This window comes from Nicotiana tabacum, chromosome 11, assembly GCF_000715075.1.
Source record: "Nicotiana tabacum cultivar K326 chromosome 11, ASM71507v2, whole genome shotgun sequence".
NCBI classification, from domain to species: Eukaryota; Viridiplantae; Streptophyta; class Magnoliopsida; order Solanales; family Solanaceae; genus Nicotiana; species Nicotiana tabacum.
The window spans coordinates 141,564,028-141,636,116 of record NC_134090.1 but is presented as its reverse complement, the minus strand read 5'-3'; the positions used below and the strand labels follow the sequence as shown (position 1 = coordinate 141,636,116).

The window sequence follows — 72,089 nt, the reverse complement described above, 5'->3', positions numbered from 1 at the left end:
GAGACTTATGCCAATCAGACCAGTATTCATAAAGTCTTATTCCCACAAAGCAGGCAGTCACCCCCTTTAATCGAATGCACTCTGATTTCAGTCAAAACTAGATGATAAACTAAAACTCAATAGAGTCTAACCACAAGCTGGAACATATGCATAACAAACAGTGAATAACTTAAATCACAATCCCTATATACAAGATCCAAATGTCTTGAACTATTTACATACAACCAAACCATCAGACCATGTGCTTCATCACAAACGAAAGGCAACATGAGTTTCTAAGGAATAACATGCTACTGTTATATGAAAATGGACAGATTAGACTAAATGCCATTACAATATACCACTAAACTCCAGAAATTGCAAGTAAATAGCTAATATTGATGATTAAAAGGAAAACGGTATTCATTCATGAGGATCTTCATGTAATTATAGCTCTCATACTTGCATTTCATCTCCTATAGAAACAAGGAATACCTAGAATTAAACGAAATAAGAAAAAGGGAGAATCAGCAGTAGACAGAAGGGATCAGCAGCAGGTTCCAGTAACAGAAACAAACCAACAAAGCATGTTCGAAACCCAGAAATAAAGTACTGCAACCCAGAAACCAGTCTCAAACACCCAATTAAATTAGCTGACCTCAGAACCAACCCTAATGACTAAGTTTCAAACCATTTCTAAGCTCAAACAATCAGGAAAATTGATTCAGGAAGAAAAGGATTTCAGATTATAAAGCTCAACCCAATGAAACAGTATTTTCTGCAGAAGTTTAAGCTGTTTTTGTTTTCCAGAATTTTTTTCTCTTTCAAGTCTCTTGGGTTTGTATTTTAGCTCCTGAATCCCTGTCTTGAAAGGCAATATAAAGATGCCTTTATAGGCAAGGCATTAGGGCAAGCCTCAAGAGTTTATTTTTTGCCCTTTGGTCCCTTTTTAATTTTTATTTTTAGCTTAACACCCCTAGTTCAAATCAGATTTTTTACATTAGTCCCCACCCCAGCTTCCAGGAAGCTTCCCTCAGTTAGTTACATCAAGATTCCTTAAGCAGACTGACCAAATTACCCTTTTATCTTCTGAAAATTACTTCAATAAATACAAACGGGTCAACTGACCCTAGGACATAGGCCAAATTAAACGGGCCACACTTGCCAAATGGGTCAGCAACAGGCTAAAGCCCAATTCGTACATTAACAACCCTAAACTCTATGAGTTTCTGAGAGACAGAACCATCCAAGTATTGGAACAATTTTCAAAACTAAGACCTTAAACCAAATTACTACTAACTGACACAAATAGAGGGAAAAAAAAGATCCTGAACTAATCATGCATGAATAACAAAACTTCGGAACAACTAAACAAAAACCCAAAAGAGGAGATGAAGCAGAAACACACAAGAAAAGATAAACAAATAAACAAAACGGACAAAAAAGATACCTAACACCAGCCAGAAACCGATTCGGCAAACTTTGCTGGGCTTTTCAAATTTCTGACCGGAATAGCCCTTAATCGTGTATTTTCATGTGAAAATACGCGACTAAAGTCTGTTACAGTCTGAAACCTTCAGCACACCCGTTGATTTGGACTTTAGGATTTTAGGGTTCTTCTCTTCAGGTCAAGATTCGAGAAGTTCTGGGTAGATTCGAAGGAAATTGGTCCGGGATTTAGAAAGAGGGGAGTGGGGGGTCATGGGGTGTTATTTTGGTGGCGTTTGGAGGTGGCGCCGCCACCGAACGATGGTGGATTTAGGGGCGGCTCAGCTAGGGTTAAACCTGGCTTTCTGATAGACGGGGTGTTTAGGACGATGAAATGAGGAGGGGTAGGGTGTTAGGACATATTTATATCAGGTGAGGGCTGAGTTGCGGACTGTTTGATCAACTGAGATCAACGGTCCAGATCAACAAGAAGAAACGGTGTCGTTTGAATTAATTGGGGGATTTGGACCGGGTGAGATGGGTTTGGGCCGGGTTTCTGCGTGATTGGGGTGGGTAAGCTGATGGTGTAGGTTTGGGCTGGGGATTTGGATTGATTTTTGGCCCAAATTTTCCTTTCATGTTTTCCTTTTTTTTAACAAAAATCTTTTTCTTTTCCAAAATTGAAATTAAAATTTAAATTGAATCCTAAACCAAATTATCCTACCACATTAAATTAATTAACCCTAATAATTGTTACTACCAATAATTAAAAATCAAATTAAAGGAAAAAACTACCAAATTCAACATTAAAATTAAAAGTGCAAAATAAACTATTTTTGTGATTTTTTCCATTTTTTATAAAATAATTAATTTGTCTATTAATCCTAAAATGTAAAATTAAATCCTAAATGCAAATGCAACGTATTTTTTTTGTATTTTCTCATCAATTAAAATGCACAAACAAAATGCAAACAATTAACAGAAAATGCCACAAAATCCGACAAAATTGCAAACACTAACAAAAATTATTTTGTTTTGAATTTGTTGGAGTATACATATAGGGCAAAAATCACGTGCTCACAACAACAACATGGTAGAAACCTCATACAATCCCATAACAATAACCGCACGACAGAAACCTCGTGCATCTCAATGTCAACAACCGCACGACAGAAACCTCGTGCATCCCCACAACAAGCACAACAACAAAAATGACTATAATATAAAGTACGCAAGTAAATCAACTCAAGAACTTTAGATTACAAAGAAACAGTATAACCAATTCACGAGGAATAACCACGGTAAAGAATGCTAGGCGTAAGAGAACAACTCAACAAGGTAAAACTAATATTTAACAATGACCCCACAATATATAATTCAACAGCAAGGAAGCTATCACAAGTCAAATAGTTCCAAATAAAGATAAGTCAATCAACTTCACAAGCCACTTGATGAGCAAAAGAGTATTATTAAGCACATATATTTACAATTGATACAAATTCACTCTAAGATAGATTGGAGATGCTTAATGTTCCAGAACAGTGCTAGACCTAAAGCCATATTTACTATGTGGCTACAGAACCATGGAAGATTGCTAACAAAAGACAGGCTGAAAAAATGGGGTCTCCATATGGATGAGATATATGTGTTGTGCCAGGCTGATAAGGAAACAAGAGAATACTTGTTTGCAGAATGTTCATATGCCAACAGATTATGGAACAGGTTATCTCAATGGGCTCAAGTCCACTCCATTGTTCCTAACACTTGGATACAGTTCTTCCAGCTCATCATTCATCACTTGAAAGGGAAGACATCTTTAGCAATGCTACTTAAAATGATGTATGCTGAATACATACATGTGCTATGGAGAGAAAGGAATACTCGAATATTTAAGGGTGCAAGTAGAGAACATGAAGCACTGGCAAGGGAGGTTGTGAGCATATATTACTTTGGGGCAGAAAAGAAAGTGAAGGGGCTCATACCACATTTATACTTTTGACAAAAAAAAAAATAAGAAGAAAAGTAGTCATAGTGTTTTTGATTTTGATTTGAGTTTATTATATAATACATGGATAGGGTTAGAAGGAACAGATAGTGTTAGATCTTGGGTAATCATTGTTGAGAACAGCTAGTTGAGATTGCTATGCTATGATTTATAATGTTTCCCTTGGTGATTAATAATAATTTTAATTACCAAAAAAAAAAAGACAAGTCAAATAAGGATATGATATCTAAACTTCTTTTAAGGTTGAGTAATTACGAAGGAAATTCAACAATTTAATTAAGGATAAGAGACGGAAAGATAATCATAACCTCAATTAGGACTGAGCAATTATAGAATCAGATAATAATAATTTCAATTAAAGATAAGCAGTTATGAAAATATATCAAGACAATTGGAGAAGTAAAATCTTCGGTCAAGTCAAATAGGCAACAAGAGTGAATCCTAAAGCAATTAATTCTAACCAAACCATGTAGGGGTGAAACTAGTAAATACAAACACAATCATAACAAGGACACCTTCACACTCAGTGAATATGAGGACCTAAGAATTCTAAAAGGCCAAATTTTCACAAATAAGTTCGAGCACGCACTCGTCACCTCGCGTACACGGACTACAATCAACAAAGAAGACTCAAATCCTAATAGGAAAATCTCTCACACAAGGTTAGGCAAGATACTTACCTCAAGGAAGACAAACCGATATTCTAAAATGAAATTCTCGGGTGAAAATACCTCCGGACGGCTCAAATCTAACCAAAATAACTTCAAAGCACAAATAAAACTCATAAGAAACTATTCCGGATCATAAAGTCTCAATCTTTAACAAAGTCCAAAAATCGGTCCAAAAGTCGACCCCAAGCCCGCACCTCAGAACCCGACAAATTTTACAAAAATCGAATACTCATTCCGATACGAGTTCAACCATATAAAAATTATCAAGTTCCAATACCATTTCATCCTTCAAATCATGAATTTTTCATTTTGAAAACTTCCTTCAAAAACCACTATTTTCCTCAATTCAAAACACATATTAAATGATAAAAACAAAGATAAAATCATGGAATATATTAAATTCTAGGTGAAGAATACTTACGCAATCAATTTGCTTGAAAACCCCACAAGGAATCGCTCAAAACCGAGCTCTACAAGTCAAAATATGATAAAAATGGTCTAACCCTCGATTTGAAAATCTTATATTCTGCCCAGATGACTATGCATCGCGAACGCGGAGATAGGGTCGCGTTCGCAAAGAATAAAATAATAAGGTTGTCAAGAAGACCCTTTGCGAACGCGAGAGAAGCGACGTGAACGCGAAGCGCAAGGAACAGAAGCTTTTGCGAACGCAAAAAGAATGACATGAACGCGATGAAGAAATAGCCACCAGCCCTAGCTCCTAATTTTTACTATGAAAACGCGAAGGAGGGGATGCGAACGCGAAGAAGGGGAAAGGCAAACCTTCGCAAATGTGAGAGGATCTTCGAAATCTCGAAGAAGGACATCAGACACTAGAACCAGCAGTTCAAAAATAAAGGAAAATGACATGTAGCCCTCCCGGAACACACTCGAGGTATCCGAGACCCCGTCTCAACAACAAACAAGTTCTATAATCTAACACGGACTCGCTCGAGGTCTCAAATCATACCAAACAACTCCAAAAATACAAATCCTGCCATGAATCGAACTATGAACTTTCAAATCTTCCAACTTCGAAAACTCGTGCCGAAACTAATCAACCTACCCCCGGAATGACGCCAAATTTTGTAGACAAGTACCAAATGACGAGACGGAGCTATTCCAACTATCGGAATCGAATTCTGACCCCGATATCACAAAAGTCAACTATGAGTCAAACTTCTCCATTTTTCAAACTTCAACTTTTCAAACTTTTGCCGAAATGCCTCAAATTATCCTACGGACCTCCAAATCCGAATACGGGCGCATGCCTAAGTCCCAAATCACCATAAGAAGCTGTTGAAATCATCCAAAACTTATTTCGGAGCCGTTTGCTCCGAAAGTCAAATTTCGGTCAAATTCTCACCGCTTTAAGCTTCTAAAACTAGAATCTTTCTTCCAATTCGACTCCGAATCATTCGGTAACTGAATTCAACCATGCATGTAAGTCGATACACATAATATGAAGTTGTTCATGACCTTATGCCACCAAATAGAACTTAAATTCTCAAAATGACTGGCCGGATCGTTACACACATGCAGTGTAAAGCTAAGAGCGAACTAATGTAATGCCTCCTAATATGTGTTGTGAACTCCCAATCATTTGAATTTGGCTTATTATTCTAAGTTACTCGATCAAATAATAAACTCTCATCATCATCTTCCAAAGCATGTGTGCACAAGCTTATGATTTCCTATAACTAGATATTTACACCCGTGAATGTTGCTCCATTTACGAGTTGCCTACTTTTAGCTTATGCAAATCTTGTTGTCATTAGGGATGAGCATTTGGGCAGTTCGAATTGGATATAAAATTTTAGGTTGTATTTTATTTTCGGATTGAAGAAATGATAATCCAAATAATCTCGGATTGTGTCAGAGTTTTTAAGTTCGATTTCGGATTAATCGATCTGGATAATTCAGATTTTTGGTTTTTAAAAAGCTGAGCTAAAAGAAATATCAAAATTGAACGCGCCTCACGTGCGACAAAAACCTCTGAAGTAATGAGCTCTAACTCCTTTCCCTACCAACGACGACATTGTTGAACAGACATATGACAATTGGAGAACAATGAAGGCTGCGTCTGACACCCCTAAACACAATTAGTGAGAGATTTCCATCTCAATTCAACTACACAGCAGCGGTCGAAGGTAAGACTAATATGACTACAAATAGAGTGTTCGACAGGAACACAAACCATATGAACTTATGGATGAAAAAGTAAGAGTAATTTTCTCAAAAGAAGAAGAGGAGATGCTGGCAGAGAAGTGCAGACTACAATAGTGGGTAAGTTCTCGCGAAACTGTCCCCAAATTGACAAAATTAGGGATGACTTCAAGAAAACCTATCCACTTAAGGGGTCGATTAAGATTGGGGCCTATGATTGGAGGCATGTTTTCATCGACTTCATGGAAGAGGAAGATTTCAAGCGATTCTATGGTGGAAGACCAATTCATATTTGTGGAACAACCATGAGGATACAGAGATGGATCGTAACTTTAAGGCTGACATGGAATCTTGTAATGTACTTGAATCGAAATCAAAGAATTAGGGCAAAAATAAGTATTTTATGACTTGTAAGATTCAGCACAACAATATCTACAATGAAAGAGGACTAGTTCGAAGCTAAAACTCTATTAATGAGCTTCAAGCTTATTTGTTGAATTCCAAAAGAATTAGGAAGAAGAAAAAGAAGATGAGAAGATAAAGAGAGGGGAGAAGTGAAGAGAGAAGATATTTTGGGTAGTTAGAATTTTGCCAAATCTTGCATACCCTTTCATCCAGGTCGATGTGTGCATATATTAGAATGCACTGATAGTCACGTGCTTCTTATGTGTCCTAATAAAATTTGGATTCATGACAATCCATCCCGCTTGAAACTGACCTTGTCCTCAAGGTCATAGAGGAGACAATGGTTAGAAGCCATATGTTGTTTACTTGTAGGCAGGTAACACTGAACACCTACAAAAGTGCCAACGCCAATGACTGTAATGCAACTGAGTGAGCTTGTCAACTGAAGTCTTCCCAGGATGCCTATCAAATATATTATCGGCCTTTTGTATATTTAAAATTATAGCAAGAGATTTTGACATCCTTGCATAAGTGACAAGCACATTAATTCCCAAAAGCTCGGTTTTAAGGTCACCTTTTTTATAATGGCAACTGGTTATTACGCACCAAGAACCTATAGTCCTCTCCATTAAATCATTCTCAAATATATTCTTGTACTCACAACCTTCAATAATGAATCTATCAGTTGAACTTCCTCCATCCACAATGTTTGTGGCACTCGTTGGAAGCATTACAGTTGTAGCATTTCGTATGATAAGAAGAATTTCTCCCTTGTGATCTTCACCCAAAGAGAATATCCCTCCACAATCTTCAATAATTGCTCGTTTGTTTGCATCTTTAATTTTTTATGTCGTCTAAGTGTTTTCATGGAACCAAGCATGTAGTGAACATCAGTAGTACCAGTTGTTCCTCCCCTTAGAGTCCCTTTATCAAGAGATCTATAGTAATTCAAAACAATCAAGTCTTCAAAAGTGAATCATTTAGAAACTTGTAGCAGCAAACCAGATCTAGCTAATGCATTCTTAAATATGTCTTCATTTGAACAATCATGGACTAGAAAATTCAAGAATAAGAATTGGAATTGGAATCTCTCGTTGTACTCCACCTTCATTACCCATGATTTCAATAGTGTAACTAGTTGTTAAGCATAACTAGTTGTTCCCAATGCAAGATAAACCTATTGTTGGTTCTAAGAGCACCGGGTCAGCAAGTAACAATCACTCTCTTGTCCACATGAACCAACTCATGGACCCCTTTTTCATTCTCAAAATTTAATACTTCTGTGGTTTTGAGAGATACATATAAAATGATAACCACTGCACCAATAATAATATGTAGACTATTTTTTCTAACATTCTGTGAAATTGTTTTGATGTCTTTTTTCTCGATTATCATAGAAAATGTAATTAATGTGCCTTTGTACTTGACTACGTCTCCTGAAATTATCATTAGACTTCTTTGTACTGCACCATTTGAAAAAAAGATCAACCCAACACAATTACAGATATGCCACCCAATCAAAGAACATATTAAGAAAGTATCTTGTAACTCACTAACATCAAAATTGATGATTTTTCAATAAACATCAAGCAGCCTGGTAAACTGTCTCTGAGTCCACTCAAAAGTTTTAACATAGTCTAGAGAATATGAAATTATAGAAATAAAAAAAAATAAAGTACCAACAACCATTTTTAGCTTCTTTGTGCAACTCATTTAGTTGATGTAACAAACTGAATATCATACCTCCCGGATTAAAGATTATAGTAAAGCAATCATCCGTATGCCTTTCGTTGTTGACAGGAAAAATTAATAACCGAAGTAATAACATTTAGTTCGAGAAATTCGTTGAACAACTTAAAGGGATCATCTAATTCATAACTCATTCCATATAAAACATGACGGATTTTGCACTGGCTTACCTTAGTTTCAACAAGTTCATTCGGCTCATTGAACTTCCCTACAATTTCAAGTGGAAGTATCAGAGACTCGTTGCCTACCTCAATGTTCTTAAGGCTAAGAGATTTTCTAACGGAGGCATCTTCAAGCTCTAAGGGTTTTACAATAGGTTCGTTAGGCACGTCACTTCTTAGTGATTTCTGTTGCAAGATAACATAGTTCTCTTGTCGCACCCAAATATTCCTTTCATTTACTTTCATTATCTTCGAGAGTAATTCCAAGCATATCCAATATTTTATCTATTTTCTAATTGAGTCCATCTGATTCTCCATTCATTCTATCAAAATACGACTTGCTCTAAGCCATTAGAGACTGAAGTAGATTCTTCAATTGCTCTGTATATTCCTCATATGGAACTTCTTCTACCATGGATGTAGAACTTCCACACGTGTCAAGATATTTCTATGATACCATTTGTAATGTACTTGAATCGAAATCAAAGAATTAGGGTAGAAATGAGAATTTTATTACTTATAATATTCAATACAACAATAGCTACAATGAAAGAGAACTAATTCAAAGCTAAAACTCCATTAATGAGCTTCAAGCTCTTCTGTTGAATTCCAAAAGAATTAGGAAGAAGAAGAAGAAAATGAGAAAGATAGAGAGAGAGACAAAGAGTAGAGAGAAGACATAGAGAGAGAGAGAGAGAGGAAAAGTGTAGAGAGAAGATATTTTGGATAGTTAGGATTTTGCCAAATCTTGCGTACCCTTTCAGCCAGGTCGATGTGTGCATATATGAGAATGCACTGGTAGTCACATGCTTCTCATGTTCCCTAATAATATTTGAATTCATGACAAATCTACATTGGCTCTAATTTAGTAACACTCCCTAAACTATCCTGGCACTATTATGAATGGCAGCGATGGAATGGATACTAGATCCTATTGGACCTTTGATTGCTCTGGACAAAGCTATATTGGCAAGAATTGGGCCAACAACGACAAAGGCTCGGGTGGAAATAGACTTATCAAGACCAAAATTAAAGGAAATAGAGGTTGCTCTTGTGGATTGCAATAGAGAAATTGTCATATTCAATCAGCAAAATGAATGTGAAAGTGTGCGGGATGCAACAACTAAAAATGAATGAACAAGAGATATCAGGATCGATGAATTGAGTAAATAATGGAACAAGATGAGGAGGGCTGGACCGAAGCAAGGAATTCCATAAACAACAAAAAGAAGGCTAGTGACAACAATAAAAAAGGGGCACCAGACAAAGTAGCGACAAAAACTAATTTATCGGAGGCAAAATCCAAGGTTGCTACAATGATGAACCAAGTAGTATCTAGCATAATGGAAATAGCTTAAGATCAAAAGGAGATGGAACTAGAAAAGAGGGTAGAGGAGGATCTAATAACCAAAGAAGTGCAACCAAGAGTTGCACTGAAGAGGTTGAAGAAGGCAAAAAAACAAAAGAAAAATAATAAGAAGACTGGCATGACAAAGGTGGCGAAAAAATCAAAAAAGAAAACTGCAATCTCAGTTCCTAGCCATCTTGAGGAGCAGACGCTTAGTGAAAAAGTAGGACTGATAAGCTTAAACGAGAACCAAGCAAAGAAACTATCAACCAAACGGAGGAGATTTCAGTCAAAAATTCGTCCCCAAATTTTGCCGGACCTGGAAATCCCTCCTGGATTTAAAGGATATGGCCAATTCCCCGCATTAAACCTAAGACTTATTGAGGTTAAAGGGAAAAAAGAGGAACTTGGACTAAATACTGCTATGGCGATAGAGGTTTAGGAACTCACACATGAAAAATCTCCAACGTGGAACATAGAGGTGGTCTTACCTCAAGGAAAAGTGAGGCAAGTCACGAATATACTAGATTCTGAGATTGTCTTAGAAACTCAATACACAGACATGGCTAACCTATCCAATAACGAGGGGAAAGTCAGATCTGATTACGAGAATGCAAGAAGACCCCAAAGAGCATTGGACTTTGACAAGGAAGAAGTTTCAGTCACTGGAGTAGGCAAAATAACACAATTCAACAACATCTCTCCCAGAGGTATTCACAGCTCAAGTGATGTGAAGAAAAGAACATCACCAGGGGCTCACAGGCGCAACAAAAAGGACCAAATCCCTAATGTTCCCATGTTTAGTTCACTATCATGGAATATTAGGGGCATGAAGTCCCAAAAAGCCTTTGAAAGGCTAAAACTTCTACAATAACAATACAAATTATCCTTTATCGCACTACAAGAACCTACGGTAAGGTCCACAAAAATCGAAAGATTCAGATTACAACTGAGGCTGCAACATTGCCACTTTAATCGTAACAACAAAATTTGGCATTTCTGGTCATCAAATATACATGTAAATATATTGGAGGACTCCAAACATCAAGTGGCATTTCAGGTAATCATTGCGATGTTATCCACACCCATACATGTGACAATAGTATATGCTAAATGCACTACAAGTGAGAGAAAAATATTATGGGATGAATTGAGAACTTGGAGCAATAACATACATGGATTGTGGGCAGTGGTAGACGACTTGAATGTTATTCCCAGTGCAGAAGAAAAATGTGGATTGCCATATAACCTGAACAAGAGCCTGAACTTCATGAATTGTTTAGATGATTGTGGTCTTCAAGATACAGGGTATTGTGGAGCTAAATTCACTTAGTGTGACAATAGGGGGTCAAACAAAACTATTTGGAAAAGAATCGATAGATTGCTTATTAATTCACAATGGACAAATACACAAAGAGACAACAATCACATACTTGGCGAGAGCTTGCTCAGATCATACACATATGTTGCTCAACATGAGAAGCTCAAACACTACTAGCCCAAAATACTTTAAGTTCTTAGACTTTTGGGTGAAACATAAAGACTTTATTTATGTGGTTCAAAAGGTGTGGGATGAACCTACTAGAGGCAACCTATGTGGATTTTACATCAAAAATTGAATAAGGTCTGCCAAAGACTCAGTACTTGGTTCAAAGAAGCCTTTGGCGATATCTATGAGGAGTCGAAGAAGTTAGAAAAATAAATATCTACTATGGAGGAAGATATGATTTTTCACAACACGAGTGAGAGGAGGGTTGAATTAAATAAGCTAAAAGCAGAATTCATTCAATACTTAAAATTCCAAGATGTAATCCTGAGAAAAAAGGCTAAAGCCAATTGGCTAAAAGACGGAGATAAAAATATAGCATTCTTCCATGAGATAATTAAAGGAAGAAGGAAAAGACTGAACATTCAAAATATAAAGGATGACAATGGTATATGGAGAGAAGGAGAGCAAGACATTGCTACGGCTACTATAGATCGCTTTTAAAAAGATATTCAGTCATGGTGAGGCTTCACTTGACCAATCAGTATTAAACTGCCTAACGCCAAAAATCACTTACGAAGATAATGGAATGCTCATAGCTATTCCCATATTAGAGAAAGTAGAAAATAGTGTATTCTCTATTAGCATAGACAGTGCTTCAGGATCGGATGGCCTAAATGCCCTATTTTATCAAACTTGCTGAAAGGTGATCGTAGAGGATGTATATAATGCAGTGTTGGACTTCTTTAAAGGTCCTACCATCCCGAGATTCTATACTCATACCTACCTAGTAATAATTCCAAGGGTGGAATTCCCACAACAATTGTCAGATTTAAGACCAATCAGCCTGTGCAATGTCTCAAGTAAGATCTTTATGAAGATCTTAAATGCCAGAATCACTTGACTTCTGCCTAAGATTATCTCTAATAACTAGTCAGGGTTTATAAAGGGAAGGCTAATCTCAGAGAACTTTCTCCTTGCACAAGAAATTATAAAGGATATAGCTAAACCAAAAAGGGAGGCAATGTAGTCCTGAAACTTGATATGGCCAAAGCGTACAACATGATAAACTGGTCATACTTGTGCAGACTAATGCAAAAATTAGGGTTCTCAAGGAATGGGTGGATTAATCTTCAACCATATCTCAAGTACTTGATACTCCTTAATAGTAAATAGTCAAAGGTTTGGTTTCTTCAAGTCACAAAATGGACTGAGACAAGGCGATCCTATTTCACCCTCACTGTTTATTTTAAGCGCATAGCTTCTCTTTATAATGCTGAATGACATACAAAATAGACGAAGGTATAGAGGCTTTTATATAGTGAGAAGTGGACCACAAGTGAATCATCTTGCATTTGCAAATGATATAATTTTGTTTATTAGCGGGCACAAAAACACCTTGAGATTGGTCATGGATACATTAACATCATATGAAGAGAATTATGGACAGAAGATTAACAAGAATAAAAGTTATTTCATGCTTCAACCAGGGGCTTCCTCAAGGGCAATCAATAGAGTGATCAATATTATTAGGATGCACTAACAAAGACTTTCCCATGAAGTACTTGGGGTTCTCTCTATTTGTGGGAAGACAAAAAATCTCATATTTTTTGGACCTAATCAATAAAGTGACAAATAGAGTTAAAGGGTGGCAAGCTAAACTTCCATCTACAGGGGAAAGACAATTCTTATAAGACATGTATTGCAAGCAGTTCCTATTCACCTCCTAGCCACTATGAATCCACCAAAAGGAGTATTCACACATATTGAAAAGATACTTGCAAACTTTTTCTAGAGAGGCTCGGATGGAAATAATAGACATCATTGGATCTTCTAGAAAGCTTTATATTTCCCATATCAGGAGGGAATATCCCACTTCAGAAGACTACATGATGTCAAAGAAGCATTCACAGCCAAGATTTGGTGGAACTTAAGGACCAGAGACTCATTATGGAAGGACTCCATGATAGCAAAATACTGCATAAGAGTGCATCATGTGGCGTCATAATAAAGATCTAGACAATCAAATAGTTGGAAGGCTTTATGTGCGATCAAACAAAAAGTGGAGAAAAATATTATCTGGCTCCCTAGAGAAGAAAAATTATCTTTCTGGTACGATGAATGGATAAAGCAAGGTCCCCGTTACAAACACATGCCGAGTGATGTCAAGCCAATGGATGTACTGCTGAAAGATGTATCAGAAGAAAACAGTTGGCAATATGAAAAAATAGAGGATGAGATCCCACATTCTGTTAAGAATATAGTTGACCACCAACACTTGATTTTATCACTAAAAGTTCCAGAAAAGGTAATATGGACAACAAACTCAACTAGAGTATTCTCAGTGGCCTCGACATGGAATTGTCTTGCAGGACCTTGTGGCATTTTAATGGACGGGATGCAACTCATGCAAGTAGTGCACAACTGGTGGAATCACAAAACTACTAACATAATTGTGTCTTTTATGGTGAAATTATTGCTAGCCCTGATAATTTGGAAATTGTGGAGGTCTAGATGTGCATACAAATATGAAAATGAAGCTCCATTAGTTTGCATGTTTAAAAGTTTGATTTTCAACACACTATCTAATTTGACTAGTCAAAAGTTAGGAAAAGTAAAGTTTGAAGACATCTTGGAATCAAATACAAAAGATGCTCGACCAACCAATAGGATTCAAGACATACATACTAGTCAAGTGGGTCAAACCACCAATAAGTTTTGCCAAGCTCAATAGCGATGAGAGTTGTGTGGAAGACAATTGTAGTATGGGGGAGTTATTAGAGACAACCTAGGCAACTTTATCTTAACTTGCTCAGACTTTATAGGGACAAACACTAGTAATTGGGTAGAAAGCAAAGCAATGTTGTATGGTTTGCAACAAAGTGTACAGAGAAGGATGCACAGTATAATAGCAGAAGCAGATTCTAAATTGGTCACTTCTTGCTTGACAGAGAACTCAGCTACTCCATGGAGAATTGCACAAGAGATCGAAGAGATCAAGAAGCTACTACACGAAGAGAATGTCAAAGTGCAACATTATTTCAGAGAGACTAATAGGGTAGCAGATAAATTAGCAATCATAAGCCATATACATCAGCAACACCTGATTTTCACCAGGTATGAAGAGTTCCCTAGGCAAGTAAAGGCGCTAATGAAATTAGATAGATGGGAGCTTGCATCTTTCCGAGTGAGACACCTGAAGGCAACAGAAATTAACTTTGATCCACCATGACATGAGAAGTGGGAAGTGGCACGCCCTACTCATTTCCTTTTTCTTCACACTTATAGATATATAGTCATAGATGAATAGAGACTAGAATGCTAATCTCTTATTGTTTCAATAGAGGATAAATCAGTATGTCCCCCATCCATTCTTTTGCTCAGTTCAATCAATAAAATAGTTGCTAGTTCATATAAAAAAAAAAAAAAAAGCTGAGTTGTTTCTTCTTCTTACAAAAATAAAAATCTAAATGAAGTATTCATATTAAATTGTCTAAAAATTTCTTTATTCTCACTGCAACCATCTAAATAAAGTAATCAAGAAATGAAATCATTATCGAGGAGTGCAAATGAGACATTAATAATGCTGATAAAAATTAGCAATAGTAAAATCACATCCAAATAGAAAGTATTATGACAGTAACTTAGTAATTGTTATTGAATATATGAGATAATGTCTAACGAGTCGGCTATTGGCCTTATTATTATTATTGGCATATGAATAATTGACTAAAGTCTAAGGTATCACTAAATATAAAGTATAAATATTTCAGATTTTCAGATATCCAAAAATCAGAAGTATCAAATCCAATATTCAATTCGAAATCCAGAATTTTTAAAAATTAAATTTGAAATTCAATACGCAATCCAAAAGTCCAAACTGAAACTCCCAGAAATTTGGATTTTAGTTTGAAATTTGGGTTTGCCCAAACTATGCCACCCTTAGTTATACCACGAAAGCTAATACTAATATGATTGTGTTAATAATAATTTTATTTTAAGTAATAATAAGCATGAGTATGTTGTGCATACATTATCTATCTATATCTATATTATATTAAAAGCACGAAGGCTCTTAGCAAAATGTCGTTCGCTTTTTTTACCTTTTTAACATAGAGTTCACACTAGACAAAATACTCACTAATTATCTTTCTAATATTTAGACTTTTCAAATTAATTTAAAGTTTGACTATTAAATCTTCTTATTTGAGTTAGGTAAAAACTCCTAGTACTTAGTAGGAATTATATATAAGATTCTTTCCTTATTTAGATTATTTTTTTTTTAAAAAGAATTATTAGTTGAGTTTTTCGATATCTTCTAAACAATTAAACAATAGTAATTAGATAACTTTAGAAGTCGTTATCCAAGTTTTGAGATTTTTTTTTGAATGGGAAACAAAACATGTGGTCTTGTCAAAGAAATAAACAAATCTATACTATAATAATTATTCTATTTACTTAAACAACATAGTAGGTAGCATTTCAAAAATATTGTGAATTTCTGAAAATAATTACAACTCCGTTATGTTGGTTGTGCCTTTTTAATTAAGCAAGAAAATAACAAAGTTTTAGCCATTTTTTTTATTAATTTGACCCAAAAATAAAAATACATAATTAAAATAGATAGTTATTTGCATCTTAAAAATAACAAATAATACACACTTGTTGCATTATTGTTTTAGCTAAAACTACTTTTATTTAGCTAATGTTTTTATAAATTTGATCCAAAAAGATAAAATTTACAATTGGATCAAATAAACACTATATCTAAAGAAGAAATTAAAAATACAAAATTGGATAAAGTATACGTTTGTATATTAACATGAAATAAGAAAAATACATAATTATATTGTAATAAATAAAGAATTATATTAACGATTGAAAAATATTACATCTTATCAAAGTTAATTTTTTTAATTTTTATCACTTTCACGCGTCTAAAGGATAATGTATGTATCTACGCTCTTTACCACGTTAACGTCCAGGAGTAACAACAATCAAATAGCCAACTTCGTGGGTAATTAAGACTACAATTTGTTTAGGGGTGTAACTGATTTCGTACAAAGTTTAGAGGATTTTTTTAATATAACCTTCATATTTTTGGCTCATAGATTAATATGGTCCTTTTAGAATCCATTAACGGTAATTAATCCATTACAATCTTAGACTCTTACTTCAATAAAAGAAAATATCGAATGCATAGTTATGTGCATGGACAAAGAAAGAAAACTCATTCCAAATTGAAGAAATAGTAGATTAATCAAAATAAAGCAGTTAAATAGTACATTTTGCAATAATAATTTAGTCTTTTCTAATATGTTGAAAATAATTGATATGTTATTTCTTATTGATCATAGAAATAGAACAATTGTATTTTGGTATTGAGAGTTTCTTTCTTCGTTGAAATTAGCTAATTAGGATCAATAATTTTTAGAAACTTAATCTTTTGTTAGTTTTTATTTTATAACTCAAACATAAATTTTAATATAATATTTATGTTATTTTTTAAAATTTTGTATTCGTTGAGATAGGTTACACGCGTAACGTGTGTATCCTAACTAGTATGGATAATTAGATTGAGATAGAATACGATTCAACTATTTATTATTTTGAGAATACAAAGCACAATTCTCCCTTTCCACTCCACATCCCCACCCACCCAAAAAAAGAACAAAGAAAACTAATAGTTTCACTTTAAATTTATTAGACATACCAAGAGTCAATAATATTGAAACATTATAATTCTTTGTCATTACCTATTGAAAAATTTCAATTCAATCGATGTGATTCAATAAATTAATAGTACATCATTTGGTTCTCCTTATATACATCAATAACACTAAAAATCTGATAATTACAGTGTACTTTGAATTTCATAATAAAATATGTGTTTTATATTTTATTATACATCACAAAAGGTTTATTTGCATTAAACAATTAAAGGTTGGTTGGGTCGCTATTTATGGTCAATTATAACTTAATTTAAAAGCTGAAATATTTGTGATTGTTCATTTTTCATTGGTAGTCATTGTTTAGATCAAAATGGATAAAATAAGTTTTTAATCACCTTATTATTTTCAAGAGTGTACTGTTATGTCGAGGTACCACAGTTATTAGAAAGAAAATCTGTATTGCTACCTTAATATGATATAGGAAAGGGAAGTTTATATCTTTCACCAATTAGAAAAGGAAAAAAATATATATATATAAGAAAGAAAAATGGAAAAGGAAGAAAACAGCGAATTTGCCAAACCCTATAAAACAAGCGCACTCGAAAACTGAAAAGCTTTCAAGGAGGAAGACTGAAGAAAAAAACCCTTCCATAGACTGAGCAACTCAAGCCTGAACAGCGGCGAATTTCAAGCGTTCATCATCAATGGACGCCATAAGGAAACAACTGGATGTGTTAATGGGAGCCAACCGAAACGGCGACGTAACGGAGGTCGATCGCAAGTACTACGACCGTGAAGTTTGCCGTCTCTTCCTCTCCGGTCTTTGCCCCCACGAGCTCTTCCAACTCACTGTGCGTAACTGTTAACACCGCTCTCTCTATCTCTGCGTCTACCTGTTTCCTCATTTATGTGTTTGTATTTGAATCCCTAGGTCATTTAATTTTTGTTTTTGATAATTAAACAAATTTGAAGCCATAGATTGAAATATTGTTGCTCTATAGAGATCTTACCTTGTGCAAATTAGGTGTTCTCCGACTACTTCCGGGTAGGGGAGAGTGAATGTATGTACAGCTTTTCCCTTGCATTTCAGCTGTTTAGTTGCCTTGAATTCGTGTGACTTACAGGTCACGAAATGATAACCTTTACCTCTCTGTGCGTGCATTAGTAGACTATGCATTTTTGGTGCATTTTGGCTGCAAAAAGGGAAAAAAAAGAAGAAGAGGTTGGAGTTGGAACAGCTAGTTTGCTACATAATTGCTAAACTGAACTCATAATAAGATGTTTTGGTTGAAAAGCTTTATTCAAAAAATATACATGCGAAGCCCTATGTTAAGGTTATATTGGGTTTGTGTAGCTGGAACACCAAGAACATGTGTTAACATGGTTTCAGGCAGTGTCACACCTTAAGATCAACTTCAGGAAATGCGAGATCACACTAGTTGGAGAGGTGAAGAGTGTTGTAATATTATCACATTTTTTGAACTCTAAGGCTGGGGCTTATCACACTACCTACCTTGGCTTGCCAGTAGGTGCTTCAAATAAGGATCAAACAACATGGAACTCGGTACTACAAAGGATTGAGAAGAAGCTTGTAGGATGACATAAACGATATTTGTCCAAAGGAGATAAAGAAGTACTTATTAGGAGCACATTATCGAGCATTTTCACTTATTTTATGTCCTTGTTTCAAGCTCCGGCTAATGTCACGTGAAAGTTGGAAAGACTTTAGAGAAACTATCTATGGGGTTCGATGATAGTGAAGTTTCCACATGGGTTGATGGGAGATCGTTCTTACCCTTAAGTGTAGGAGTGGTCTTAGAAGATCTAAGGGGTTGTTTGATTACAAGGATAAAAGATAATAATTTCGAGATAAAATGTGGGATTAGTTTATCTGCGATCTGGTTGAACTTTTGATTCAGGTAAAAGCAACCCCGAGGTTGTTTATGCCACACTATATGTGGGATAACCATCCCAGGATAGAATAACAAAATGACACATTTTTGCTTCTCGAAAGCGCTTCTCCCAAAGACTTTTAAGAAATCCAAGACGAAAATTGGATAAAAGTTTATTCAAACTTATTTAGTGTAAAGCTAAATAATGTATTATTTTATTTCCTGTATGTTCATTTTTAGTTCAATGAATCAACCATCTCCAAATAATTGTAATCATAAGTACATCAACTAAATAATCATGTCATTCCCGCCCCTAATTATAATTCTAACTTAACTTGTTCACAAATCAATCGACTCTAATGGTGTTCAACAAGGTCATATTAGGAAACTGGTTATGGAGATTTAGGATTGAAAAATATTCTTTTTTGAGGAAGGTAGTAGTGGAAAAATATGGGACCTTGGAAGGGGTTGGAGGACTAAAAATGTCACTATTCTTTATGTGTGCGAACATTGGAGGAATTTTTAAGGGATGGAAAGAGTCTACTGTCGATGCGTCATTCAAGGTAAGGGATGGGAGGATGAGTTTTTGGGGCAGAAGTGGTGTATGATAACATTTTGAGGATTATTTTTCCAAATATTTAATGAATTTCATGCCCTATCCATGTGGTCCGATGACTACAAGATGGAGAAGTAGTTATAAATTTGAGGTTTAGGAAGAATTTTGAAGAGTAGGAAGTGGTAGAGTTCCAAAGCCTGGTTGGTATGCTCCACAATGAAAGCACGTTACAATAGTGTATGGAGTGGTGGTGGTGGGGAATAGTGGAGTATTTTATATCAAGTCTTATTATGAAACTAGGATTAAAGAAATATTTTGAGCATAAGTTATATATTTTGAGCACAAGTTATATATTTTGTGCTACAAAGATCTTACCGAACCCCCCCCCCCCAAAAAAAATAAAAATAAAATCCGAATAACCCAAAAACCCGAGATTGAAAAACCCGAGATTGAAAAACCCGAATTTTATTGGTTTGATCTTTAGATTTAATAACCCGACACAATTGGTTTGGATTGGTAATTACAAAATCCAAACCAACCCGACCTATGTACACCCCTATTTTGCAGCAAAGATGGGAGGGTAAACTGGTCAAGGCACATAAAAATTGCATGACAACTGTACTTCTACCAATAATAGTGCTGTATTTTTTTAAGTTACCGAATTGCCCTGACAATGCCAGGCAAGCATGTTGACCCAGTGCTTGCTTATTCCCTCTTTTACATAGTACTCCCTCCGCTCCAGTTTATGTGAACCTATATTCTTTTTGGTCCGTTCCAAAAAAGAATGACCCACTTCTAAATTTGGAAACAATTTAGCTTAAACTTACAATTCTATCTATAATGAGAAGCTTTTATAACCACACAAATACTTTGAACCCCTTTTTGACTTGTTTAGGACCACAAATTCCAAAAGTCTTCATTTTTTATTAAAATTTGTGCCCAGTCAAACGGGTTCACATAAATTGGAACGGAGGGAGTAGTAAAACTTCTCATTACAGAGGAGGTTGTCTTTCCATGTAGCTCGGTTTGGTTTTCTAAAGTTTCAAGTAAAGGGTGTTTTTTGACATGGCTAGCAGTAGAATGGGGTGGTCTTGATTAAGGGTGGCAATTTGAGCCCAAATCCATCCAACCCGCCCAACCTGTCCAGAGATTAATGGGTTGAGCTACAAATATTTGAGCTCATGGGTCTATTTGGGCTGAGCCCAAGTTAACCCATTATTTTTTACAGCCAATTCTGACCCATTAAGCAGTCCAAATACAACCCATGAAACTCACCCAAAATAAAGGTATCTCAACCCAGCTTATCTAGAAATTTACTTAGTTGCCCCAATTTTATTTTATTTTTTGTATTTTCAATTTTCAATTTTTTTGTTTTTCTGCACCCCCCTCAAACCCCCTCAATTTTTTTTTTACTTTTTTTTTGTATTTTTTGTTTTTTCGTTTTTCTGCATCACCCACCCCACCCACAAAATATATTTCAATATACACATTTTAAGGTAAAAGGCTTTTTTATGCCAGATGAGCATGATTCTAAAACATGGGCAGGTTGGGCTATGACCCATTGTTTAGCCCATCTCGACCCAACCCATCTTAGACCAAGTACACTTTGGGCTGGGTTGGGCAATGACCCATTTATTGATCTAACCCATCTTGAGTCTTGACCCGCCCAAATTCAGCCCAACCCGCCCATTTGCCACCCCTAGTTTTGATGGCTTAGAATGTAAGGAAAAGGAAGGTTGCTTACAAAGTTGGTGCTTTATGTCCAAGTGGTCTGGTGCTGATGTCCGCCATCTCTTGATGTTTTAGAATTTGACGAAAAGAAAGGTTGGTTATCTCAACTGGTGCTTATGTGCAAGGGGTCGTGAAGATGTCCACCATCTCGTCATACATTGTCATATAGCTCTAAGGTTATGGCGGGGGAACTCTTAGATGGCTTGGCATACTTTGGGTGATGCTAGACAGTATGAAAGAGGTAATGTTAAGCTGAAATAATGGTAGAAAGAGGTGAATATGCGGGGAGTGGAGTATTGCGCCACTAGCACTTATGTGGGTCCCTTCAAGAGAAAGAAATATGAAAGCTCTTAAGGGTGTAGAGAAGAATTTTGTACAATTGAGGAGTAAATTCTCATCCCTTATTTCTTTTTGGTGCGCCCATGAAATTTCCTTATGTATAGAAGATCAGGTGTCGTTCGTAAAAAATCATATCTTTTTTTGTAGGTTTTCTACTATTTTGGTATACTAGTATACATATGTTTTTTGCTCAATCTTTGACAAAATTTATTACTTTATAAAAAATACTGAGTTCGTAGAATTATGTATTATTTATTCTGGTTTTAGCACGGGGTTCTTAATTACCTGGGCTTTGGGAGCTCTTTGCTGTTGAAAGACCTTAGACTTTTGATACTCCGCTGGTCAAAATAATAAATTTAAAAAGACCTTAGTTTTTAGATATTTCAAAACACATTTGGTAGGGAGCCCATCGGCTAGATGTGATGCTTTTTATTTGCATTTAAAAATATTTAGAGACTTCTCCTATTTGCGGTTGGTCAATTTTGTTAAATTTCATTGTAAATGAAAATTCTTCTAGAGTTTTTTCTTTTTAATTTTTTGTTGATAAAGTCATACTCCTTCAGTTTCATTTTATGTATTTTAGTTTGACTCTGCACTTTCTGTTTCTTAGTTTGTTTATGCTTGGAGTTTAAGAATGTAAAAAAGACTTTTGAATCTTGTGGTCTTAAACCTAAGGTGATATACCAAAAATACCTTTTAGGGGTGGTTTGGTAGGATGTATAAGAATAATGCGGAATAAGGTGTATTAGTAATGCATGGATTAGTAATGCATGTGTTAGTAATGCAAGCATTAGTTGTGCATATATTATTTCTTATCTACTCTTTGGTGTGGTGTATTAAAATTATAATGCATTGCATAATTTTTAAGAAAAATAGTTGTTTACAAAAATGCCCTCCATATTCTCTAGCTTTAAAGGACTTTAAGGACAATTTTGTCTTTAAACATACTAATGCATGCATTAATAGCCTTGGTATTACTAATGCCATGGTTTTCTATGCATTACTAATGCATAGTATAATACCAAGTATGACAAGTATTAGTTATACACATGTTGAAAAAATGTACCAAGCAAGGTATTAGTAACGCATAGAGCTAATGCTTGCATTATTTTTTCTAATACCTCCTACCAAACGACCCCTTAATCTTGTGGTTTTAAACATGGCATGTCCCTCCTATAAAAGAGTGTCATTAAGATTTAGGGATAAAATGGTCTACTTTCTCTACATCCTCAATGCCCAGCTGAACATGACATCATCTACATCAGCTGTCCTTACCCGTTGGGTACCATATAGGTTGAGCGTTGTCCACCATAATTGACTCGTTCAACTATGAAGATGTGAACTAATGAAATGACAAGTTTTAATCAGTAATGCTCTATGCTTATAAAGGAAAAATCCAATATTGTTAATATGATACCAAGCTTTATTTAATCTAAATGCAATAATTTTTGTCAAGTGAAATTAGTCAATAATTTTTGTATAAGGTGAAACTAGTCAGTACTAAAGGGTCAGCTGCAGATGGTATCCTTACTATTAAAAAAAAAGAATATACGATAGTAAATCCTCGGTGGGCTGGAGGGTTGAGTTGTTCAGTTTATTCTAGGTCTACACCTTCCTCTGCATTTCCTTGTTGGTTATAAATTTTGTGCACTGACTTTTTATTTTAATTTCTTTCTTGTTGTGTAGAAAATGGATATGGGGCCATGCCCTAAGGTGCACTCTTTGCAGCTGAGAAAAGAGTATCCTTCTTTGACGTGCATGCTATGATTTTGCAAGTGTTCCATATTCATGTTTTCTTGCCCGTAATAACTTCGAGAATTAATATCTTAGCCATGCGTGGGCTATTAAGTAAAACTAGAATTTTTTTTATGTCTCGATACATGCTAGATAGGCTGGTTGTTGTCGCAGGTTGTTTAACTATACAATTTTGTTTCTTCATACATTCTGTCATTCTCCTTTTTCTTTGATTTATTTACAGTTCAATGAATCACTGTTCTATTTTTTTTAGGTCAAATGATTATAGAAACTATTACAATATTGCTGGCCGATTGCCTGCCTAGTTGCTGAACCGAGTCATTAACTAGACGTCTGTGAAATATATTATGGTCGTTGTTAACACGGATTTTCTGTACATCAGTGCAGTCCTTTCCCCCCAGCCCCCAGCCCCCACCCCCCTACCCCAAACCAAAACCATCTGCCCAAACATAAAAAAAGAAGAGAAATGTACAAGATATGTCCTTATTGAGAGAAAAAAAAGTTGCACAATAATGCTGCATTCTTTGATCAATATTGCTTCTTGATCATTACCTTAACCTTTTCTAGATATGTCGAAGCAAAAGAAAAGGGTCAGGATAACTATGACAGGGACTTGGAGGATGCAATTGATAGGCTGATTGTTGAGTGTGACAGGAAAATAACTAGAGCACTTAAACGGCTTGACGAGGAGGATGCCAAAGCTGCTATTGCCATATCAGTATCTGAAGTTACTCTGGTAATAGTCAAGTGTTGGGCTCCAAGCTCATTGTTTTCTTTTGTTGGTCACTGACACTTCCTCTTTGTCCTTCCTCTGTTTACTATCCTTGTTACAAGTGTTGTCAACTTGCCTAAATTGCAGACACCGGAGATTGATGAGTTGTCAAAGCAAATCAAGGAGAAGTTGAAAGAAGCTGATGTATATGGTAAGTTCTTTTAGGCTCTCTCTCTAAGAAAATGGTAAGTTCTTTTAGGCCTAGCTGACTGCCTGCATCGGGAAAGCATGCTTATGTGGTCTTGATTGGCTATTTGCCAATATAAGGTTGCTTATATTTTACTTTTTTCATTATATATGAAAATGACTAGTTGGCTTGCTAATCTATATACTGCTCGAGCATGAGACAGTTTAAAGGAGTAAAATAGGCTTGATGATTGGTGGTGATATGATAACATTCGTTGTCACTTTGTCTGAATTTACATAGTTCAGTTTCATATTCGGATCTAGCCTATTAAATTTGAGCGAATTGAATTGCTGAGGAATAAAATGTAAAGTGCTATTATTTCATGCCATTTTCTATCTGGTGAAGATCTTTTTGAGTTGGCAAAGTTCTTGAACAATCTAACTTCTTTGTAGATCTTGAAGGCAAGACAGATATGAAAATTCGAGCTCTGGAAGAGGTTGAAGAACTCAGAACTAAGAGAGCAGACAAACAGGTACAGAGGGAACTTGGAGACATTGAATTAATTTGCTAATTAGTCAACATAGGCAAAAACTAATGACATTGCGATACTTAATATTCACATGGCTGTAGTGTATATGGTTAGAACTCATAGGTGTTTTCTTTTATCCAATGGCAGTCAATGCTCCTTTTGGATGCATTTAACAAAGATCGAGCATCTTTACCTCAGCCACTTCAGAACGGTCCACAGTTAGCACCCTTGCCTGCAGCTGCTCCAGATCCTCGCATACAAGAAATGATAAATGAGAAGCTGAAGAAAGCAGAAGATCTTGGTAAATCTAAATAGCTCTAAACTGGGTTACTTTACAACCTCCAATTTTTCCACTCAAAGAGTTAGAATTCACTCTTTGATATGCTATTGACTCTCTTTGGATATTGTCTCTAAATATCTAAATAGCTCTAAACTGTGTTGCTTTACAACCTCCAATTTTTCCGCTCAAAGAGTTAGAATTCACTCTTTGATATGCTGTTGACTCTCTCTGGATATGGTACAGTTTCATTATTTTGGTTTATGTCCATGCACGAGTGTATGAGCAGGTTAAATGGAAAGTAACATCAAGAAAAAATAGTGACCAAGTTTGGGTTTTATCTTACCCAACACCCATTACTTATTTAAAAAAGTGACTGTATTTGAAGATGCAACCTTGAGATTATTATTAATAAGTACTTATGGAAATGGCAGGCTGATTATGTGACTAAAGTGAACAATGATGTGCTTTTAACTAGATATTTGAGAAGATGTGTTTAAACATCATTGCTCGAAAATAGTTATGATCCCTTGACATCAGAGGAGCCATATCCTGCTGTGAATCTTGTAAATATACTTATGCTAATTCCAGTTCATTTGGTTCTGCATTGGGGAATCATTTTCAACTCTCAGTGTATGATTCTCATACCCATGATCTCAATTTTGAGATAAAAACACATTTAATGGGAGGTAACAGGTACGCTGTGAAATAGTCGAGAATTATGTTAATAGAAATTGCCTTAGAAGCGATTTAAGCATGATGGGAGCATGTGTCTTATAACCTTCAAAGTGAGTAGTACACTAGAATTACGTTACGATAGCTGCTCTATCTTTGCCAAAAAAAAAATGTCTTGTTTTATAGGTGAGTTAGATTTTGGAAGCTCAATGCTGAATATTATACCTTTTACAGTTTTTTGGTACCTTGGCGCACTTTTTCTTCTTCTTTCAAAGTTACCTTAATTTATAAAAAGGATGTTATGTAGCATGACACGATTTTGCTGAATCTTTTCTTGCTTTATATGGAGCATGACATGATTTTACTGAATCTTTTCTTGCTTTACCTTACATTTTTCCTCATACTTGGTTATCTAGGTGAGCAAGGAATGGTTGATGAAGCTCAGAAAGCATTGGAAGAGGCGGAAGCTCTTAAGAAGGTTGTCGAACAGTAGTTTCTGTACTCAATTGTGCTCAAATATAACTTTTTAGAATTTAATTTGCCCTTCTTATCTTTCTCCGTTAATTTTATTTTGGGGCTTAAAACACTTACCCTTGTAGTTCGACTACTTCTCTCTTTGATAATGCCTGTCTTCCTCATTCAGCTGCCTGTGAGGCAAGACCCTGGTCAGGATTCCTCAAAGTACACTGCAGTTGATGTGCGGATTGTAAGTCTACTTTCTACAACTTTGATAAGCATTATTTGTTGTATTTGTTTCTCCTCAATTACGAGTTTCTGTAAGTACTTTCACTGAATTTAATCTGAATGAATAGCAATTTTATTTTGAAAATCTAGCCAGATGATTCCTTGAAAGAGGGGCCAAAATATTATTCTCTCCGTTATATTTTATTTGTCTTAGTTTGACTAGGCACAAAGTTTTAAAGATTTTGAATCTTGCGGTCTTAAACTAAAGGTGTGTATACAACAACAACAATAAAAAACCCAGTGTATTCCCACTAGTGAAAACTAAAAGTGTGTATAACATACCAAAATTATCAATTGGATCTTGTGGTCTTAAACATGCCATGTCATTCCTATAAGGATGTGTCATTAAGGATAAAATGAGAATGATGGAATTAAAAACATAAAAATATAAAAAGAAGTATTTTCTTTGGGAACATACTAAAAAGGAAAGTACGACACATAAACTGGAAAAGAGGGAGTAATTTTCTGAAAGCATGGTGAGGTAGTGGGTAATGGGTTTGCTCTCTATGGTGCCTAATGCTTGACACCCTCCTCTTTATAGCGGCCAACGCCCTTGTCTAAATTTTTATTTCCTGTCATTCTTTTGCCAATTTCAAGCTACATTGATGATGTACTGGACATATGCTACAATTTTGTTCTTTTCGTTGCTAGTGCAAAAAGTACTTGCGTTGTTCTGCTACCAGTGATTTCTGGAGGAAAGAATTTTAACACTTTTTTGGTGATTATGTAACATAGTGAGATTTTGATGGCAACTTTTTATATTTCCAAATTAGAAAAATCAAGTTGGTTTTCTCACTCTTAGTTTGAGGGGTGTATTGAATATTAAGAGAACATGTGTCTAGTTTCACACATGTATAGATTCATCGGACATGACTAAGAAATAATTTAGTAAAATATTTAGCATCCAAAGGTGTGACCCTGGTGGTCAAGAAGCTGGAATGGACCATGGGCCAGGTTCAGATTCCAGTGAAAGGCAAAAAAAGCATGTGTTTTGTTCTCGTCTGTTTAAGCCTTGATGGATAGAGTTAGTTTATACATGTGCTGTTGGGTAATAATAGGTACTCATGATTTAGTAGAGATGCCCAAACACCACAATTACAACCAAAAAAAGATCTTACAGATTATTAAGAGTGCCTATCAGTGTGATTGACCAAATAAGGATAGGAAGTTCCACTCAGTATGTTTTTTTGGAAACACAATTGTTACCATTATGAAAAAAGCTTGGTCAAACACGGATTTAGTGCTTAAAAGTGCTTTTCAAATTGATTAGCCTCATATACTGCTTGCAGTATTTTTGCGCAAAGCACTTTTAAATAAAGCGCTTTTTAAAATAAGCAAATTTTAGAAGCTTCTTTTTAGATTTCTAATCAATCAAGTCAATAAGAACTAAGAAGTTCTCTTCTCCTTTTCATACTTTCCGATGCTAATGGAAGGCTCTCTAACATTTTCTTGAAATGAACTGACGGTTAAGAATTTCTTGAGTACCTAAGTCAAAGAAAGAACTGAAATGTTTTTTTTAATTGGGTATTGTGTTACTAGAATCACTGCCTCAAGTGGGTACATATATGTATATACATAGAGGTTCTCTTCTCCTTTTCATACTTTCCGATGCTAATGGAAGGCTTAACATTTTCTTGAAATGAACTGACTATTAAGAATTCCTTGAGTACCTAAGTCAAAAAAAGAACTGAAATGTTTTTTAAATTGGGTACTGTGTTGCTAGAATCACTGCCTCAAGTGGGCACATATAACAATGACTGTTCTTTGTTTCTATTCTTGCATATATTCCTGCTGAGAAATCTCAGGATGTGGTCTTGACATGAATTTGCTATCTCTGACATGCTGTTTATAACTTTTGCAGACTGATCAAAAGCTCCGTGTGTGCGACATCTGTGGAGCCTTTTTAAGTGTTTATGACAGGTGAATGTTCCTTTTTCCTTTTCAGCTTTTGGAAGATATGCTAAGTAGCTTTTAGGGAAATAAAGAGCTACTTTGAAGTTTTGAGTGCTTCAGTTTTTGACATGGCGATTGTACCTCCTTGTCACCAGCAGGCTTTTTTGGGCCCAGTTTTTCGAGGATAAACTTTTGCCGCTAAATAATGTGCGTCTTTTCTGTGTTAATTTTATTAGTCATGTTATGCTTAGCTAGAAAGTTATGGGGCAACCTCATTTTTTGTTATCTCTACAATTTTTGTTTCTTAAAACTAATTGGATAGTGTACTAATAATATCCAGCTATCCTTGCTTTTCTCATCTTTTCTTTTCAGTGACCGTCGCTTAGCTGATCATTTTGGAGGAAAGCTTCATTTGGGTTATATGCAAATCCGTGAGAAATTAGCTGAACTTCAGGTAAAGATAAGAATATCTATTTTTCAAGATTTCTTTGTTGCAGCGCAGGCCCATTTATTGGAAGTATAACAGACACTTTTGCAATGTTTATATATATATCGAGACTTGTTCTTGTTTCCTTTTTTTTTTTTGGGTTGGTAAGGTATTCTTGTGCTTGTTTCCTCATTTATCTGGTTGCATAAAATGATCTCTGATTGAGTGGCTTCTGCGGAACAGTCATCTTCTTAGAAATTTAAACAAGTATTTGATTTAGTGGCTCAATTGGTAATTTAAATATTTTGATTGAGGTCCTGCTGTGTCAGTTTCTTCTGTAGAAATTTTCAATATGTATACTCTTTTGGTGTTTTGCTATACTCAGATATTGTTTCTTTTGTAGAGATTTTCTATTGTCTTTTACTGATCTTGTAGGTCCATAGGGAAAATAAGTTCTCATATCACCTCATAATGACGTGAAATGTGTGTTTAGAACTATAAATATTTTTTATGGAACTCATATTAGGGTATAATTTAAGACATGATAGAATAGTTGAATAAGTGACTTCAACTTGATTTTCTTTGAGAGCAGGAAAGAGTTACTCCCTCCGTTCTAATTTATGTGAACCTGTTTGACTGGACACGGAGTGTAAGAAAAAATTAAGACTTTTGGAATTTGTGGTCCTAAACAAGTCAAAAAGGAGCCAGAGTGTTTGTGTGGTTATAAAAGCTTCTCATTAAGAGTAGAATTGTAAGTTTAAGCTAAATTGTTTCCAAATTTAGAAAGGGTTCATTCTTTTTGGAACAGAAAAAAAAGTAAATAGATTCATATAAACTGGAACGGAGAGAGTAATAGTTATGTAAAGGAGATACTCATCATGGAGGTGAGTAGAATCAATTATTAATCCAACAACAACTACTACACCTCAGTCCCAAATTAGTTGGGATCAACAATATGAATCCTCACTAATCATGTTTTCTCCATTTTAATTCATCTCGGGTTAGCATTATACAAAATAAAAAGTACTATAAGTTCTTTTTTCCCCCCAACTGGCATGAAAATCCCAATAGCACTAAAAGACTCCTAAAAAGCATAAGACCTAAAGTAAGCATATTAACTTGACTACAACACATTAACTAATTGGCATTGCATGTATAGATGTTTTTATCCATTGTGTCATATCTTTTGCTAAGTTAGCATGGCTACCAAGAGATTGTAGGTCTTTCGAGAAAAATTCATTTCCATGTGATTTAGATCTACCTCGTCCTTTTTAAACATTTACGCTCATCATAGTTTCACATTTGCGGACCTTGTCGACGCAGGTTCTGACCAAATCATCTCAAAAGACTCTCATTTTATCCTCAATGTGCATTGTGTGACTTTGGGTATGGTAGGCGGATTAGAGTTGATGAAGTTGAGGGGGCTATGCGCAAGATGAGCAGCGGCAAAGCGACCGGGCCGAATGAAATCCTGGTGGAGTTTTGGAAGAGTGCGGGCAAGGCAGGCTTGGAGTGGCTCACTAGGTTATTTAATGTCATTTTTAGAACGAAGAAGATGCCCTAAGAGTGGAGGGACAACGGTGGTTCCTGTATACGAGAACAAGTGAGGACGGTGGATGGGGACTCAGACCATTTCCTGGTTTTGATGAGGTTGCATCAGGGGTCGGCACTCGGCCCTATTTTGTTTGCTCTGACGATGGACGTACTGACGCGCCACATCCAAGGGGAGGTGCTGTGGTGCATGCTATTTGCAGATGATATTATATTGATTGACGAGATGCACGACGATGTCAACACGCAATTAGAGGTATGGAGGCAGACCCTGGAATCTAAAGGTTTCAAGTTGAGCAGGACCAAGACAGAATACTTGGAGTGTCAGTTCAGTGGCGAGACTCAAGGAGGGGAAGGGGAGGTGAGGCTAGACTCGCAGGTCATCCCTAGGAGAGGAAGTTTTAAGTAGCTTGGGTCTATTATTCAGGGGATGGGGAGATTGATCAAGATGTCACACATCGTATTGGGGCGGGATGGATGAAATGGAGACTCACTTCCGGTGTTTTGTGTGACAAGACGGTGCCACCGAAACTTAAAGGTAAGTTCTACAGAGTGGTGGTCAGACCAACAATGTTGTATGGGGCTGAGTGTTGGCCAGTCAAGATCGCTCATGTCCAGAAGATGAAGGTAGCAGAGATGAGGATATTGAGATGGATATGCGGGCACACCAGGTTAGATAGGATCAGAAATGAGGTTATTCGCGACAAGGTGGGTGCGGCCCCTATTGAGGACAAGATGCGGGAAGCGCGGCGTGGGTGGTTTGGTCATGTGAGTAAGAGGAGCACAGACGCCCCGACGAGGAGGTGTGGGAGGTTGACATTGGAGGGCCTACGGAGAGGTAGAGGTAGGCCAAAGAAGAGGTGGGTAGAGGTGATTAGGCAAGACATAGCGTAGCTTCAGCTGATCGAGGACATAACCCTTGATAGGAAGGTATGGAGGTCGAGGATTAAGGTAGTGAAGTAGGTAGTCTAGAGTGTTCATAACAGTAGTATTGGCACGCAGTCTCGCTTCCGTTGGTAGTAGGTTTTTTTGGCTAACCGTTGTTTCCTTCATGGTTGATCACCTTGCTATCTTTTTGTTTTTATTCTGCTTTTGTATGGCTTTTTGGTACCGCCCTTCTTGTCTATATTTTCATTAATGTGGTCTTATGTTTTCCTGAGCCGAGGGTCTATTTAAAACAACCTCTCTATTCTCACAAGGTAGGGGTAAGGTCTGCGTACACACTACCCTCCCCAGACCCCACGGTGTGGGATAATACTGGTATGTTGTTGTTGTTTGATCTATTATGACCGCACATCCATATTAACGTCCGCGTCTTTGCAACACTTAGGTTATGTTGAACTTTAGCCCAACATTCTCTCTTGCATAATATTGTGGGTCTTTCAAGTGTTCCATAGAACTTACGTTTCATTTTGGTACACATCCTTTTATCACAACATGATATCTGAATTTGGTAACACTTCTCCATTCAACCAATTGATTTTAGTACAATGTAACGTCTTCATCTACCATTACATTCTCATGGAAAAACAAGACATCTGAATTGTTTTCATTTAGGTGCAACAATCCCGTATAATTTCACCTCAACTTCACTCTTCTTAAGCTGACTAGAGTTGCGGTGCATATACTCACTCCTACTTCTTATCCTAAAATCCTTACTCTAAAATGCTTTTCCATGATTCAAGTTTTTTTACACCCTTGTTGGTTTCGTCAGTTAATATCGTCAACAAATAGCATACACCAAGGGACGACATCTTATATTGTGTCGGTTAACTCATCCATAACTAGGGTAAACAAGTATTGGCTCAATACCGATAGAGGTGTCGGGCCACAGTTACAAGAAACTCCTTTGTATTTCCTACTATTGTTCTTATGCTAGTGCGGCTGCTTCATACGTATCCTTTATGACGTTTATGTATTTAAAATATGATTTTATTGGTTGAAGTGTGACCATCTCATCTAAATGCTTAAGCTGTTAGAGAGAACACATTTTTATTTACTTAATTATGTCTTTAACACGCTCCCTCATGTGTGGGCCTTAAATTTTTTCACGGGCCAAGCACGTGAAAATTCCTTTTGATCATGGGTGGCAGTGAGACTCGAATTCAGGACTTCAACGTGCTCCAATACCATATTAAAGTGTGTGACCCTTTCATCTAAAAGCTTAAGCTGTTAGAGGGATCACACTTTTATTCATTTAGTTATGTCTTCAACACTTTTCTTCCAGCTTTTCATAGCTGAAGCATAAGTACTGATGTGCATGTTCCCAACTGATCTATATAAGTATTTCTTATTATTGAACTGACTCTCTCTTAGGCGGGGCATCAAAATACATATATCTTTACTGATTGACCAATTACCTTGTCAATAAAAGAAGGGAAAAACATTGTTTATCATTCTTTACATTGCTAGTTTATTCCATGAATATGTGTTCATTCTAATTTTGCCCACGTAACTGTGGGAGTTTGTTATATGCTTCAATTGTGCTATCTCAATGATGTCAAATTGCCAGGAAGAAAGAAACAAGAAGCGGAAGGCCATAGAAGAAGATAGGAGGTAGTGTTGGATCTCCTATTATGAAATGCTTATTCAGCATTTTTTACTTTATCTGTTGTTGCTTTTACTATCTTGTGGTCAAGTGTTGAATTTACTATATGCAGATCTAAAGAAAGAAAAAGCAGGGAACGTGATAGAGAATCAAGCAGGGACAGAGTTGATAGCCGCGAAGCAGGGAGAGATCACGATCGCAGGAGTAAAGATCGCAGCTATGATCGTGAGCGTGACAGAAATAGAGACCGCTCTCGCAACTATGATTCAAGAAGTCATAGGCGATCACGTTCACGGTCAAGAGAACGGTCTAGGGATTATGATCGCCACAGGTTCTAATTTTTTCCACTAAGCTGATTGCGTTATATATAGTTTTATTTTGTGTGGACTTAAAGGTGTGAGGTTGTCATGTACCGAATAATGAGTAGCTTCCAATTCTTTGCGGAGGGCTTCTGATTTTAGTGAGAAGGGAATTTGCTAGGGATGTTGCGTTATTTGCCCCATACCTCCCACTAATGTGGTGAAAATTTTGGGGGAAGGCACTGTCATAGATTTATCCCCAATTATATATCACGTTCCTTTACATTAGTGCTTTTAATCAGTTGCTAAAGGCTCGCACTAGACATGCTTAAGCCGTGACAGCTCAGGCTTAGTGCTGGCGCACATGGGATTCGTCTTATAAAGGGCAGCACTGAACAACAAATATAATTGATGTAGTGATATTTTGATTGTTAAACAAACATTCTGTATGAATATGTTAGTAATTAGGAGCAGGAAATTAAAAATTTACTGCAAGTAGATTAGTTTTTAATTAGAGGTTTAGAATTAGAAAATCTTTTACTAATTTGTCTTAAATATCAAAAAGTTAAAACTATATTTTTTTCATTTGAATAAGAAGTTTAAAATGTTTTGTTTTTATTCAAATACTTTATCAAAATGGTATTTCTTCATATTTCATTTAGTTGCAGTTTTTTCGTTTACTCCATGTGAATTAGAATTTAAAGCTACTACTATATATTTCCACCTAAATGCAAAACTTATAATGATTTTAGCAGATATAGATACTTGATGCAGCCACTAGTACCTTCTCTTTAGTTTATAACAGAAATGCATTTGAGAAGGGTTTTTGACTAGCTTGATGTGAGAGCACCCCCTGCTGGTAATAGGGGTTCGATATACACTAACTGTTTCTTCTCTGTCTCCAGACGATATGATCGTTACTAGGTGAAAGCTGCTGTGGCATGGAGAGCTGGAAAAGTTGTGTCGTGACTTGTTGGATGTTTGGTACTTTGTAGTATCCAGGAGACGATGCCATATGTATTGCTGTCTTTATTTGGTCAGTTTTTGATTCTGCAGTGTTAGGTGAAATTTGAGATTGACCTTCAAAATTACATGTGCGTTTTATGCACCAGCTAAATTTTATGACAATGCAAGGTTTTGTATTTTTGATTGCCGCACTTTCAGATTGCACCTTCACTACGGAGGTAGTAGCTCATTGAAATTTAAATACAAGCATCGATCAAAAACAAACTCTCGGGAGTCCGCTGGTGTGTTTCTGGCTAAAATGTATTGACGGGTAAATTATACTTGATTGGCCAGTTACCTGTGCGTTCCTGGAAATGCTTGTACTTGTTTACTATATGAACTTAGCACGTGACAAATTGAGATGAGAGTTTATATTGACTATGGTTGAGGTGTCCAACCACGATATGCATCCTGGTTTGGTGCAAACACTAGATGTGGACGAGTTTTTAAAGCTAAAATATAACACAAGTAATTGAATCCTGCGCTTATCTGAGGCTTCTACCCGTCTTTAAAGGGTTTTTTTTCCCTGAACGGTCCCCGGGGGGGGGGGGGGGGGAGGGGTGGTCTTGCTGGGTTAGCGGTTCCTTTCATTGGAGGACTGAGCTTGGTTAATGTTGGTGTTTAAGTTCAACGTTGGTGTTTCAGTTTGGTAGTTGGGACAGGTCTGAAGCTCAATGTGGATTTCATTTTCTATTGTAAATAACCAAAGGGTAGCCGGCGTCATTATTTTCTTCTTTTGTTTCTAAGTTGTAATGTGATAAGATAAATAAAAATAAAGGGGAAAAGTACAGAAATAGCCAATTTAAACACAAACTTACCAACCTCTAGTCCAAAGTTAAACACTTACCAAAAGTAGCCCAAAATTTAGAGATACACACGAGTGTATCAATTTACCACGCATCAGAGAATCACGCTTCCAACAATCACGCATATGAGAATCACGTTTCCTTCCCTTTTTCAAGCTACCAATATGCCAGATCACAACATTCTCTCCCTCTGTAAATCATAGCATTCTCTCCCAAAAATTCTCCAAAGAAGCTCCAAATTTCACTCAAAATCGATCAATTTCACTATATACCTTCGCAATTTCTGTGTAAATACAACTTTTGCAATTTCTGTGTAGAAGGAACTACGAACTGCAATCAAAATCAATCAAGAAATTAGTGAGTTTTGACCTAATTTTAGCTACTTCAATGCCAAATTTACCAATTTTTATTCAGTATGGAGGCCGATGGAATGTTGACAATAGCTTTGTAGATTATAATGCAGATGTTGTAATAGTTACACCAAATATAAGTTTTGATGATTTTGTAGACGTGATTTCGAAACAACTTATGATAGATACTTCATTGAATGCTATTGAAATCAAATACACTGTCCAAAACGGTTCTCCACCAATAGTGATACACAATAGTATGGGTGTATGTGTATATCTTGAGCTGAAAAAAAGCTCAGAATTTACAATGTATCCCCTTTGTATAACATCGAGTGAAAAGGATATGGACATGATCTGCTACAATTCCAATTCTGCTGTGATTTCCTCAGAATGTGCACAAAGCTCAGTTATAGAGGAGAGATACAATGGCGATACAATTAAGATGATCGAGTTTGGGGATGGAGAAGACTGGAATGATACAGAATCTGATGAAAATACAATAATAACTGACCCTCAACACATAGATGTAGAAGAAGGTCAAATTTATAAAGACAAGGCAATGATAGTCAAAGTCATGAAGCACTTGGCAGTAAAGGAAGAATTTCAGTTTAAGGTGCATAGATCAAGTGAAAGCAGGTATCAAAATATTTATTGTATAATTATGTATCTCAATGTATATCGTAGTTGATGTTAGAAGCATAATTATGCAGAAAATAAGTTGTTGCTTGTAAGTATGTGGCTGTACACTTTTAAGGTGTGGTTGTCACCGTCTAGTACTGTATAATCATTGTATTTTTTTCATCTAATATTGATGATGGCAGTGTGTATCACTATATATCATTGTATTTCATGTCGCTCTGTTTATTGATGGAAAAGTTTATATCCTTATCGTAGGTACTGCCTAGTATGCATCAACAACAACTATGATTGGTATTTTAAGTCTTCGAGCCTGGAAAAAGCAAACATTTTCAAGGTCAGAAATTTTAGCAAAGTGCACTCATGCCTCTTGAAAGACAGATCTTACGCACAATACCAAGCTACTGCAAAACTCATCGGCAGTCTTCTGATAGACAAGTATAAAGACCCAAAAATAATATACACTCCTAATGACATAATTGGAGACATGAACAAGCAGTATGGTCTTCAAATGACATATATGCAAGCATGGAGATCGAAAGAATATGCAGTTCAAGTACTGAGAGGGAACCCGAGCGGATCATATGAAAAGTTGCCAAGCTACTTTTATATGCTGGTTCTTACAAATCCTATGTCGGTGATAAGTTTGAAAAAAACAGATGAAGACTTGTTCATGTATGCTTTCGTTGCACTATATTCATCTATAAAAGGATGGCAGTATTGCAAACCGGTTGTTATTGTAGATGGAACCTTTCTTAAATCGGCATAAAGAGGAACAATATTGATAGCATCAACACAAGATCTAGCAGGTTATATCCTACCACTCGCATATGCCATAGTAGATTCAGAGAATAATGCTTCCTATGAGTGATTTTTTGCGAGATTCAAGGATGCATTTGGGGAAATGGAGGGAATGTGCATAGTCTCGGACATGCATGAAGGCATTGAAAATGCAGCGGCAACATTGTATCCACAAGTACCTCGTTGTGTCTGCATATGACATCTATGGAATAATGTTAAAAAAATTACAAAAAAAACCATTTGTTGCTCAAAGATATATTCTTTGCTGTGGCCAAAGCATACACAGTTGAGAAGTTTGATTACCACATAGCAGAGGTAGAGAAAATTGATAAGAGGGTCAAAGATTACTTAATGAATGTTGGGTATGAAAGATGGTCCAGAGCATATTCCACTGTCAATGAAACATTGACGATGACTTCAAACATTGCGGAGTCGATCAATGCAACGCTCAAGGCTTCTAGGGAACTCCCAGTACTGCCTTTGCTAGACTACATAAGGCAATTGATCGGGCGATGGAATGTTACAAACCAAAAGAATGCAGTAGAGTCATTCACTGATCTTGGAAAAAAATATGATACAATGCTGATGGAAAATCTTGAATTGTCACATCATATGAAGGTATAACTGGAATCTGTAGATACGTGTGCATAGAATATGTAATCATGCCGAATTCACGGATCTGTTATATCTTGAACCCTTCGTGTGATTCTGTTAAACTAGTGTCCACCTACACAAAACCAAAAGCTTTCAATTTAATGTAGCATTTATGCCTACCCCACTGCTGAAATATTGGTTGGTTTGACATTATATTAAGCTATTTTGAATCTTATAGGCTCTCTAGTATATGTATTTTAAGGGCATCTACTTTGTCACCACTAATGATAGTTGATAAATTTTGTAGGTAACCCCTTCGACGAGTTACTTATATTCAGTACTTGACAAAGGTAAGCAAAGAATGGTGTTCCTAAAAGATCGAACTTGCAGCTGTAGAAGGTTTCAGTTGGATGAGCTGCCATGTGCACATGCTTGGGCAGTATTAAAATACAAATACTTTGATCACATTGAGTATTTCTCGGTGTACTACACCAGGAAGTACCTATTGAAGACCTATGAAATTCCAATTTATCCGGTTCCTGATGAAAGCACATGAAAATTCCTGCAGAAGTTCTAAATGAAAAAGTCTTGCCACCAGATGTGATTAAAACAATAGGAAGGACAAGGAAGGGGAGATGCAAGCCAATATCTGAAAGGGAACGAAAAATGTCGATTTCATGTAGGCAGTGTGGAGAAGAAGATCACAATAGGAAAACTTGTAGAAATAATACAAAGAGCGGATGAAATATGTCAAATTTAGAATTACTTGTTATTTTACTTTACTGAATATCATAGAGATTTAGAAGAATGCAATATATCAAGAACTATATCATTGTAGAATGTCATTTGAATTTTAGATATAAATAAATATTTGACCTATCATTTAAAATCGTGTTGCAAGTTTATATTATACATCTGTTTGATTAAAAATAGTTGTATCAGTTATGTATCATATTTGTATCATATATGTATCGCTTGTGTATCATATTTGTATCATCTATGTATCGTTTGTGTATCACCTATGTATTTTTGTGTATAGGCTCTTACTCATGTCTGTATTTGTGTAGTAACAAAGCTAACTAATGGAAAACAGTCGTAGCAGCTAGAAAACTATGCAAATAGTTTTAGAAATTTGCAAATAAGAGTGGCTTCATCAATACATATTTGAAAACTATGTATCATATGTGTATCATATCTATATCATATGTGTATCATTCGTGTATCTGCAAGAGACAATGTATCACAAACTACGGTATATTTTTTATATCTTTAATTCACAACAGAAAATCAAGGGAGAAAACACCAAAATAAACTAAACTGCAACACTCTAATATCACACTGAAACTCATTAAACCTTTATAACAGAGCAAACATATCATTTGCCATACAATTCTTAAAAGTATTCAGAAAATTCAAACACAAACAAAATCTGATCCGTCTTACAACAATGACAACATAACAAAACATAATACAAAATGAAATTATAGAGTTCATCCTACAACAATGATAGAAGTAACTACTTCTGCTTTTGTGACTTCTTCTATCGACCAATAATCTCATCATCACTTTGCGGGTTCAGTTCCATCTTCTTTCTAGCATAATCCCACAAGAGAGCACCAAATCTGCACTGGTGTGCATAGGATTCTGAAAGATATACTTAAATGGATCTAAGCGAGATATGAGATAGGTAGTGTAAGATGACAAATAATGTTTCAGCTTCTGCGCCACCCAGGTTAGGGTGCAACATGTCCTCTCGAGCTGAGTGTACTTGACCTCGTACGGTGTGAATTTCTTGCTGAGATAATATATGGCATGCTCCTTCCTGCCAGTGATATCATGTTGACCCAATACACAGCCGAATGAATTGTCCAATACCGTCAAATATAGAATCAAAGGTCGCCCTGGTTCTGGCGGGACCAACACAGGTGGATTTGACAAATACCCCTTTATCCTATCAAACGCCTCCTGACATTCATCTTTCCACCTGACCGCAACGTCTTTCTTTAACAGCTTAAAGGTGGGCTCGCAAGTTGTCGTGAGCTGAGCGATGAACCTGCTGATATAATTCAATCTCCCCAACAAACTCATCACCTCGGTCTTGTTCTTCGGAGGTGGCAATTCCTAGATAGCCTTGACTTTCGATGGATCCAGTTCGATACCCCGGCGGCTGACTACGAACCCCAACAACTTTCCAGACGGCACCCCAAAAGCACACTTTGCAGGATTAAGCTTGAGATTGTACCTGCGAAGCCTTCGGAAGAACTTCTTCAGATCCTTGACATGGTCAAACTGCTTCCTAGACTTCACGATCACATCATCCACGTACACCTCGATTTCCTGGTGTATCATATCATGGAATATTGTTGTCATTGCCCTCATGTAGGTTGCCCCAGCATTTTTCAAGCCGAATGGCATGACTCGATAGCAGTACATTCCTCACGGCGTGATGAATGCCGTCTTTTCAGCATCTTCCTCGTCCATTAAGATCTGATGATAACCCGCGTAACAATCCACAAAAGAACCAATCTCATGTTTGGCACAATTGTCAATCAATATATGGATGTTTGGCAGGGGAAAATTATCCTTATGATTTGCTTTGTTGAGATCCCGATAATCAACGCACACCCTGGTCTTGCCATCCTTCTTTGGCACAGGCACAACATTGGCTAACCAGGTGTGATACCGCGTGACCCAAATAACTTTCGCATCGAACTGCTTGGTGACCTCTTCTTTGATCTTTACACTCATATCCGTTTTGAACTTTCTCAGCTTCTGTTTGACAGGAGGGAATGCTTGGTCAGTGGGCAACTTGTGAACCACTAAATCAGTGCTTAGACCCGGCATGTCGTTATAGGACCATGCAAAAATGTCTTTGTATTCGAATAGTGCTTTGATTATCTCCTCCCTGAGTTGAGGTTCCAGATGGACACTTATTTTGGTTTCACAAACATTTTCTTGGTCCCCTAGATTAACTGCTTATGTATCGTTCAAATTAGGTTTGGGCTTTTCCTCAAAATGACTTAGTTCCTTACTAATTTCTTCATAAGCCTCATCATCATCAAATTCCAACTGGTCATCACACTCAATTTCTTGTATTATTACTTCAGATTTAGATTAGCTTTTAAAACTGGGCCGAAGATTCCTCATGCATGTCATGTCATTGATACCAGCATAAAAAGGACTGTACAAAAGAAGAAAACAAAAATAGAATTAGAAGAAATGAAGGAAAAGGAACAATTGCATTTCATTGAATATAAAGATAACAGGGTTTTAACACATCCAACTGGACGGAACATAATAATCTAAATTACAGACCCTGGAATAATCCAGACAACTAAAAGAAAATCAAAATCCACTACCAAGACTCCCTCCGGATAGGAAGAGGAGTAACTTCCCAGTTGTTGACTTTTGCACGTGGTCCCACAAATTGCACATCTGCCTTGCTGGACCCTTTCCCAGCCTGAACCATATTGACCTCAGCGAATAACCTTTCGAACCCCTTCTCCAAATCTCCATCGACTCCAATCAATGGTCCAGGGACCTTTGACAACAGTTGCTTCCTGGTACCCGGCCTGACATAGAATCCTTATAGGCCACACTCACTTGGCCTCCCAACCCCTTCATATCTCAGAATAATTGCTCTAAGCTTTTGACCTTTCTGATCATCTCTTCATGCTCGGGATTTTTGGGCGGTTTCTCGGTCTCTGTCGGGATATCAAGATGAGGAGTGTAAGGATATGGTTCCGGAACTTTGAAGGTGGGTTCAAGGGGATAGTATTGGTTGTCGTGAGTTTGAAATAGGGGTTCACTGGAAGATCTGTGTAATGTAGCAGGTAGGGGTGCCACAAAAACAGGTGTAATTGGTGGGGGAGGATACGATACTTGTTTGGGTGGTAGAGCTTGAGAAGTATGGGAAGTGGTACCTTGACATTGTTGGTAGAAGGGGAAGGCTGGAGATGAGTTCACAGTGGGAGGCTCCGGAGGTTGGGCTGATGGTGGGATATAAGCAGGATTGGCGGGATAAACCGGTGGTGGATGCCCTTTTGCCCAAGCTTGGTACATTTTAGCCATCTGCTGTTTCAGCTTATACATTTCTTCCCTCATTGCATTAACATCCATTTCTTCCATCTCTTTCGATGGATCGACAATACTGGTTTCCGGTTCCTGGTCGACCATATTTAGCTTGTCTTTCGATCGGGTGTTGTAGGAGTGAGTTGCCAGAATGCCAGTCAACTAACCACCTGCCTGAACTTAATGCATCAAACAAACAACCTTGTTAGCGATTAGGCTTTAACAGATTGGCAACCGCACATTGGGCATGAATGCACCTAAACAGTTAACCGTCTCTATTATGTATTTGATTGGTTGCATGCGTCATTCCGGCCTTTTCTTTCTTTTAATTGCAGACATCCCCTTTTCTTTTCTTTTCTTTCCTTTCCTTTCATTCTGGCCTCTGTTCTCTCTTTGTTTTTACTCTCTCTTATTTTTTCTTTCTTGTTTTTCCGCTCTTTCCTTTTCTTTACTCTCCTATTTTTCCTCTTAATTTCTTTCCCTCTTTTCCTCTTTTTTTTTGGTTACGGTCGAATCCTATGGAGATTGCCTACTTATCATGACCTTGCATGAATCAGACCAAGCGTAGCTCCTGTGGATAAGTGTAAAATAAAGTAAAAACATTTGGGATTTTCAATTTTCATATAAAAACGCTATTACAAAGACTAAAACTAACAGACTCGAAAGAAACTAATAGACTCGAGATACAGACTCAAAAACAAACAACCCGCATGCTCTAATAACAGAAATACAGACTCCAAAACAACGGGCAGACTTTAACGGAAAGAAAACATAGACTCAAGAAATCACGAATACATCAATGCCTCAACTGTCCCTGGGACCCGCAGGGCGTCATTCGGCCTTGCTGCGGGGCGTCATTCGGCCTTGCTGCGGGCCGACTTGCTAAATCCTCCTAAAAGTGGTAGAGATCCTCCATTACCCGGCGAACAGAAATCATCACAGTGGCGAAGAACATGGATCTCGTCATGTCCTCACAGCTACTGCACTTCATTGTGATATAGTTGGCAACCCTTTTGACTCGCTCTCTTATGACGCCCTTCTCTTGCAACAAACGCCCAATTTGTTCGGTTCCGGCTTCCAAAGTTCGTTCAGCTACCTGGTTCTGCTCTTGGAGTTGTTGCAAGTCCCTTTCTAGCCATGTCATTAAGGCGTAACAATGTTCTCTTTCAGCCTTAAAATTTTTGGCTTGTTTAGCCATTTCACCCTCGAGGTTGCCGATTGCCTTTTCCCAACCTGTGACCCCTCTTTCATATCTTTCTTTCATCTATTGAACGAAAGCTGCACGCCCTTCGGCGCTTTTGGTCAACCTTGCCCGTGCTTTTGCTAGTTCAGACTCAGCTTTCTGCAGGTCATCTTCGTAGTCACGTTCCTTTTGAGTGAGGTTGTAAATGAGCCTCTCATCTTTCCTGCTTCGGCCTGGGTTCTTGGCTTCAATTTTCAACTGTCGAACCTGAGCTCTGAGGACCTCGTTTTCGCGCACCAATCTTCTCCTTTCACCTTCGGCCTCTTGTGCCTGCAAATCATTGTTGAAGGTGACATTTCTCAATTCTTCTCGCAGACCGTGTATAATGGCCTTATATTCCTTCTCCTTCTCCCCCCAAGCTAACCTCTCTTGAATTTTATCATCAAAGGCTTGAACATGAGGCCTTTTGGCGGGCCTCTCGGGCTTTGGCTCGTTGTTCACATAAGACATTTCTTCAAACCAAGCAGCATAATTTGGATCTATTTACCCCTTGGCGACGTCTGGTACCTGGGTGCCGTTTTTGAGATACCGGCTGCTATTCCAATCCTGCTGAACTACAGCCTCAGGCAATGCAGCTTCTGGATGCAACTCTATGACCTGGATGCTTAGATCTTCATCTTCAGGCACAATCTGATACCTTCCCAATTGCCTCAAGACCCTCTGCAGTGCATATGGCTGAATACTCCTTACGCCCATTATCCTCAGGTATCCTTTGGTAGCAGTCATATAGATGGCTTCTGTCCTCGGGAGCCATCCTATAGTCCACTCAACCTGACATGCATCAAGAGCTTTCAAATGAGAAACTCATGCTTCAAATCCTTCTGGTGTGTTGTAATCTTTTATCCTCTCCTCGTAACTAATGATGAAATTGTTTAGGCTCGAACCGTAACTCATGAATCTGGGATGATGGTGAAGATGCTCGATCAACCACATTTGCAGAATGATACTGCAACCCTTAAAAAACTGAGCCCCTACTTTGCATACATTCAATGCACGATAGATATATGCTAGCGCCAACGGGGAAAGTGTATGATCTTCCTTGGTACTGAGGATTTGTGCAATTCTAGCCATACGAATGTCCACCATTCCTTTCTCATTTGAAAAAACCATGATCCCCAAGAATGCCACAATAAATGCGAACCGACGATGAATTTGCCAAAGACCCTTGTTTTGTTTGTTGCTCAGGCCCTTTTCATGCGTTTCAAAACCAGAGGAATGCCCGAACCTGAAGTATAGGAAATGGAAAGCACAGCACCCGTTGCTCACACGTTCCCTATTTGTCTGTTTACTAATATTCAAGAGGTCAAAGAACTTGTGCACCGATGGAGCCCTTGGAAATATGAGTTGTTGCTTCCTCAAGTCCTGTCCAAATTCGATGTACCCGGCTATCTCCTCCAAAGTAGGGGTGATCTTGAAATCTGAGAAACGAAAGACATTGTGGACATGATCCCAGAACGTTACCAAAACTTTGATCAAATCTTCCCGTGGTTTGATTTCAAAGATGTCTATAAGAGCACCCAAGTGCTTTTTCACCCATTTCTGACCATCTTCATCTAGATCATTCCACCACATACGCAAGTGTAGCCGAGCCTGTTCCCTGACCACTTCTGGCGGTTCTTGGATGGTACTCATTATTCCTGTAGAGGATTAAGGTTAGGGTTTGACTCGAGTTGACCCTTTTGTAAACAGTTTTTCGAAGAAGAAAAGAAAAAGAACAAATAAAAGAAGAAAAGAACCATAATCTCTTCCCCTGTATGCCATCTTTAGCCAAATGGCTGTTTTCGCAAATGCGGCCCCTTCCCAATTTCACGCAAATTTTGAGGCCGGGGGAATTATTTTATGACCCCTCACAAGCTTGTCCATTCTTTTACGAAAATAGCCTTTCGACAACTGAAAAATACTCTGAGGCTACCTTGGCAAGAACGGTTTAAGACATTGCCGAAGCTGGATCGGCTTATTTTGACCAAAATCAAGATTGCATTCACTCGACCACCGACTCTCTTTTCTTGTTTTTCTTTTCTCTTATTTTCAAAAATAAGGCCGAACCTTATGTAGGTTGCCTACGTATCCCAAATCCGGTGAGAATTAGACCTTCGTAGTTCGGTCAGTTTTGATACATTTGAAAGAACACAGTGTTTGACTCTTTTAAAAATAACCCCCCTTTTTTTTGAAAAATTTTGGGCAGAGTTTCAGGACGCTTTTAAAATACCGGGATGTTTTAGGACCGGGTTTTATTTCCTTTCCTATATCACTCTCGATTTTCCTCTCTTCTCTTTTTTTTTGCTTTATTTTCCCTAGCCGGCTAGCATGCAAGCCAAAACAAATAAATGTTCACATAGCACATAGGATGCATCAGTATGGTCTGTTATTTCGGGCACACCTGTCCTAGACGGACTCAACCCCTGTGTTGTGTCCTCTAAGTCAAATGCACATGATGCAAACAAACGTTCCTACTAGGGATCCGGCATGGGGCTGTATTTTTCTAGGTTTAAATCCTGAGGTTTTGGTCTAGACTTGGGGTACCCCGAGCGGACAACTAGGGCCGAGGAGGGGGCGACGTACCGGGAGCACTGAAGTCTACCCGGCCTTGTTGCTTGCCCAACCTCATTCTATTTGGTAGAATTTCTATAGGAAAAGCGGGCCACGCGAACGTGTGCACCATTTTTAGAAGACTCAGAGAGGTGGCGTAAGAAAATATTTAATAATAATAAAGCGGTAAATAAATAACATTTAGCACAAAAAATTCACAGAATACAGTAATATCAACGATGAATGAAGCCAAGTAAAAAAAATCATTAACAAGCTCGAATTCTTGAACCCTAAACCAGAGATTCTAGGTTCGATCCCCAGCAGAGTCGCCAGAGCTGTCACACCTCCTTTTTACCTACACCCCGTAAAAGGTATAAATACAAGGGAGTTTTTCCAATTAAAGGAACAATCGAAATGGGATCATTTATTTATTAAAAATCAGAGTCGCCACTTGGGATAATTTAGGGTGTCCCAAGTCACCGGTTTAAATCCCGAGTCGAGGAAAAGATTGACTCTGTATTACAGTCTGCGAACCAGAAATCTGAGTAAGGAATTCTGTTAACCCGGGAGAAGGTGTTAAACATTCCCGAGTTCCATGGTTCTAGCACGGTCGCTCTGATCATACTTGGCTTATTAAAATTATTTAATTGCTGATTTTAGATCCTATGTGCATTTGTCTATTAACCGCTTTTAAATCACTTGATTATTCGTAAATATTTGAGTTACGTGTACGTATACTCTTTTCCTTTGGCGCGCCAAGAATCATGTCACGCGAACGTGTCCATAATTAATAACGCCTTGTTTATTTATTTAAGAAAAATTGGTTGAGGTGGCACGGACGCATCCCTCGTGTTGTTTTTAAGATCGTAGTCATGTCACACGAACGTGTCCACAACCACGATAATAGTGTAAACGGCCTTAGAGGCTTATCTACGAACATTCAACAATTATTCCTAAAATCGAGTCGGGATTGCTAAGGCCACGAGTTACGGGCTAACTACACTGAAAAGCAAACGGGCTAACTCAAGGCACATGGATACGCAGCCCAGAAATATTAACGTGGAGAAAGGTCCTGGCAGCTCATTTGCTGGGCCCATATTCTTTTGCTTGAAATTACTCTCTTAAATTTGTCCACATGACCAGTTCAAAGATCCAAGCGGGCTGGACATAATCCCCAAGAATCAGCACCATCCATTGTCCAAAACCTGATTTCTTAAAGCCCAAAGCTATTTCTCCAATAATTCATTTGAAACGCCCTCGCAAAGAATCATACCACATGATATGTATTAGAACTAAGGATTAAATCATGAAGACTAAACGTTAAGCTACAATCTGAATCCAACAAACTTTAGCGGAATAAAAAATCTCGATATAAGAACGGACAAAGACAACAAAACAAAACTGCAACTTTAAGGTGGACCTTATCTAACCATTCACCCATTAAGATGGCTAAGCTAAACCTTACATGAACACATTAAAACAAATGCATAGTCTTTGAAAATGAAGATAGGTCCTGGGAAAATTCTTCTCAGTAACCAAACCTATATCATGAGGAGCATGGACTGAACCACACTTTCATATTTTGGAAAGGTTAAACGAGCGCAAGAAATCAGACCCAATGAGACTAACCAGCAAATCAAACCAATGAGAGCCAACAATCAGAATTTGCACTCAGAAGAATGAGTAGATGCACTGCTTGGACAGTGCGAAACAGGGCAGATTTTCAGATAAACAATTAAAGGTGAACATGATAAAGGGAAGGTCAAACTACTCTACACATTCTAATAGTTTCCCAAATACATGAGTGACATTCATGAATAAGACATAAGTGTGGCTAAGCTTAGCACTGACTTACAACACTGTAATAGTCCAATAGTCCAACATTATTTATAACACATTGGTGCAAATCCCAAGTCTGAAAAGGAAATAGACTACAAACTATATGACTAACTACTCATAATGATTAACGAGAGAAATATGCAGAAATCACAAGAAGACCAATAGACTCTGCTCGAAAGAACAAAACAGCCATTTCAGCTTGATTTCATAGGCTTCTGGTCTAGATTTACACAAGGTTCAAATGTCCTTACATACCTGAAAATGTGAAGAAAACAACAGTGAGATAATCAGAAACCCAGCAGCAGTAACAAGCAGCAAAGTGGGACTCGAATCCAATGGAACAGTGTACCAAAAGTTCAAAACCCCAGAAAATGCAATTCAGCAGACCAGATTGCAGTGTCAAACATACTTTCAAAGAAGCAAACACCCAAAACCTAGCCTTAATGACTAAGTCTCAAGCCAATTGTTCAGAGACCATTTCAGAAGTGAGAGCCTCAAGAATTACAGAAAAAAAACTTTCAATGGAACAGTGATTTTTGTTTTTTTTCCAGTTGTTCTGATTTCTCCTGTACCTTCAGCCTTTTTGGTCTCTCTAAGGTGTAAAAAGAAAAACTATTTTGAATGAGAAGAAGGCTTTCTTTTAAAGGCTGAGGGTCTGCTGTGTGCCTTCCAAGGCAAGGCTATCAGATTTTTCCCAAAATACCCTCATAGGGCATCTTTTAAAACTGACTATTGGACAACTATCCATTTCCTTCAGATATTTTCAATTTACAGCCTGTTGTCCCTAACCATTTTGGGCAGCTGTCCATTTAGGAAGCTTCCCATCAGTTATTAAAGATTCTTCAAGTTGAAATAATCTCCAAAATTACCCCTAAAGTTCCCCATTATTCACTTGCCCCCCTCAAATTCTGAATGCTCACAATCACAATAAACAAATAGGCTGACACTTTCAAACAAATTGAAATTCAAAACAACTATTGAAATTATGAGAAAACTAGCTTGAATATCCTTCACACATAAACGTGAATTCAGAAAATGTTCTTGAAACAAGAATTAATGCGAACAATGAACTATACTTGACTAATCTCAATGCTTCAGTTCCAAAATCAATTCACAAATGTGAAATGAAACCTAGCGGAAAGAAGAAAATCTCATGAATTGAAACCAAATTAAACTCAAACCTTACGAAGCCGATTGTCATTGACAATTAAGCAAACAAGCTGATTAACAAACTTACAACCAGAACATAACACAATTAAGCAAGAACAAAAATTCTGAAGGACGAAAACTGGAAAAACAAACAACCAAGCAAACAAACAGAAGGGATCAAAAGGAAACCAATCGATGCAAAGGAAATTATCCCAAACCTGCTTCGGCAAGAACTGCATGAACTCGAACAACTTTGAAGAAGAAAGTGAACCTTTGACGGTCATTAATCGGTTGTCCTTAAGAAAAGACAAACAATTAATGATGGTTTTGGGTTCACTTGACCTTGCTAAGCCATAAAGGAACCCAGGGAGAGACTTGGCTATCCGGACCTCTGCTCTACCACTGACGGACCATTTTGAAATGAAACAAACACGTATTTGAGGCAGGAATGAGATGAGGGGTTGCATGGTGTGATTTTGGGTGGATCTGGGAATTTTAGGGTTTCAAGCGCTAACCTCAGATCTGAGATTTAAGGCGATGGAGGGAGATTTGAGAGGAACTATTTGGAGATTTGGGATGGGGAGGTGGAAGGGAGTTCATGGTGTTAATTCGGTGGCTATTGGACGCCGCCGCCGCCATCGGACGGTGGAGAATTCTAGGGTGGCTACTAGGGTTTGGGGGGAAAGCTTCTGAAGTTGGGGATGTTGGGACGATGAACTGAAGGGGGGGGGGAGTATTGTTGGGAGATTTGGGATGGGGAGGTGGAAGGGAGCTCTGTTTCTATTTTACACTCCTTGTATTTGACTCTTTATATCTATTTTGTCAGAAAATGGAATGGTGACTATAGTCCAAGTGATTTGATTCTATACAATGACTATAGGGCAATTTCTCATTATTGCAAGGTTGAGTTTAATGGTGACTTCGGATACGAAATCACAGAAGGTGATGATAGACATACTGTGGATCTTGAACATAAAAAATGCACTTGTAGATTATGGTAACTTTCTGGTATCCCTTGCCCCCATGCTATCAAAGCTATAATATATGATAGGGTATGCAATATTTTAAGTTAGTTTTCTCACTTAAGCTCATATTTTCCAAGTTATCTAATTAGTGTTATTTCTTACTTTTGAAAGGGTGATACTAAGGAACAAATACATTGGTACTATAGCAAAGAAGCATATTCCTTGACTTACAAGAACAAGTTTCAACTAGTTAAGGGTATAAAATTCTGGAAAATTGATCTGAGCCAAGCAATGGATCCACCTGAAATTGCCAAGACTGTGGACAGACCGAAGGTAAAGAGAAATAGAGAACCTGATGAAGCAAGCAAGAGGAAGGGCGAGTGCAAAATTTTCTTGACAGTCACCTAATATTCTGTTGTCATGGTCCAGAGGCAGAATATTCTGTTAAAGACTCTCCAGAGGCAGAATATTCTGTTAGTCAGCCCCATAGTAATTCTAGGACTTGTTTCAAGGTAATTTTTTTTTATTAATTCATTCTTTGGATGGCAGAGTAAAGATGGTAGAGAGGGTACAATATCAAGTAAAAATAAGCAAAAAGATAGTACAATATCGACTCTTAGTACTGAAGATGATTGGTCAGACTATGAATCTGAAACTAAAGCACAAACACAACAATCTGATTACTCTTCTCAAGTCACAACACAACAAGCACAAGCCTATGGTCCAGATATTGGCGATGAGGAAGATCCACCGTTGAGACCAAAAATCATCTCTGAGTCACAATCAATACTTAAGGAAAGAAGGCTGAAAGCAAGACTACCAACTGAGACTAGAAGGATTCAATTTACTGGGGGTGCAGATGGAGTGTTTATGCCAACAAACTTGCCTTACTCACCAACTAAGGCAACTTGGAAGGGGAAAGCTATAGTTACACTTAGCCAACTCCAAGCTGAAGTAAGAAAAAAGAAAAAGAAGATAGAGTCAAATGGGGAAGGAGTCCCTGTACCAAATGCTGAAATTTAACATAAGTTGGCTAATTATTTTTGTGAAAAACTTAAGGAACTTAGTTTATGGATGACAATTATGCACAAAACTATTGATTTTTGGTGAGAGTTATCTTGGTTTAACTGGTTAGTCAGCAGTGTTTCTGTTGATGTTAGCATAATACTAGATGTTAACTGGTTATTTTGTGAATGTTAGCTTACAGCAGTGGTTACTGATTATCTCTGTTTTGAAGTTGTTTTTCTCCCCCTGTCATAACATCGTCGTGACAATAGAAGATCCACCTAATATCTCATCTACTTCAGATCCAACGTATCATTTCTTCCTTATACTAGTAATTTGCAAATTAGTCACATTGAGCGAGTTTCACACTCAATTTTGATTTGGTCATCATTTCCTTACATTTTCTGTTGAAAGATCACAGGAATTCAAACCTTGTTTAGCTCGCTCTAACGCCATTGGATTAATAGGTTGATCAAATTTACAACATTCAAGTGAATGTATGGAAATTCTCACCAGCTCTACATACTTGCTAATGTTGTCTACTTTATATAACAAACTCAGCTAAATGTTGTAAATCACTTCTAATTTTAATGTAAATGCTTTATAGTTTCACTCTAAACATCAACAATAACTACCCATTATAATCCGACAAGTGGGGTATAAGGAGGGTAGAATGTTAGCATAATTTTTCTTGCACACATTACTAGTTATTAATTCATATATAAATCAAAACAGAATCGAAGTGAACACAATGCTGCTGAAGTGAACTATGCTGCTTGAGTTTCTAGAAAGTTGAGAAATTACACAACACCAGAATTACATAAAGTGAACTATTCGAAATAGTTGAGAAATTACACAACACATGAAGTGAACACAATGTTGATGAGAAATTACACAATACCAGAAAGTTCACACAATGTTGCTGAGAAATTACAACCATAGCATTACAATGCATTTAAATTACAATCATAGTTTCAACCATTACATCAGAAATAATACAATGCATAGTACAACCATTTTCATCCAACCATTACAATACAATACATCTAAATTATACAACTAAAACAACCATAAGCAATTACAACCATAAACAATTACAATCATATTTTCAAGTCTTCCCTCAAAACATAAAACTAACCACAAATCCAATAATGAAACCCAAAAACATAAGAAATAATTTTTCCACCCTGTTTCCAAGCACCATGTTTCCAAGTCTTTCTTTAAGAAGAGCATCCTTTTCCCTTTTCAATTTGTTAATGAAAATAATAGCTCTTGGTGGAAATTCATCGTCTTCCCATTCCCAATAACCACATCCAGTTTTCTACAATAAAACATAACATCATAAAAAAAATCGATTACAAATATGCCAAAATCATTGATCCAAATCTCTCGGAATAAGCACTAATTAGGTAAAAAAACAGAAAACTTACATCAGGTTTATGACACTTGAAAAAGCATCTTCCGGGATATATTTCAGACCGCGATGTGAGATAGAGTGAAGCAACTCCACATCCACACATCCTTCGACGACTATGTGAAAAACTCGAACATTCTGACATTTCAAAGCAAATGAAAGAAGTAAGAGAGGAAAGTGAGTGGAGCAAACAAGATGGAAACGGCCTGTTGTTCCTGAAAAATTAAAGGGGTGACGGCCTGTTGTTCCTGAAAAAACAAGATGGAAATGGCCTGTTTAGGAAGAAGAAGACAGAAGGAAGAAGATGACAGAAGGAAGAGGGAAAGGGGTGGGTAACGTTTGTTTTAGGGCTGGGGCAATACAATATAGGGGATTAAGTTTGGGTCTTTTAGAATTAGGGATGGGTCGGGTCGGGTCGGTAGATTCAGGTTGGGTTTGGTATTAGATAACTAAAAAAAATATTGGTTCTGTCTAATAAGGGCATGGATGCACAATTATTGAACGGTTTGGACATATTTGGGCCAAACTAATAACGACGGGCATATTTGTCCTATTTTACATAGTTCACGGGTATATTTCGCATAATATTTATTACTTTTAATACAAAAGTAGACTTTTCATTCTGAAACAAAGAACCTTTTTTAGATATGTAATCATTTGACATACTTATAAATAGTCATGCTGAATAGTTTTCCAAACATATGAATTTGAGTTGACGTTTTTTTTGAATTAAAACTGTTAACATAAGATAATATTCTCTAATCGATATACTCAATCAAATAAAAAGACTTGATTATTTTCTAAATGCTTATAGTATTACCTAAGACCAATAATGTATTGGCGAAATTATCAATTGCAAAGGAATTGTTAGAAGAAAACGATAACAAAAAAATTATTAACAATTTTACATCTCAAAAAGCAAGAAGAATAAACTTTAAATAAAAATATGTTATAATATTTTTTACAAAAAATAGGCCTCATATTAAACTTTGGATTTATGCCACTTATGTACTTGAGCCGCCCCCTGATAATCCCATACGTGGAGTCTGGGGAGGATAAATAGTACGCAAACCTTATCGCTACAGTGAATGTAAAGAGGTTATTTTTGTTTGACCAGAAAAGTGTTGAACCTTTTAGTTAAACTAATTAATGATGAGATATGTGGTGAATCTTAGTTAAGAATAATAATTTCTAGATCAAATGTGTTGAGGAATTAATGTAGTGAACGACGTTTGATAACGTTAAAGAGCACGTTTATGTTCTATGAAAGCTAATAATGTGATAACATAAATATGTAATAAATGTAGAAGATGACAATAAATGTAATAAGAAGAAATCTACTACCCAATTATTGAATGAGTTGGATGGTTCCTTCTCCTGACAACAACGTAGAAATAAGAGAAGTAAAGATGGTTATGGAATCTTTGGATCTTGTGGATCAAGATCGAGTAATATGCACCTGGATAATATAATCAATGAACAAGACAACTTTTCGTATATTCTCTTGAGTCAACCTTTTACAATGTCTTTTTCTCAGAAAGTGAAGATCCTTTTTGTTCCCTACCTCTTATTATTTATAAGGAATATCCCCAAGAAACTCTAAAAAGTGCAATATAAGGAATATCCAAGGGAATATTCATGGTGCCCTTTCCTAAGTCTATACTACCGTTACAATTGTAACTCCGGATGCTCGTCCTCGGCAGCAATCCCTATGAGAACGGCCCCATCGTCATAATGTTGTGGTCGACCCCGTCCTTGACACGACTTATCTGCAATTACTGAGTCGCCAAATTTTGACCAATACAGTTTTCACGTGAACCCTCAGCACGAGCCATGAGGAAAAATTATTTTAAATCACGATTACCAATAAACCAATTAGCCATCGATTACGTTCGATTAACGGTTTCGGTTCGATTTTGAACTACTTAGTCCTCTCTTGAAGTATGGTTCCCTAACGTGCTGATTTTTCGTATCAGAATTTATTGTATTGGAAGAAGGAAAGAAATCAACTTGTATCCTTATATTTTTATTTTTTATATGATCTCAAATATTTAAATATTACTTCTTGAAAGAAAAAGGAAAAAAAATCCTTTCATTTTGCCACGTCATCTTGATTTACTGCTTCTACCTCCTAAAGGGCTCCACATGCTGATTTGTCTAGATTAGGCTCTTCTAAAACTCCAAAACTGTGTCGTTTTATATTTTGCTACATAAATTTTGTAGAAGATATATTTATTTTACTTTTACTTTTACTAAGATAATTTAATTATATTGAATTAATTGGTTTTAAAGTTATGATCGGCTATAAATTATTTAACAAACAATAATAAAATCAAAGGTGTGTCCTTAAAATATTAGTTAAATTTAATGTTTTAAATACTAAGCAAGAGATTTATAATTTAAATTTCTTAATATTAGGAGCTCTTACTAAATCAAATAATTAAATATTATTTAATTGCCAAAATACTTTTAACTCCTAAATAAAAGAGGATACTTTCTTTACTTACAAATTGGAGACGTAAGTTAAGCATAATTCATCTATTTCAATTTGCTTATAACTAAATCATAATAAGCGTTAGATTCTAAATATTAGAATCTATATTCTAGAATTAGAAGGAGTTAGAAAAATTAAAGTTCTAAATATTAGGAGAATAATTAAATGATTATTCTTAAATATAAGAAAAATAATTAAATGACTATTCCTATATATTAGAAAAATAATCAAATGACTATTTTGTCTAGTGAAAACTTTATTTTAAAGGGGTAAAAAAAGTGAACGACATTTCGCTAAGAGTCTCCATGCTTGTAATATAGCGGCTATAAATTATTTAACAAACAATAATAAAATCAAAGGCGTGTCCTTAAAATATTAGTTAATTTTAATGTTTTAAATACTAAGCAAGAGATTTATAATTTAAATTTATTAATATTAGGATCTCTTACTAAATCAAATAATCAAAAAATATTTAATTACCAAACTACTTTTAACTCCTAAAAAAAGAGGATACTTTCTTTACTTACAAATTGGAGACGTAAGTTAAGCATAATTCTTCTATTTCATTTTGCTTATAACTAAATCATATCATAATAAGCGTTAGATTCAAAATATTAGAATCTATATTCTAGAATTGGAAGGAGTTAGAAAAATTAAAATTCTAAATATTAGGAGAATAATTAAATGACTATTCTTAAATATAAGGAAAATGTCACGACCCAAAATTCACTAAGGGTCGTGATGGTGCCGGACACCGCTGTCAGGAAAGCCAACCATCAATACTTAATTAAATTCTCGTTTTGAAAATTTTGAAATCATGATTTTTCTTGAATTTAAGAGTAAAAGATGGACTTTACAGAATAAATAATAATGTTTTTAATAATTTCGATACTGAGTAACCATAATCATCCCAGAACCCGGTGTCACAAGTGCATGAGCAGTTTCTAAGAAATAATGTAAAACAATGATTGTCCGGAATACAAATTGTACAGAGAAGAAAATACAGTACAGTACTCTGAAGGAGACTCTGCTGGCTGCATGTCGTCTCGAGAGGTGCAGCTCACCTAAGTCTCCGTATCAACCATGCCGCTACGCTCAACTAGGCCACTAGACATACATGTGCATGTGCAACAAAAATGCACAACAAGTGTAGTATGAGTACAAAAACAACGTGTACCCAGTAAGTATCCCGTCTAACCTCGAAGAAGTAGTGACGAGAGGTCAACTTCGACACTTACTAGTGGTCCAATAATAATGTATTAATAATGTAAATAATCATGGATTTATTAGAAATGGCAATAAACTCAAATAAATCAAGAAAACAAGTAAACACTCCTTTTTATATTAGAAAGTCTCCAAATTCATATTCCATTATTTATCAATATATGTCAGACCAGAGAGGCAATATCAATTCTTGTAAATCTCAAGCAAGAATTACAAGCATGCGCAAATCATGCCGAGGTCGTACGACCCGATCCAACATAAATATAAAATGTGCACTGCCGAGGGTCGAACGACGCGAACCATAGATATATCTATTACCCCGCTCACGAATCATACGTGTGACGCAGTCAAATATAAATAATAGAGTTACCCCGCTCGCGAATCATACATGCGACGAAGGTACTTATAGATACACACTTTCAAACAATCAATTTATAATTAATCAGGAAACATTTATCCAAGCAAAAGCCAATTCTCTTTTAACGATTTAAGAAAATGAGGTTTAATCCTTCTTTTTTTAGAAATTCTTTTACTAATTCGATATGATTTAAGCAATTTAAGTTATCTATAAGATTACAAATAGTTCAGGTATAACATGCTTTTGCGTCCTAGACTACCCGGACTTAAGCACAATAGTAGCTATGCACAGACTCTTGTCACCTCGTGCGTACGTAGCCCCCACAAATAGAAGCACATAACAAATTATTTCACCTATGGAGACAATTCCCTCTTACAAGGTTAGAAAGGAGACTTACCTCGCTTCGAAGTTCCATAACCAGCTCCCAAGCCTTTCAAACAACTCGACCGATGCCCAACGCTCCAAAACTCACTTTTGCTTTATTAACATTCACAAGCTTTTAATCCTCCTCCGATATCGTAACATTGAGTAAAATGCTCATACGCCACCAACAAATTGATATCTACAATTACAATCCCAATTACAATCAAAATATGACTCAAAAATATTAAATATTTATCAATATCCATCTATGGCTCATAAGTTGGCTACAAGCCTTTGGCTCAAATCGTCTAATAGGTTCACTCACTAGCACATTCAACTCTACTCTTATCATTTAATACCCATTTGAAGTCATCAATGATACTACATTAATTCTCCAACACCGCCAAATTACTATTCATCGTTTTCTTTAACCAACATTTTCAAAACATTCAATTTGGTGATTACTTAGTTGAACACTTCCAACTAAGCTAGAAAATGATTCCATTGGTTCATTGCATCCTTTAATTTCATTTCTAAGAGCACTATTTATCTTTCCCTCATTTTCTCAAGAACATTATTCATGCTATGAACTAGGGATTATGAAATCAATTATCCGACCATAACAATTTAAAACAAATATTAGAATTACTCTCACCGACTCATAAGAAATGAGCTTGAAGCATTAGAACTACCTTCTTGAAGCTTTTCCTTAAAAATCCAATGTTTGGAAAATTTGGTGTTCTTGAATAACTTGGAAGATTTCTAGGGATTTCAAAGATTGAATGATGTTAATACTAGTGTTAATAGGATGTTATTAACTTAAAATATCCAAAAAAAAAACTCACCTTGTATTCTTAAGTAGTCCCAAGGTCGAATCTAACTTGAAAGAACCAATCCCTAGCTCAAGAAAGCCCCCCAAAATGGCTGCTGCCCGACTGCCTTATATAGGCACAGGTGCTTCAGCGAGTTGTACCTTGCGCTGTGCAGGTTGTACCTCATATTACAAGTTTTTCCTTGCTGAACACCTTTTACTAAAACGTTTATAACTCCTTGTAGAAATATATAAATGATGTACGGTTTAAAGAATTAGAAACTAGACTCGAAGATCTTTTATTTGATAGGTTGTCCACTATATAACTCCTTATAAATTTTGAGATATAAGCTTCCAAAGTTGGCTCCACGCATCAAAAAATTCTGCCAAAACTGCTTTACTAGCCTTTATTTAATCGACCATAACTTTCTGTACAAATATCCAAATGATTAATGATTTATCCTTCTGGCAACTAGAATACAAGGGCTACAATTTTCATGTTTTACAAATTTTTAGATTCCTTACAGATTGTAAGATATATGCTCCTAAAGTTAGCTCTGTGATTGCACCAATGCTGTCCAAAAACAGCTTCTGCAGCAGAAAAATGCACCGCTCCCATTGTCCGAAATCCATTTCGTTAACCTTCCGAAATCCACCCGAGGCCCTCGGTACCTTAACCAATTATACCAACATGTCCCAAAATACAATACAAACTTAATCGAGGCTTCACGCCACATCAAACAACGTCAAAACTACGAATCGCGCATCGAATCGAATTATGAGTTTTCAAATCTTCCAACTTTTATATTTTGCGCCGAAACATATCAAATCAATTTGGAATGACTTAAAATTTTGTTCACAAATCACATTCGACATTACGGACCTACTCCAACTTCTGGAATCGGAATCCAACCCCAATATCAAAAAATCCACTCTCGGTCAAACGTCTCAAAAACCTTCAGATTTCTAACTTTCGCCAAATGACTCCAAAATGACCTATGGACCTCCAAATCCACTTTCGATCGCGCTTCCAATACCAGAATCACCACACAGAGCTATTCCCATACTCGGAATCCCCAACGGACATTGATAGCATTGAAATGCACTTCAACCCAAATTTATAAAATTCTTCTAAAATGCTAACCTCCACAATAAGCGCTGAAACACTCCCGGTTCATCCAAAACCTGATCCGAACATACACCCAAGTCCGAAATCATCATACGAACCTGCTAAAACCTTCAAATCCCGATTCCAAGGTCGTTTACTCAAAAATCCAATCTTAGTCAAGTCTTTCAACTTAAAGCTTCCGAAATGAGAATTCACTTTCCAAATCAACTCCGAACTTTTCGGAATTCGATTCCGACCATGCGTACAAGTCATAAAACTTGAAGTGAAGCTGCTCATGGCCTCAAACCGCCAAATGATGTGCTACAGTTCAAAACAATCGGTCGGGTCGTTACAGAAAATAATTTATTGACTATTCCTATATATTAGTGTCACGACCCTAAGCCTGGACCCGGTCGTGATGGCACCTCTCGTGAAGACAAGGCCAACCGACACTTTTCCATTTCAGTTTTAAGTAATTAAACAATAAAAATTAAGTCCAAAACATAATAAATAATCCCAAAGTAAGCAGTGAACATTACAGTTGCGGAATAAAACCCAACACAACCCGATACCAGGGTGTCACTAGTCATGAGCATCTACAATCCGGGTGATACAAGAAAGGTCTATATAGTCTAATACAAATCTAAAACATAAGAAGATAAGATAAAGGAAGAAGCTCTAGGCTGCGAACGCCGACAGCTACCTAGAGGATCTTCGAATCCGCCTGAGCTGGAAAGATCAACACTCGCTAGCGGGATCAGCAACGCCTGAATCTGCACACGGGGTGCAAAGAGTAAAGTGAGTACTCCAACTCAGTGAGTAATAATCATAAATAAAGACCGCAAGCAAGAAATCACGTAAGGCACATTATAGGTTATAAGGAAGCAGTAAAAGCCAGTGAACAGTAAAGCAGTAAAGGTGTGTAAAATTACTGAGTTCAGTTTAAAACTTCATAAAATGCCTTTTTAACATTTAAGCAAGCAAATGGCAGGCAAATAGGAAAGATAACACATAAAGGATCGCCCCTCGTGCAATATCATAGAACAACACCAGCCCTTCGGGCTATATCTCACATCACAATGGGTACCCTCGCTCGTTGGGGGTGTGCAGACTCCTGGAGGGCCCCCTTACGGCTCAAGTGCAATATCAAGCCATCTCGTGGCATCATCACTAGGTCCTCGACCTCATATCAACAAGCCATCTCATGGCGTATAAATCTCAAGCTCTCGGCCTCATAATCATAATCAGTGTTTCCTCACAACATAAGCCCTCGGCCTTACTCAGAGAATCTCACAACCACTCGGGCAACAGTAAAACATAGTGCGCAGCCCAAAATATCATTTAAGTTTTAAAGTAGAGTAAACATGGTTGAGTTATGAAACAGTAGAATATAGCATGACTGAGTTCAAGTATAAAGTCAAAACAGTGAATAAATATCAATAAAAATCCCCTAAGGGTTTAAATAGTTAGCACGAGGCCCAAATATGGCATTACACCTAAAACATAATGATAGCAACTAGTTTTCAGTCGAATACACAAAAAATAGTTATTCGGGACGGATTAAGTCACAATCCCCAATAGTGCACCATCCCACGCTCGTCATCTAGCGTGTGCGTCACCTCAATATAGCACAACTATGTGCAAATCCGGGGTTTCATACCCTCATAAAATCATTTACAATCATTACTCACCTCAATCCGGTCCAAACTCTCGCCCGCGATGCCTTTGCCCCTCGAATCGGCCTCCACTTGCGTCGAATCTATCCAAAATCAGAATCACGACCTCAAAATATGCTAAAGGAACGAAGCCCAAGCGAAAATAATCAATTTATAGCATAAATCCTGAAATTACCAAAATCCGACCCCAGGGACCACGACTCAGAATTCGATAAAATTCACATTCATAGATTCCTCATCTCCTCACGAGTTCATACATATCAAAAGTACCAAAATCCGACCACAAAAGGTCCCTCAAATCCTCAAGTCTAGGTCTCTAATACCAAGTCCTAGTTTCTCCAATTTTAACCCTTAAATTCCATTAACTATAGCTCTAATCTGTGAAATAATACCATAGGAACAAGTTTTAGGTCCAAAATCCTCACCTCAATGAAGTTCCCTTGAAATCCTTCTTCAAAATCATCCAAAAAGCTCCAAAGCCGACTTAGAAATGGTGGAATAGCTCAAAAATCGCGAAGGAAACAATTTATATATTCTGGCCCAGGGATTTCGCATCTACAGCCAAATTCCTGCTTCTGCGGTACCACTTCTGCGGTCAAGACCACCGCATCTGCGGTCCTCACTTAAGTCCTCATTTTCGCTTCTGCGATTCACTATCCGCACCTGCGCCATCGCAGGTGCGGTTCTCCAACCGCTTCTGCGGTTTCTGCCTCCCTAGCTGCTTTCCACTTCTGTGGCCCCCTTCATCGCATCTGTGGCATCACACCTGCGGTCCCCAATCCGCAGGTGCGGAAACACCAGAAGCAAAAAATCTGCAGCTTCACCAAAAATCTCATACTCTCCGTCAACCATCCGAAATCACCCCGAGGCCCCCAGGACCTCAACCTCAACCAAAAACACAAACACATCCCATAATTTTATTCAAACTTATACCAATATTCAAAACACCTTAAACAACATCGAATCAACCAAAACACATCGGATTCAAGCCTAAGTTTCCAAAAATCTTCAGAATTACGCTTTTGATCAAAATCCCAACCAAACCACGTCCGAATGACCTGAAATTTTGCACACACATCTCAAATGACACAACGGGACTACTGCAACTCTCGAAATTCCATTCCGACCCCTATATCAAAATCTCACCTATCAACCAGAAATCGCCAAAATACCAATTTCGCCAATTTAAGCGTAAATCTACTCCGGACCTCCAAAATACATTCTGATCACGCTCATAAGTCCCAAATCACCTCCCGAAGCTATCTGAACCATCAAAACTCACATCCGAGCCCTCTAACCCATAAGTCAACATCTGGTTGATTTTTCCAACTTAAGCTTCCTCAAAAGAGACTAAATGTCTCAAACCTTACCAAATCCTTTCTGAACCCGAGCCAACCAACCCGATCACATATAGAACCGATAGGCAAAGTAATAAGAAGCATAAATGGGGGAAACGGAGCGGTAACTCATGAGACGACTGGCCGAGTCGTCATATCCACCCCCTCTTAAACAAGCGTTCGTCCTCAAACGAGTCAAGAAACATACCTGAAGCCTTAAACAAGTGAGGATATCTGCTCTGCATCTCCCGCTCGGTCTCCCAGGTAGCCTCCTCCATGGGCCGACCTCTCCACTGCACTTTCACTGAAGCTATATCCTCTGACCTCAACTTTCGAACCCGATGACCCAAAATAGCTACTAGCTCCACGTCATAGGTCAAATCACCATCCAACTGAACCGTGCTGAAATCCAAAAAACATGAGACGGATCCCCAATATACTTCCGGAGCATAGAAACATGAAACACCGGATGCACACTCGACAAGCTGGGTGGCAAAGTAAGCTCATAAGCCACCTCCCTAATCTTCCGAAGCACCTCAAAAGGTCCATTAAACCGAGGACTCAATTTACCTTTCTTCCCAAACCTCATAACACCCTTCATGGGCGAAACCTTCAACAGAACCTTCTTACCAACCATGTAGGACACATCCCAAACCTTCCTATTAGCATAACTCTTTTTCCTCGACTGCACTGTACGAAGCCTCTCCTGAATTACCTTCACCTTCTCTAAAGCATCCTGCACCAAGTCTGTCCCCAATAGCCTAGCCTCACCCGGTTCAAACCAACCAACTGGAGATCTACACCGCCTCCCATACAAAGCCTTATATGAAGCCATTTGAATACTCGACTGGTAGCTGTTGTTATAAGCAAACTACAAACGGTAGAAATGGATCCCATGACCCTCCGAAATGAATGACACAAGCACACAACATGTCCTCCAATATCTGAATAATGCGCTCGGACTACCCGTCCGTCTGAGGGTGAAAAGCTATGCTCAACTCAACTTGAGTACCCAACTCCCGCTGCACAGACCTCCAAAATTGCAAAGTAAACTGATTGCCCCTATCTAAAATGATGGAAACTGGGACACCATGCAAACAAATAATCTCCTGGATATAGATCTTTGTCAACCGCTCTGAAGAATAGGTAGTACACACAGGAATGAAGTGCGTGAACTTGGTCAGCCGATCCACAATCACCCAAATAGCATCGAACTTCTTCAAAGTCTGTGGAAGTCCAACTACAAAGTCCATAGTGATCCGCTCCCACTTCCACTCTGGAATATCCATCCGCTGAAGCAAGCCACCCGGTCTCTGATGCTCATATTTAACCTACTGACAATTGAGGCACCGAGTTACAAATCCCATAATATCCTTCTTCATTCTTCTCCATCAATAATGTTGCCTCAAATCCTGATACATCTTCGCGACACCCGGATGAATGGAATACCGCGAGCTATGGGCCTCCTCCAGAATCAACTCCCGAAGCCCATCTACATTGAGCACACATATCCGGCCATGCATCCTCAACACTCTATCATCACCAGTAGTCACATCTCTGCCATCATCATGTTGAACTTTGTCCTTAAGGACAAGCAAATGCAGATCATCATACTGGTGCTCTCTGATGCGATCATATAAGGAAGACCGAGAAACCACACACGCCAATACCCGACTAGGCTCCGAAATATCTAACCTCACGAACCGATTAGCCAAGGCCTGAACATCAACTGCAAGAGGTCTCTCCCCAATTGGAACATATACCAAACTCCCACACTCATCGCCTTTCGGCTTAAAGCGTCGGCCACCACATTGACCTTCCCCAAATGGTACAATATGGTGATATCATAATCCTTTAGCAACTCCAACCATCTCCGCTGCCTCAAATTAATATCCTTATGCTTGAACAAGTGCTGGAGACTACGATGATCAGTAAACACCTCACAAGACACACCATACAAGTAATGCCTCCAAATCTTCAATGCGTGAACTATGGCGGCAAACTCAAAATCATGAACGGGGTAGTTCTTCTCATGGGGCTTCAACTGATGAGAAGCATAAGCAATAACTTTACCCTCCTGCATCAATACACACCCAATACCAACTCTCGAAGCATCACAATACACAGTATATAAACCTGAAGCTGATGGCAAAACTAACACTGGAGCCGTAGTCAAGGCTGTCTTGAGATTCTGAAAGCTCTCATCACACTCATCCGAACATACAAATGAAACACCATTCTGAGTCAACTTGGTCAAGGGCGATGCGATAGATGAGAATCCCTAAACAAGCTGGTGATAATAGCCTGCCAAACCAAGAAAGCTGCGAATCTCTGTGGCTGAGGACGGTCTGGGCCAACTCTGAACCGCCTTTATCTTCTTCGGATCAACCTGAATACCCTCGCTGGACACCACGTGCCCCAAGAAAGCCACTAAACTGAGCCAAACTCACACTTGGAGAATTTTTCATAAAGCTTCTCCTCCTTCTATATCTGCAACACAACTCTCAAATGCTCCGCGTGCTCCTCCTAACTACGCGAATACACCAGAATATCGTCAATGAAGACTATGACAAACGAGTCGAGATAAGGCCGGAATACAATGTTCATCAAATGCATGAATGCTGCTGGGGCATTGGTCAGCCCAAAAGACATTACCAAGAACTCATAATGACCATATCGGGTCCTGAAAGCTATCTTAAGAATATCTGAGTCCCTGATCTTGAACTGGTGATAACCTGAACGGAGATCAATCTTGGAGAACACTCTCGCTCCCTGAAGCTAGTCGAATAAATCATCAATGTGAGGCAAATGATACTTGTTCTTAACTGTTACTTTGTTCAATTGCCTATAATCAATGCACATCCTCATAAAGCCATCCTTCTTCTTCACAAATAGAACCGACGCACCCCAAGGTGACACACTAGGCCGAATGAACCCCTTATCAAGGAGCACCTGAAGCTGCTCCTTTAAATCCTTCAACTCCGTTGGTGCTATACGATACGGCAGAATAGAAATGGGCTGAGTGCCCGACACCAGGTCAATACCAAAGTCAATATCCCTGTTCGGTGGCATGCCCGACAGGTCTGCAGGAAACATATTGGGAAAATCCCTCACAACTGGAACAGAATCAATATTGGGAGTCTCTATACTGACATCCCTCGCAAAGGCTAGATACGAAAGGCAACCCTTCCCAACCATACGTTGGGCTTTCAAGAATGAGATTACCCTACTGGGAACATAATTAGTCACACCTCTCTACTCAATCTATGGCACACCTGGTATAGTCAATGTGACTGTCTTGGCATGACAGTCCAGAATAGCACGACACGGAAAGAGTCAATCCATGCCTAAAATGACATCGAAATCCACCATACACAATAATAAAAGATCCACTCGGGTCTCCAAAACCCCAATAGTCACCACACACGACCGGTACACATGGTCTACAACAACAATATTGCCCACCGGGATGGATACATGAATAGGTGGAACAAGAGACTCGCGGGGCATACCCAAATAACGAGCAAAGTATGATGACACATAAGAAAAGGTAAAATTGGGATCAAATAATATAGAGGCATCTCTGTGGCAGACTGAAACAATACCTGTAATAACATCATCGAAAGCAATAGCATCGGGTCTAGTTGGAAGTGCATAGAAACGGGCCTGACCGCCACCTGATCGACCTCCCCCTCTAGGGCGACCCCTAGCTGGCTGAGCGGGTGGTGGAAGTAACTGGTGCTGAAGCCGATGGCTGACTCCTCTGCTGAGATGAACTCGCAAGACGACAAGGACACTGCCTCCACATATCACCCATCTCTCTACACTCATAACAACTCCCAGGTGCTGGAGACGGGGACTGAAGGGAACCCTTAGCACCGGAATGACTAGCAGATGCACTCGGCATAGAAAAGCCCTGAACTGATAGAGCACGGGACGAACTCTAAGCTAGAAGGGCACTAAGTGATGACTGGCCATGCTGAGAACTGTGAGAACCATGAACCGACTATGCCCCACGATAACCTAGGCGAGCTGGCTGAGCATGCCTGAATGGACGGCCTCTGCCGTTCTGAAACTGACCTCTCGAATGAGCACCACTATAACTACCAGATCCTCGAGGACTCTTGGCCTCCCTCTCCTCTCGCTCCTGGTGATGAACTGACTCAATCTCACTAGCAATGTCTACAACCTCCTCAAAAGTCGTACCAGTCACCCTCTCCCTGGTCATGAGAATACGAAGCTAATAAGTGAGGCCATCAACAAACTTCCTAATCCTTTCTCTATCTGTCGGAACCAACTAAATAGCATGATGAGCTAACTCGGAGAACCTTATCTCATACTGCGTCACAGTCATCTCTCCCTGAAGTAACCACTCAAACTGTCTGCGCAGCTCCTCTCTGCGAGACTGCGGCACATACTTCTCCAGAAAGAGAACGGAGAATTACTATCAGGTAAGGGGTGTTGCACCAACAGGCCTACGCCTCTCAAAAGTCTTCCACAGAGTGAACGTAGCTCTAGAAAACTGATAAGTAGTGAAAGCGACCCCGCTAGTCTCCAGAATACCCGCTGTACGAAGCATCCTCTAACACTTATCTAAGAAACCCTGGGCATCTTCGCCCTATACACCACTAAAGGTCGGAGGCTGAAGTCTACCAAACCTCTCCAACCTACGTTGCTCGTCCTCTGGCATGGCAGGAACTACGTAGACCTTAGCAGCTGCAACCGGCTGGGCTGGATATGCCCCCGGTGTCTGAAGTCCTTGCACGACCTGCTCAGGTGTGCGAGCAACGGGAGTCTGATTGCTTCCTCCAGCCTGAAAAGTAGTTGCGACTGTAGTAACTGAGACCGCCTGAGCTAGGCCAGTGCAAACTGATAGAATCTGAGCCAAGGCCTCTTGAAGACTCAGAATTACAATGGGCACAGCTGGTGCCTGAGCTGGTGCTGCTAGAGCGTCCACAACTGGACCTGATCCTGAACTGGGGCGGCTGGTGGATCTGCAGGTTCTGCCCTAGTTGTTATGCGGGCCACACCTCTGCCCCTACCGCGACCACGACCGCGTCTTTGGCCTCTAGTGGCCACAACTGGTGGTACTGGTGGTCGTCCATCCTGACCGGTAGCGTGTGTCCTCACCATCTGTAAAAGAATAGAATAACAAAAGTTTAGTACTCGGATCAACAAATTCGCACGACAAGAATTTCAAGAATATAAAGTTTTTCCTAAAGGTTATGCAGCCTCTTGAGGATAAATACAGACGTCTCCATACTGATCCGCGAGACTCTACTAAACCTGCTCATGACTCATGAGACCTATGTAACCTAGGCTCTAATACCAACTTGTCACGACCCTAAACCCAGACCCGGTCGTGATGGCGCCTCTCGTGAAGACAAGGCCAGTCGACACTTTTCCATTTCAGTTTTAAGCAATTAAACAATAAGAATTAAGTCCAAAATGTAATAAATAATCCCAAAGTAAGCAGTGAACATTACAGTTGCGGAATAAAACCCAACACAGCCCGATACCGGGGTGTCACTAGTCATGAGCATCTACAATCCGGGTGATACAAGAAAGGTCTATATAGTCTAATACAAATCTAAAATATAAGAAAATACGATAAAGGAAGAAGCTCTGGGCTGCGAACGCCGGCAGCTACCTAGAGGATCTTCGAATCCGCCTGAGCTGGAAAGATTAACACTCGCTAGCGGGATCAGCAATGCCTGAATCTTCACACGAGGTGCAAGGAGTAAAGTAAGTACTCCAACTTAGTGAGTAATAATCATAAATAAAGACTGAAAGCAAGAAATCACGTAAGGCACATTATAGGCTATAAGGAAGCAGTAAAAGCCAGTGAACAGTGAAGCAGTAAAGGTGTGTAAAATTGCTGAGTTCAGTTTAAAACTTCATAAAATGTCTTTATAACAATTAAGCAAGCAAATGGCAGGCAAATAGAAAAGATAACACATAAAGGATCGCCCCTCGGGCAATATCATAGAACAACACCAGCCCCTCGGGCTATATCTCACATCACAATGGGTACTCGCGCTCACTGGAGGTGTGCAGACTCCTAGAGGGTCCCCTTACGGCTCAAGCGCGATATCAAACCATCTCGTGGCATCATCACTAGGCCTTCAGCCTCATATCAACAAGTCATCTCGTGGCGTATAAATCTCAGGCCCTCGGCCTCATAATCATAATCAGTGTTTCCTCACAACATAGGCTCTCGGCCTTACTCAGTCAAAATCTCACAGCCACTCGAGCAACAGTAAAATATAGTGCTCAGCCTAATATCATTTAAAATATTATTTAAATGTTAAAACAGAGTAAACATGGCTGAGTTATGAAAATAGTAGAATATAGCATGACTGAGTTCAAGTATAAAATCAAAATAGTGAGGAAATATAAATAAAAATCCCCTAAGGGTTCAAATAGTTGGCACGAGGCCCAAATATGGCATTCCGCCCAAATATGGCATTCCGCCCAAAACATGAAGATAGCACTAGTTTTTAGTCAAATATGCGGAAAAATAGTCATTCGGGACGGATTATGTCCCAATCCCCAACAGTGCACCACCCCACGCTCGTCATCTAGCGTGTGCGTCACCTAAATATAGCATAACGATGTGCAAATTCGGAGTTTCATACCCTCAGAACATCATTTACAATCATTACTCATCTCAATCCGGTCTAAACTCTAGCCCGCGATGCCTTTGCCCCTCGAATCGGCCTCCACTCGGGTCGAATCTATCCAAAATCAAAATCACGACGTCAAAATATGCTAAAAGAACGAAGCCCATACGAAAATAATCAATTTATAGCATAAATCCCGAAATTACCGAAACCCGACCTCCGGGCCCACATCTCGGAATTCGATAAAATTCACATCCATAGATTCCTCATCTCTCCACGAGTTCATACACATCAAAAGTACTAAAATCCAACCAAAAAAGGCCCCTCAAATCCTCAAGTCTAGGTCTCCAATACCAAGCCCTAGTTTCCCAAATTTTAACCCTTAAATTCCATTAACTATAGCTCTAATCCATGAAACAATACCATAGGAACGAGTTTTAGGTCCAAAATCCTTACCTCTCCCTTGAAATCCTTCTTCAAAATCGTCCAAAAAGCTCCAAAGCCGACTTATAAATGGTGGAATAGCTCAAAAATCGCGAAGGAAACAATTTATATGTTCTGGCCCAGGGATTTCACATCTGCGGCCAAATTCTCGCTTCTGCGGTCAAGACCACCGCATCTGCGGTCCTCACTTAAGTCCTCATTTTCGCTTCTGCGATTCACTATCCGCACTTGCGCCATCGCAGGTGCGGTTCTCCAACCGCTTCTGCGGTTTCTGCCTCCCTATCTCATTTCGCTTCTGTGACCCCCTCCATCGCACCTGCGGTCCCCAATCCGCAGGTGCGGAAACACCAGAAGCAGAAAATCTGCAGCTTCACCAAAAATCCCATACTCGCCGTCAACCATCCGAAATCACCCCAAGGCCCCCGGGACCTCAACCAAAAACACAAACATATCCCATAACCTTATTCAAACTTATATCAATCTTCCAAACATCTCAAACAACATCGAATCAACCAAAACAGATCGGATTCAAGCCTAAGTTTCTAAAATTCTTCCGAATTACCCTTTTGATAAAAAACCCAACCAAATCACGTCCGAATGACTTGAAATTTTGCACACACATTTCAAATGACACAACGGGACTATTGCAACTCTCGGAATTCCATTTCGACCCTATATCAAAATCACACCTATCAACCGGAAATCACCAAAATACCAACTTCGCCAATTTAAGCCTAAATCTACTCTGAACCTCCAAAATACATTCTGATCACGCTCCTAAGTCCCAAATCACCTCCCGAAGCTATCCGAACTATCGGAACTCATATCCGAGCCTTCTAACCCATAAGTCAACATCCAGTTGACTTTTCCAACTTAAGCTTCCTCAAAAGAGACTAAATGTCTCAAACCTTACCAAATCATTTTCGAACCCGAGCCAACCAACCTGATCACATATAGAACCGATAGGCAAAACAATAAGAAGCATAAATGGGGGAAACGGAGCGGTAACTCATGAGACGACTGGCCGGGTCGTCACAATTAGGAAAATAATTAAATGATTATTTTGTCTAGTGAAAACTCTAATTTTAAGGGGTAAAAAGGCGAACGACACTTCGCTAAGGGCCTTCATGCTATTAATATAGTACTTAGGGTACGTACGATGCGTGTGAATCCCGTCTTAATGAGTATAAATTTATTTAAAAATAGTATTGAGTTATAAAAGTAAAGTGTAAGTTCCTAAAGATGGTCATGAATATAAATTGTGTATAACTAACTCAATAATTGAAGAAATGATCTCATAAGTCGTCAATCTTCAATAATTCAACTTAACATTCATTCCAGGTTTGTAATTTCATAATTTTAGTTTCACGGCAAGAATCTTAAAAATCTAAAGAATCTTCAAGGATACAACTTACAACATATAAGCATGCAACTAATAATCTACGAACTTTAAATAAATACAAAATCAAAGTACAATAATAATAAAAAGACATTAAAAATAAATAAAGCAAGCTAGTAAGAGAATATACTATTGAAAGCTAGCTAATGAACCTACTCATATTTAGCTAAATGTATCATGGATTAAAAATTAAAAGATCTCATAAATTATCTTGTTATTTTTATGCCCGTTATTGATCTCATATTTAGCTAATGAACCCTACCTCTTCTTTCTTAAATCTTTAAGTATAATATTGAATAATTTTACTGGTGCAATTGTATTGTATATTCTTAAAAAGTAAACTATTTATGTTATTGTTCAAGAACCCGTAGCTCTTCTTTCTTAGATCTTTTTATTTTTCCTTTATCTATTTTTTATCATTTATATATAATTTAAGTGTACGACTTATACAAAGTGAAATTTAATAATGCTATAAATATTATAACGTTATACATAGTCTAAATAAGAAAAAAAAATTTAAAATTTTAATTAATTTTAAGCTCCTAAATATTAAAAAAATAATTAAATAATTATTAAATGAAGTGTTTCTTACAATATTAAATACAGTTTAAGGAAATTCAAAATATGATATTTTTATGATAAAGATCAAGTCTGAAATGAAAAGAGAAAGGTTAGTTTTAAATTCTAGTCTAGGTAAATATTATTAAATATTGTTTCATTAACACTATTCCAGTGGATGGTAATACTCACATTTCGCTAAAAGCTAGAAAATAGGATTCTTATTTAATTTAATAAGAACATATTTAATAACCAAAATTTTAGGTGATTTAAATGTCCTAAATATAAGAAAAGTAACTTAAATTACAATTGTGTCCAATATAAAATCTATTTTTAGAGGGTAAAAAAGACGAACGACATTTCGCTAAGGACCTTCGTGCTTTTAATATAACATACTAGTCATTATATACGCGCGTTGTACGTAAATCTTTAGTTAGAACACTTATGTGAAAGAACAGCTAACTAAATTTATCAACAAATTATTTACAAGATGAAGCGATCATTGTAGAGTAATTGACGTGATAAAAATATGACAACCATTCTGAATCTAGAAATTAATTACATAAACAAAATACTTGAATTCAAAATGATATCGTCTTAACTTACAAAGATGATAAATTTACTTGAGTCTCATATGCATTATTAGAACAATAAAAGAAAGATATTCATACAAACTTTTCCCTGTATTTTTTTCCTTTAAAATTAGATTTTATTTTTTCAAAATAACTCAATTATTTGAATTATGTAGTAACTCATAATATTTAGGAACATAAAGTATGTTATAAAAGATATCTAACTTAATTTAGTTTTAACTTTATATGAACTAATATAAATTAAAATTTTAAAGGGTTGTAAGTTTTTTTGCTTCGCTTAATTGTTATAAATGTTTTTAGAGCTTAATACTAAAATTTTCTTTTATATTTGTAAAAATTTAAGACCTCTAAATTAATTTTAAAAAAAATTCCTTCTCCAAATAGAACTCAAATATAGACTTTTCCTTTTTCAAATGCAACACATCGTGAGGAAGAATCTTGTATTAACTTAACAATATGCTACGTAAAGTCGTAAATCACCTATTCCCACACAACTATATATTTTGTTGTAATAAGGAATAATAATTCGTTTTAAAAAATAATTATGGACATGCTTTTTAATCCAAGTAGAATCAACTTTGTAGGATTGGTGTATATAGTTTAAATCGAAAAAAAATTCTACCATTGGCTAATTTACAATTAGATCCTAAAATTATATAAATATTTAAGGGCATAAAAGTCGATCAATGTTTCGGGGATATTTTAGTCGTTCAACATTTAACATAAATTATTCATGCTTTTATAATAACTAGTTTTAGTGTACGTGCGTTGCACGTGTGCATCACGTTAATCAATATAAAATATATATGAATTATAGAAAAATAGTGATGGAGGTTAAATTAAATGCAATATATGTTTAAATGATAAAAATAAATATTAGTACATTGATGCAATATATAGTTGAATTCAACATTTCTGAAAGAATTTAATGTAATTATTCTATAGTATCTATAATTATAAATATTTTATTATATAAGATACAAATATGGTAGGTTGTTATTTCATCTAACAACTCTTTGTAAACTCTACGTTCATAATGTCATTATACAAAAAAAAAAAAATTGTTCATTCAAAGTTAATCAAAATTATAGACAAGCCAAATGAACCTCTTCTTGTGTAAAATGTTTTTCTAGATTCTTATTGATCTAAATCTAAATTCCCTACTTTGCACTTTCATTCAATACCAAATAAAAGTTAATACTATCCTAAACTCACTCCAAATGCACTACGCTATTGACAACTTTGAAATTTCAAGAGTTCACATTATTGAGGTCAATTTTTTAAAATTATGGGGGGGGGGGGGGATTGGGGGGAGGATGACAAATATATAGTTATTTCAAGAGTTCCAAATGCATTAGTTTATCTTAAGTTTAAAAAATAAATTGTAGTTACAAATTCGCATAGTATGGCTGTAGCTTAATTTATTTCTAAATTAACATCATTTTAGCTCAGTCTTCTAAAAATTTAAAGTTGAGATAATCAAAACTTTAAAATGTTAACAGGAAAAAG

The 72,089-nt window shown here is 37.4% G+C and overlaps 3 protein-coding genes and 1 long non-coding RNA gene across 4 annotated transcripts; 3 read left to right on the top strand and 1 right to left on the bottom strand.

The window, feature by feature from the left end:
• Positions 1-2,935: 2,935 nt before the first annotated feature.
• Positions 2,936-3,406, top strand: LOC142166035 (uncharacterized). Its single transcript, XM_075224442.1, has one exon. The coding sequence runs from the start codon at positions 2,936-2,938 to the stop codon at positions 3,404-3,406; it is 471 nt and encodes a 156-aa protein (XP_075080543.1).
• A 14,223-nt stretch (positions 3,407-17,629) lies between these two features.
• On the top strand, positions 17,630-34,327 carry LOC107761079 (U1 snRNP-associated protein usp106-like). The gene is made up of 13 exons (XM_075225513.1): positions 17,630-17,921; positions 23,275-23,327; positions 23,911-24,079; positions 24,203-24,266; positions 24,695-24,774; positions 24,919-25,072; positions 26,140-26,201; positions 26,367-26,429; positions 28,329-28,387; positions 28,733-28,814; positions 32,851-32,894; positions 32,999-33,217; positions 34,091-34,327. Exons 1-13 carry the CDS (start codon positions 17,775-17,777, stop codon positions 34,107-34,109), a joined length of 1,215 nt encoding a protein of 404 aa, XP_075081614.1. The 5' UTR covers positions 17,630-17,774; the 3' UTR covers positions 34,110-34,327.
• A 2,605-nt stretch (positions 34,328-36,932) lies between these two features.
• On the top strand, positions 36,933-37,933 carry LOC107761080 (uncharacterized). The gene is made up of 3 exons (XM_075224441.1): positions 36,933-36,948; positions 37,037-37,401; positions 37,685-37,933. Exons 1-3 carry the CDS (start codon positions 36,933-36,935, stop codon positions 37,931-37,933), a joined length of 630 nt encoding a protein of 209 aa, XP_075080542.1.
• Positions 37,934-51,097: 13,164 nt separating this feature from the next.
• On the bottom strand, positions 51,098-51,927 carry LOC107788709 (uncharacterized). Its single transcript, XR_012696785.1, has 2 exons — positions 51,609-51,927; positions 51,098-51,499 (listed from the first exon to the last, which is right to left on the bottom strand). It is a non-coding gene; the product is annotated as an uncharacterized LOC107788709 (long non-coding RNA).
• Positions 51,928-72,089: the final 20,162 nt, after the last annotated feature.

What these genes read in the sequence shown, in the direction of transcription:
- LOC142166035 (XM_075224442.1), top strand. Translation starts at nt 2,936, where the DNA reads ATGTTCCAGAACAGTGCTAGACCTAAAGCCATATTTACTATGTGGCTA.
- LOC107761079 (XM_075225513.1), top strand. Translation starts at nt 17,775, where the DNA reads ATGGACGCCATAAGGAAACAACTGGATGTGTTAATGGGAGCCAACCGA. An exon ending in ACGAGCTCTTCCAACTCACT is followed by an intron (nt 17,922 to 23,274) that starts GTGCGTAACTGT and finishes CTTGTTGTGTAG; the next exon opens with AAAATGGATATGGGGCCATG. An exon ending in GAAAGAAGCTGATGTATATG is followed by an intron (nt 24,267 to 24,694) that starts GTAAGTTCTTTT and finishes ACTTCTTTGTAG; the next exon opens with ATCTTGAAGGCAAGACAGAT.
- LOC107761080 (XM_075224441.1), top strand. An exon ending in AATTGTCACATCATATGAAG is followed by an intron (nt 37,402 to 37,684) that starts GTATAACTGGAA and finishes TAAATTTTGTAG; the next exon opens with GTAACCCCTTCGACGAGTTA.